Source organism: Anastrepha ludens, chromosome 2 (assembly GCF_028408465.1).
Source record: "Anastrepha ludens isolate Willacy chromosome 2, idAnaLude1.1, whole genome shotgun sequence".
NCBI classification, from domain to species: domain Eukaryota; kingdom Metazoa; phylum Arthropoda; class Insecta; order Diptera; family Tephritidae; genus Anastrepha; species Anastrepha ludens.
The window spans coordinates 79,468,580-79,539,922 of record NC_071498.1 but is presented as its reverse complement, the minus strand read 5'-3'; the positions used below and the strand labels follow the sequence as shown (position 1 = coordinate 79,539,922).

General features: G+C 35.3%; 1 protein-coding gene and 3 non-coding genes across 4 annotated transcripts; all 4 read right to left on the bottom strand.

The window, feature by feature from the left end:
- Nucleotides 1-7,773: 7,773 nt before the first annotated feature.
- Nucleotides 7,774-8,770, bottom strand: LOC128858180 (uncharacterized). The gene is made up of 2 exons (XM_054094236.1): nucleotides 8,680-8,770; nucleotides 7,774-8,619 (listed from the first exon to the last, which is right to left on the bottom strand). The coding sequence occupies exon 2, from the start codon at nucleotides 8,615-8,617 to the stop codon at nucleotides 8,162-8,164; it is 456 nt and encodes a 151-aa protein (XP_053950211.1). The 5' UTR covers nucleotides 8,618-8,619; nucleotides 8,680-8,770; the 3' UTR covers nucleotides 7,774-8,161.
- Nucleotides 8,771-56,060: 47,290 nt separating this feature from the next.
- Nucleotides 56,061-56,133, bottom strand: Trnak-uuu (transfer RNA lysine (anticodon UUU)). Its single transcript has one exon. It is a non-coding gene; the product is annotated as a tRNA-Lys (tRNA).
- A 6,234-nt stretch (nucleotides 56,134-62,367) lies between these two features.
- Trnak-uuu (transfer RNA lysine (anticodon UUU)) lies at nucleotides 62,368-62,440 on the bottom strand. Its single transcript has one exon. It is a non-coding gene; the product is annotated as a tRNA-Lys (tRNA).
- A 2,419-nt stretch (nucleotides 62,441-64,859) lies between these two features.
- On the bottom strand, nucleotides 64,860-64,932 carry Trnak-uuu (transfer RNA lysine (anticodon UUU)). The gene has a single exon. It is a non-coding gene; the product is annotated as a tRNA-Lys (tRNA).
- Between the last annotated feature and the right edge of the window lie 6,411 nt (nucleotides 64,933-71,343).

Here is a 71,343-nt window from a genome sequence, read left to right as displayed (position 1 = left end):
AAAACGGTCAAAATAGGTACAAAAAATACATACATAAACTAACATTTGGCACATAAAAAAATCCCGGTTGCGCTACGGGGCAAGAGGGCAGACTGTTCGGCGAACATTGAGATTTTTCACATTTCCTAATGTAAGCAGTTTTTCGTCCTCCCTCGAAACACACACCAACACACGCTGCTACGTATAGAGTAAAATAGCCATGTGAGTTTTGCGATAAATTATAAGTAGACGGCGCCGTCGGTGTTCGAAACATCCCTCCATTGCTCCTTTTTCTTGTTTGTTATTCCGTAGTAAAGTAGGTTAAACGTTGCCAATTTTATGACTTTGGCACCTTTCTTAATGTTCAGTGTTAGTGTTTCCTTTCGTTTCCAAGGCAATGAGTTGACTATTTTACAAATCCCAGCATATTTTCCGTTGTCTGAAAAATACAAGAAGAGAGGTAGATTTGTTTATTGTGTATTTTCAGGATTAAAAGTATTACAATTCATTAGTGATTGTTTGGTAGGGTCAGCAGTTTACCTTTCGGCTCACCACCTATTTGCTTAGTATCGATTTAAATGGATTATGAAGTCAAATATAGTTTATCCCTAAACTGAAATCATTAAAATTCTGAAACCCCTATACATAATTGTAGTTTTTCCTGATTATGCCATGATTTGGGTAAACCATGTGCAGTAGACCCGTGGAATTGTATCTTCATACATCATACGTCTTCTACATACATACGTACATATATCAGTTTTCTCGGCGCCTCCTCTTTCTATTAGTGTATATGTGCTCTTCCTCTTACGTTCTCTTCCATTTGTTTTCTCTCACACGCACAAAGTTGCTGGTGTGCCTGTGTCCTTTCCGCTCATTCAAGTAAAATTCAATGGCTACTGTACCGAAGCCTTTGCGAGAGCTAAGCAAGGCGAGCCAGGCGAGGTGAGAGCGAAAAGGTGGTGGAGGAAAATCCAATGCATGTATGCAGCATACATATACATATATATGTATATGTATTTGCATGGTTACAAATTTATATGTATGTATTTATAAGAGGAAACTGTATCTGCAAAACTGGTGTTGATTATGGTGGTGACTTTTCTTGTACTGATTGGTTGAGGTTTAATTGAAATCTATCGAATTACAGCAAAAGGGCATCGCATGATTGCTAGAAGCCAAAGAAGGTAGATTTACAATACCATATACAAAGAAGAAGAGTTTCGTTTAGTATTAAACTTAAAACTTTTTTTCAACTTAGTATAATACGTTCACATATAAGTAAATAATCTATTTTTTCGCACTTAACTCAAAATCCGTAATTAAAAAGCGCGCTTCCCATACAAAATTTCTCTCACAAAATCTGAGATTATAAAATAATCCTAGATAATAACGATACTTTTCGACATACAACCCTGTGTTTTCTGTGTTATCGATAATTATTATTACGAATGTAAGGAGAAACATCAAAATAAAAACTAAATAAAATGGGTGCCGGCAAAGAAAACAGGTCTGTAAACATATTCTAATGAAATTTTTGTTAAATATCATTAATTAGGGATTCATTTTACAGAAAAAAGCGTATGTCCATAAACGTTTTGTCCTCTTATTACTTATTATAAAATGTAATATAGAATATCCCATGCGCATTGTGCCATAATTTTTTACAACCTCAGTAAACGTCGCTTACGGATTTCCTCCAACTGTTTATTGATAGCAGCCAATTGCGCAAATAAATTAACTCCTTTTCCTTGCATTTTCTTCCTATCGTTAATAATAATTAAAGAAACCGAAAACACCGAATATAAATATATATGTATATAATTGGCGCGTACACCCCTTTTGTGTGTTTGGCCGAATCTCCTCCTCCTATTTGGGGTGTGCGTCTTGATGTTGTTCCACAAATGCAGTTCCACCTACAGTTTCAAGCCGATTCCGAACGGCAGATTTTTATGAGGATCCTTTTCATGGCAGAAATACACTTGGAGGTTTGCCATTGCCTGCCGAGCGGCGACCGCTATTAGAAAAACACCGCATATTCCTCCAAAATAATTTCTATGAAAAAATAGTATTGACAGTTGAATGTCAATTTTGTAGGTAATCTGCCATATGTGAACGGGTAGATTAATTTGGTGGATTTATAGGTGATTGATGCATATGTGAATGTACTATTAGACTCCAATTATTGTTTTCACCATTTTAAGGGGTATTTTTTCTTGGGAAACGCTGGATTGTTTTTATCTGATTTTGTTTATCTAGAAATTATTTATTTTACTATAAACGGTATTCAAGATGCAAATTTTGTCTTTATTGCATTCTTTTGCAACAGATTAAGAAAAGCACAATATAACTTGCTTATAATTAACATTTATTTACTTCACAATAGTGGTGTCATCTGCAAAAATTGCCTGTTTGTGAATTTAAAACAAGAAAACAGATTAACTCCGAAGAACTTGGTAAATATATTGTACAGCTCTGCAGAAATTTTTACCCCACCCGCTTTCCCTTTCATTTGATATATAAATAATACATTCATGTGTTGAAATAAACATAAATTATTCTATTGCATGTATGACAATGACAGTTGTATTATGTAGTTTAAGAAATTTTGTTATTTCAGAAGAAAGTTAGAATTTCAAAAGCGTCGCTAAAACGACTATGTATGGTAACAAGCCTTGTGAGAATAAATTACAAAGCCAGAAGCAATATACTCGTATGTCATATATAGTAAAAGAAGTGAGTTGCAAATACAAAATAAAATAATCGCAATATTTTGATAATTTTTCCTGACGGTGTTCCGTATTTTCTCCCTACAAACAAAAAGTCATCCAATCGATACTTGGAGTAAATGCGCAACACCGTCAAGGCGAAAATGATCAAAAATCAAATAGTATAATAAAATTTAATGCGCTATAAAACTGGGTAACCAAATTGTTTTTAAGTTTTAATTAAAAAGTTCGAAATTTTGATGAAAATTTGTCGACTTTTTAAAAATCTTACACAAAGTTGGATACTTTGATTTTAATGCTACTTATTTTTATATAAAATTCATATACATATAAATATATGTACATATTTACATACGTAAAATTTGCGCTTACACCCATTAGTGGGTGATTGGTCGTGCTCCTCTTCCTATTTTTGGTGTGGGACGTGATATTTGTCCACAAATGAAGGTACCTACACTTTTAAGCCGACTCCGAATGGCAGATGGTTTTTTTATAGCAGAAATACACTCGGAGGGGCGACCACTATTAGAAAAAAACTTTTTCTATTATTTGATGCTCGTGCCCGGAGATGCGAATCTATGCATTACCGAATGGTAGTCGGCATTATCGAATTGGTAGTTACTTATTTCTTGCTTATTTAATTAGTTTATTTATTTATATATTTATTTTAATTTTAATTTTTTTTATCATATTAAAAATGCTTAGAGGCAATTTTCTTATTTGTATACATCCAGCTACCTAAAATAAGTAATTTTTCTAGCTGGCCAATTATTGCAAGTAAACAATTTTGAAGGAAGGATTTGCTACTTCCACTCAAGATAAAATTGGACTTTGCTTTCTGATTTTCCCCTCTTTTGCAAGTTTTTCGGTACAAATAGACCAAAATGTGTTATAAATTATTTAATACGAAAACACTCCTACAATCAGTCGAGTTTCATTTGGCTTTACGTATGTGCCCAGGTATAAAGGTTTTGTACGCCAGTTAACGCACTAAGGCGATAATTTGTGTAGCTACATACATGCATATACACTGGTTTTTTTAATAACTGTCTCAATTCAGCGGATGATAATTAAAATCACGTGGTGAGTCGTTTAACACCAATGAAACTTATGGAAAATAAATATTTGAGCACGACTAGCTTTGGTTTCATATGTATGTGTATATATGTATATATTGTACATACATGCAACGTAAGTGTATTAATATTTCGTGCCTTTGGCAAAGACTTGGTTTTGAGATAAATGTGTATCTTTCAAATAAAAGGTATGTAACTACATATCTACTTTAACAGGTAAATGTGATGCAATAAATAAACGAAAATGATCAAACAAATTCAATTGCATAGAGTGCAATTGACCATAATATGTGTACAGCAGAATAAAATAAGTTTTGCAGAGCGAGTTTGTGTTGGCTTACTATAGGTCAAGATCCTTACCCAAAGTTCGCCATAGACTGAGAGAGTCCCAATTTCCGAACTGAAATAGCCAAAAGTGCACTATTTTCGGTACTTTGGCCGTTATGTTGTCTCAGTAGCATTCAATTACGAATTTCCACTAAAGCACTCACAGGAGGACCTTTTTACAATCGTAAATTGGATTAAGAGCTCTTAAAGGTACGAATAGATACGGTAGATATTTTTAATTTTCTTTATTTAAGTATTGTATTTATTTAGTCGAATTCCCACAGACTATTAACCAAATAAAAAACTGAAGCTACTAGGATATTAATGTAACTAAAATTATAAATAAATAAGCTAAACATTGGAATACAAACGCGTTTTCGAATTTATTGAATTATAAATAATGTATTTTAGGGCTAGTGATCAATGCAGACTAAAAGAAATACAAAAGACTAAAGATTAAAAATTCAACAGCCCACCATGAACCTATAGCACCTCAACATTTCGACAAGTTTTGACTATTTATTTATTTACACAGTTCGATATACATAAAACAAAGGCCAAACAAGATTTATAAAAAAATTGGGGTACGGAATTTTACAGCCCATTAAATATTAGTACGATAAAGTGCAATTTTGAGACCTTAAATTCTAATTAGTTGATAATTTTGTCCCTGATCGTTTTGCGTATTTTCCCCAGCTTTTTTTTCATTTGGTGTTTCACGGAGATTCGAACCTACCTACTTCAAATTCCGAATGGTAGTCACGCACCAACTTATTCGGCTACGGCGGCCTATAAAACTGCATACCAAAAATCTTTCTAGAAATTCTAATCCATGGAATTGTGATTAAAAGTTTGTGGAACTTTTCTAACTTTTTTTATAAAGTTTGAACTTTTTATTTATATAGTTTTCGTTAGCAATGACCTGTACTATAAAAAAATTATTAGCACTCAAACAAAAAAAAATTAAAGAGAAAACGTGATATAGTCCAAACTGTTTAAAATTTTGAGGTGGTAAAGTTTTATTCGCGATCTGTAAATAGGTTATTGCCTCGAAGAACGCGAGTAATACATTACTCGCATATATGTATGTATATGTGTTGTATTTGGTCTTACCTTTTTTATTTCTGAATATGGACAAAAACTAATAAAATTCGCTTCTGCTAAAAGTTTTGATAGGAAAATTTCAAAAATGGCAACTCAGACGCCGACATTGATAGTGTCAACCGGCCAATTCCTGAGAGCACACAAATAGTATCTATAGTACATTTTGAAAGGAGTATCACACTCACGATTGACTAAAAACTAAAAGTTACCCATGTGGAATAGGCAGCAACAATGGATATCAGACCATAGCAATGAAATTGTATAAGTAATTTAGTGGAAAAACACATTGTTGCGAATTCACATAGTCGCAGCCGGTTTGTTGTTTACAAACAATGAAGCTTCGCATTCTTTGAGTACAGATCATTTAACTCAAAGTCGGTAAGGTAATATACATACCATACATACATACATACCAACGTAAGCATGGGAGATGAATATACCCAACAAACCTTTTTTTTTTTGAAAATCAACTTGAGACGCACTTGATGGAAATATTGTAGCTTTTTTAAATTTCCAGCACTAATTCTCAAAATCATCTCGACAAGCGGATTGCAGTATTTTCATCTTGAAAACGCACTTTATTCAATTCTCCACTTGACCTCAAAGGGATTTTATAAAAAATTAATTATATAAACCTTTAAAAATTAAATTAGTTCCATTTTCAACATTTAATTGATATGAAAACTTTCAAGCTATTCGAAACGTTTAGTTACTTAGCACCGAAACACAAAAAATTTCAAGTAAATAAACAAGTTGTAGAGGTGTCACACTATCGCCGATGGTGGGTGTTATTTTGTAATATATCGATGCTGTTGTGACTATCGATACTATCGTGCCAAATTTGTATAGTTTTTTCATCACTTTTGAATGCATGCAAACTAAGCCAGATGAAGGCCCGCTTCTCTTTTGGAAGGCATACACTACACTAAAATTCTAATGCGAAAAGTAAATTTCAGCTAATCCCTATTTTAGCCAGAGCTTTTTGTTGTATACCTCGCCTTCAGCCTAAACTAATTTTTAGCTTATAAACGAACGGCGGTTAACCTTGAACCCAAGAATCATTGTTGCGGTAATTTTTCTTTAAAAAATTTAAATATTTTTTGATTGGCCATAAATCTATAGCTGAAATAAATATGCATGTATAGTTATAATAATTAGTTGTGTTATTATTCGATAGTATCGTATAGATATATATCAACTATCAAAAACCATCGATGGTCTCAACTACCGGTAATTTGACAACTATACGAAGTAGAGTACGATCCGGATCAAAATATCAGCAACCCTTTGAATTAATTATTGTATATAAACTTTTTTAAATAAAAGTTTGGTACGTAAAATAAAATTGCAAGGATAATATAAGGGCTGCGAGTTGTTTATGACTTCTCAAGCATTGAAGAAGAAGAAAAACAAGCCAAAGTTTAAGTTGAGGAATAAAGTTTGAGAAAATGGTGAATATTAGATGACAAGGAATACTGAATCTCAACTTGAGAACTAAAGGTCTGTCAAGCGCGGAAGATTTTTTCTGGTGCTTGCTGGGTGCATATACGCATGCACATATACACACAAACGTACAAAGCTGCATAGCATCACACGAAAAAGACAAACAAGAACACTCAAAATTTGATAGTTACCATCAGATATAAGAAAAATTAAAATTTCGAGACTAAGTTAACCCTCTAGTGCCCAAATTTTATTTTTGAATGAAAAAAATTGCTTTGGGTGGGGATTATGGTAAAATTATAGGTTCTTTATCAAGAAAGTGAAATTTTGTTCCTTGATCCGATTATATAGGGATAAAACCTTACCCCGCCTGCAGGCGGCTTTGGGAAAGAACGCCAAAAAAAATCTAAATGAAAAACTTGCAAATTCAGTGTATTACGTACTTTTATTGAACAAAACAGAAAGTTTTTAACAAAAATCAATACAAAACAAGCAGTCAGTCTTATTTCAAATAGTTTTAGAAAAATGTCTACAAAAGAAAGGCATGCTTTTGGGCATAAATAGGCAGTTGGTGCAAATTATTTATGGTAAAAATTGTGAAAGCAGTCCTTTTGTTGGGAAAAACAAAGATTCAGATTCCATTTTCGGCACACGATTTGAGTTTCGGAGGTGCAGCCAGGATATTCGCACCTTTTTTTACCGGTGCGTGATAAAAACTTTGCAAAATGTCCAACTCCGTCGTAGCGAACGTCGTCAGGAGGTAAGTAAGCTTTTCTTCCAGTAAATTTTACTTGAGGAGTTTGTCATGGACGACCTGGAGCTCTTGGTATTGAAGAATATTGTTGTTTGCATAGTACGTATGCGATCTCTGCCCGGAAGTTCGGCAGTTGGTACTGCCTAGCATGCGTGTCAATCTTGTTAATTCTTCTGAACAAAACATAAGCGTTTATCATGGCCATATCAAGCAGGTGATTAAAAAGTCGGTTTGTGTACTTATTGCTCTTTACGGGAATCTTATATCGCCCAATTAGTCCATCCATGAGGTCGACGCCCCCCATATATGACTATTATATTCACGGACTACATTGGGGCAATCGACATCAATAAATTTTTTTCCTGAGCGGACGAACCGCGACACCTTATTTATAACATTTGTTTCATTCTGGAAGGGCTTTTCGCCTGCGTAACTCGATGCGAGTCACACTATTTTATTGTCCTTCCAAACTGATAAAGAAATGTCAACTCCTAAAGCAGATCCACAAAATTCAGTTGAATATCCACGGGGTTGTTTCCTGAGATCAAGATCTGTCGGAAGTTTGCAATTCGGAATTCGATTTGAACGAATAGTTCCCAGCGAATGTATTCCGCGTGATTTTAGATAAACCAGAAGTGGCAGTGACGTGTAATAGTTGTCGAAATATGTTATATGGTTTTTAAAATCTGGAATATTACGGGAAAATCGGACCACCACATTCGCTGATGCCCCAAGATCTGGTGTATCAGTCAGAACAGCATTGTCTCCTGCGCCGCAATATATTTCGAAGTTATAACAAAATCCGAAGGAGTCACACAAAACGAAAGTTTTATACCCCATTTATGTGGTTTATCTGGCAGATATTGTCGAAGGAAAGTCCTCATCTTCGGTGCGCACATTTGTTCATCGTCACATAAACGTTGAGTCATCGGAATGGACTGAAACCTGTTATTGAAATGATCAACGAGACATAAATTGACACACACTTCTGATTCCAGCATAGAATCTGACAAATTTACCGCCCTGTTAATCACCTCGTCAATTCCAGTGTCGATAGGTAATTCTGCATCGTCCACATTTTCGTATAAAAGATCTTCGAGATCTTCTTCCACGTCTGTATCATCGTCGATTTCTAGTAAATCCAAAAATGTTGCAATATCTTCATCATTGAGGGATGATAATTTAGACTTTTGTCGTTGATCCATTTCTAAAAAACCAAAACTTTAAGCTTAGCCCCCCTCTAAAAATATCAAAATTTCAAACTTACCGCATAGTGTTATTTATTCCGAGTTATCCCAGGACCGCCTCTAGACGGGCTGTCTTCAAAGGTTTATAAAATACAGGAAACACTTTTTTTTCGTTATTATTTTTAACTTTCGTATATTTTGAACACAACCAGCAACACTATGATAATTTTTATTATAAGCTAAATACACTTCTAATATTTTTATTTAATTTTTAAAATACACCACTTTTGGAGAATAATTAATTTGACCGCTTTTCACTATTTTCCGACTTCAAATGACTATGACGGCTGATTAAAAAACAAGACGCTGCTGCAACTGCACCAGCAATAATTTTGGGACTTTCCGGAATTAGAAAGAGTTTAAAAAGTAACGAAATGGTATTTTAAAAGGGAATAAGCGTGAAATAAACTTAGGCCGTCTACAGGCGGTCTTGGGTACTAGAGGGTTAAATAAAAATTACAAATAAAAAAAGAAGAAAAAAAGATTTTAATTGGAATTCGATTATTATCAATCAATAAAGGACTTTATATTGATACTTAATATTTTAAGTTTTGCTTTGAGAAAAATTTTTATGGAAAACAACGCGCAGCCTTTGCACGGGAGTTTTCCTCATAGTGTCGTACAATTGGTGATGGAAATACAAATATAAATTTGAATGAGTTCTGTGCAAGGCCTGAGGAACACAAAAAATCTCATAAAACTTATATAAAAGTAATATGCTGCAGAAATACTTATTAATATTAACAATCCGTTACTGTACTTAGTTTAATATACATTTTGAATATTGCTTACACCAAAGTCAAATTGTCCCACTATGTTGTTTTCGTCGGAAAGTAAAATTATTTTTGATTCCACCATTATGGGCCGTTGAACTGATGCCAACGGTGGCAGCATCACAGTCCTACACCATTTCGAATTATTTATATTTTTGTTCGTCCATTGACTTATCTATGTGTGTATGTACATATGTGCATATTAGGTCACCCAAAAACCGAACGGAGAAGACTTTTTCGTGTGGCTTCTGAAACTTTATAAATATGTGACAATTTTATAATAAATATTTTATGAACTTAGTTTTTAGGAGGGAGAGGAGAGAAGAGAACGACTGAACATCGATTTTTAATGCCGAACCGAGCCGAATCACACTTGCCCAATTTCAGGCTAGACCGAACCGAAACCGAACCGAACATTTTAAAGGGTCTAAGTAATAAACAATGAATGATTTTTTAAAAATCCAGTATTTTTATTTGTAAAGACACAAAAAGGTATATAAATCGCAATCACATTAATTTAGGCTCATAAAATATACTTAAAATATAATAACAAAAGAACTTAATTTTTCTTGGGTGTAAGGAATAATTATTTAATACTCATTGTTAAATAAGTATCGGCGTTTACACCTTGCTATCGGCACCGTCTACCGGTATAGAGCTGACCTGCAGCACTGAACAATTGCTTATTAGCCACGCTCGAAGGAGAAACAGATGATATTTTTAAGCAATTAAAATAAAATAGTTTAGAATTGATACCAGTGTACGAAAAAGTATAAAAGAACTAAAAGTTGATACAATTTTGTAACAAAAAATGTTAAAGAAATCTTCGGCCAAAAATCGGAGTTTTTTCCGAAATCGGGACGATAGTTTTCTAATTATAAATAAATACATAAATGCGTTTCAATTTACTGCTATCCAATTCAAACGCGGCCTAGTGTGTTTGTGCGTGATTATTATGCATAAAACCCATGTGGCGCTCGGCAGGATAACATCAAGTATACCGCAGATTGTAGAAGGGAAGCTTGGTCAAATATCTAACGAAGATGTAATAAATATGTATATTCATATATCTATATTTGAAAATTCTACGCCTCAATGCAGCAATTTAATTGATCCAGTAAATATCGATAATTTACAATAACAAAGTAACAGTGGAATTTCGTCGGTAGATCTATCAGCTTAGTTAGTAAAAGGTCAAATCAAAATATAATCATTCACAGTGGAAAATACATTTAATTTACTATGCAAAATTCACAAATGCCCTCCTGGGCCTGCAATTTTTGAAAAAGTTTTTGTATTGCTGACTTTACAGTTCAAAAGCTGCACTAAATAGTTACAGTTTTACAATTTTCTAAATGAAAATACAGGCTTTTGAACAGTTGCTCACCCTAATGTCCGGGTACTGTACAGTTTGAGTTCGTCTTCATTCTTACCGCCGGCGACTTTGTTCTTTTTTCCATTGTTTTGTAGATACGAGCACAGCCGGCGTATTTTATATGTACACGTACGAGTATTTCTGTGAAAGCATAAAGGTAAGGCCGATAACAAAATAGAGAACAGGTAATTGATGCAACGTACCCCGCTCTTTTGCAGATGGTACGTATGTTATTGGTGCATTTTTGTTTACCAGTTTGTTATTGTTGTTTAGCATTGCAAGAGCAAGAGCGACAAGACTGAGGCGCGGATGTGATCGCGAAACGCGAAACGCGCAAAACAAAATGCACATGCGGACACGAACTCAGTCAGACACTGCGCAGACGCGACCGCCAGCAATAAATGAACAGTTGACTTTTGCCTCCGTCGGCGCACATTTTTGTTTTCATTCTTCCGTCTTTTGGGTAGTTCCTCTTTAACCTTCGTTTGTTGTTTTCAAAAAATGTTGATTACCGCGACTTTGTAGCACTATGGTAAACAACCGAACTGAAAAACAAAAAATTCAAACACGAGAGAATTGGCAAAATTTTCCGTTGAAAAATGAGCGAGTAATTTTTTCCAAGCTGCAGCAGCATGTACAAGTAGAGGCAATGCCACGTTGCGGCTTGCCATTTGCCGCAGGAAGTATATACATACATACATATGTAGGTATGTACTAAATGTAGCACCACTTGCCTCTTTATCGATTGCATCTATCTTCGCGACTGGATGGGTAGGAGACTTTTAAATATGTAGCAAGCTTGGTAAATGTTTTCGCCAGGGTCATTACGATACTTGGACAAACATACATACACAACACTACTTTCAGTGGTTAATATTTATTCTAATTACAAATGCTTACAATTTAACTGAAACAAACATTTTAGAAGAGGAAGTCTGTTAATATTAATTAGCATCATTCTTTTGTAAGCGACCTGCAAAACAATGTTCGAACTTGCTTAGATTTTATATTTAGCTACTACCATTTAAAAATGGTGTCATCAGGCTGGTCTGTTTGTGAAATTTGTGAACGAACTTTGTGGTCAGTATATTTGCTATAATCTAAAATATAAATCATATTTTACTTGCTATGTCCATAACAATAACTATGCAACGCAATTTTACTTAGTTGCTATATTCTGTTTCGTTTTATTTGTTTAAAAGCTATTTTATAATGCAGGGAAGCAAGTTGAAATTAATGACTTTATTAAGAAACAAAAAACTGGCTTACAATTTCAGAAACACTAAGCGTTGAAGCTCATTATCGTGTGTCACTGCATGTATTATCCTGAGATTCGTTTATTAGAGAAAAGTGAAAAGAGAAAAACACAATCCTCGGCTACCAAAAAATTTGTTCACAATAATACCTCAAGCCTTGATGATAGTGTTATACTAATTTAAAAAAATTTCATATTTTTTAAAGCGATAGCTTGGAAACAGATTTCGAGGATCTTCATATGGAATTAAATCATTGACACGCAATGTAAAGTCCGAGGAAAGGCCTAAGTCAGTTTTCAAGGCCTTTGAAAATGTACCGTGCCGAATATATGGTATGTACAAGGTGGCGCAAAATTAATCATCATTTTTTTTTACTATTGTTTTTTACTATTAAATGAAAAATAACTATTTTGAGTGATAGAACATTTTAGTTTGACCTTTACGTGCTCCATAACTTGTCTGTTTGTATACTAGAGCTGCAAATTTGCCATTTACAAAGTTATAAATCTTCCGGTGGGGTGACTAATTTTACGCCATAATTTATTAAATATTGTAGCATCCTTCACACAACAACTTGCGAGAATTAAAGAAAAAGTGCATGAGAATAGAAAGCAAATTGAAGATAAAATTTCATTAGTTCATGCCATTCGAGCAGTTTGATCCACGATTTCTTTAAACTACTATAAATCACTTTATGGCCAAACCTAATTTTTGAAGATAATTCGCCTCATTAGAGCCCTTTAGGAGAACTCCGAACTGGCAGTGCTCCACAACGGCAACATCAGCGACCCATTCATCACCAACGCACTTATAAGGCAAGGTTGTCCCCTGTCGCCCCTTCTCTATGAGCTAATTGACCCTGCACAAAACAGACATCGTATGGAATTTCTCCAGACATCTTGAGGACCTGTACTTCGCTGATGATATCTGTCTCCTCTCTCATAAGCTCACTGACATGCAATCGAGGACGGACAGAGTAGTCACGCTGGTACCCACTGTCGGACTGGAGGTCAACATCGCCATGACAAAGGCTATGGAAGTCAGCCACAACAAAGCAAGTCCTATAATGTTTGACGGGTGGCCGGTGGAATTTATCGCTGCTTTATCTACTGCTACCTCGGCTGTACCATTACGGCAGACGGCGAAGCAGATGAAGATGTCAACTGCAGGCTAAACAAAGCAAGGGCGGCATTCGGGAGAATGCATATAGTATGGGTGAGTTCCCAAATCTTCAGACGCACTAAACTCCGAATATTCAGCTCATGTGTGATGTCGGTATTGTTGTACGGAAGCGAAACATCGCACAGAGGTTACAATCTTTCATCACCAAACGCCTCCGCATCATTTGTAAAATATTCTGGCCGAACACCATCAGCAACGACGCGCCATTGAGATCAACGAACGAGGAGCCCATTCTATGGCAAATCAAACGCAGGTCATACACATATAAAGCCACCAGATAGCATCACAAGAATGGTACTGGACTGGAACCCATAAGGAAGCAAAGGTTGCGGTCGGCCAAAGTTCACTTGCTAGCAGATGCCGACATCACTCCGGACGGCGCAAAAACAACAGCCCAGAACCGTATACAATGGAAGAGTCTTGTCTTGGCCCTATGCTCCCGAGCGGAGTGAACAAGGATATACAAATTTAAAAAAATGTCACGATGTCTATATATTATACATTATTAAATAAAATAAACAGTTTATCATCGAAAAGTTTTTTTATTCTAAGATTTTCCTTTCAAGTGAATCAAATATTTTCACTTGTCCAGGCATAGTAGATTTTAATATTCAACTACAATCGATGTAAGAGGATTTTTTTATCATTCACTCTTAAAAAAATCTTACACAAAGCAAATGTAAAATATTTGACCTATTTATATTTTATATTTAACTAGCTTTAACCCGCTGCCCCACTCGCGTAGGAGTAGTTTTGAGGGATTTAGGATTTGTATATAAAAGAATTGCAAACAATAATTTATAGAAAATATTTTTTTATTAATAACCATATTATTACAATACCCGGCATCCGTTGCTATGCCTCGTTGAATAAAATCAAAACAACCAATCAGAAAAATATAAATCAAAATTATTTTTATTAATTTTCTATCTCAAACCGTTTTTGAACTTTGCATTTGGGTCATAGTTAAACAGCTTATGTGGATTATGAAGTCTAGAGTGTGCTATAAATAGTGGGAATTGGAAAAACCAAGACTTTTTTGATTAAATTTTAGCAAATATTCGATTATTATTATTTGCGCCCTAATTTACTATGTTCGAGAGAAAGATTCTGCGTAAGATTTTTGGGCCTTTGCACGTTGGCAACGGCGAATATCGCAGACGATGGAACGATGAGCTGTATGAGCTTTACGACGGCATAGACATAGCGCAGCGAACAAAGATCCAGCGGCTACGTTGGCTGGGTCATGTCGTCCGAATGGATACAAACGCTCCAGCTTTGAAAGTATTCGATGCGGTACCAGCTGGTGGTAGCAGAGGAAGAGGGCGGCCTCCTCTGCGTTAGAAAGATCAGGTGGAGAAGGACTTGGCTTCACTTGGTGTGTCCAACTGGCGCCGGTTAGCACGAGAAAGAAACGACTGGCGCGCTTTGTTAAACTCGGCCAAAATCGCGTAAGCGATTATAGCGCCAATTAAGAAGAATTTGCTATACTTCCTGCTACATCCTTGAAAGCAAGTCATTTACACTTTCTTTTCTTTTTCTGTAACCTTCTGGGTACACTAACGCCAAAACAGGAAAATCACACCATCATCATTTTGTCGATTTTGTCGAAGGTTTTATCATCCGCCTGTACTGCATTTCGATTAGCGATGTTGCGCTCGCCCTTTATTGCTTAGGCTGCAGTATCGTAGAATTTCGACTTTTTCACTGTTGCACACTGGATGTTCACTAACATTAAAATCATTCCGAAAATTAACAGTGTCTGTTATGGCCGAAAAAGCCATAGCAGTAGATATTTTTCTTTAGAATCATCGTCGTGCCAACATATTTTAGTGAGCAATGCGTTTGTGTTAGTTGTGCTGTCCTTCCATTCTGCTGGATTATATAAGTAACTTATTCCGCTCTATTGCAGTCTATTTATGAGTTCGCCTTCTCCTTATGGCACTGACTAGCCTTTTTGAAGTAGAGGAGCTCATGTTATAATCGAAAAGTCACTAAGCGACGCGGCTGTCACTAACAAATGTTTCACTCACAGTGCGTGCCAAGCCAGTGCATGTCATCACCAAGTATGTATCGCTCACTGACAAAAATTGTGAATTTGAAATAAAACTGATCAGAAGTGGGACTCTGTAAAATGTTTCTATTCAAGCGTTAAAGGAATTGTCTTTGTTTTGGAGAAGACGAACCAGAAAAACATCTTATTTTGTTTTGTTTTTTATGTTCGCTCGTTTTGGAAATAACCATATTTAAATAGACAAACAGGCTCAAAGTTTTTTAAAGAGGATCTTCTTGTATTGAGCTCCACTCCCTGCTTCCACCTCAATTACTTTTTAATAATGTTTTCAATGTACAGACACGGCTATCCTTATACGGTTTTATTATACAATAGTATAGATACATATGTATATATAATATGTAGGCGCATTTACACATCATTCGTTAGATGTCGAGCTTCTAGATACTTTAATTTGTTGTCACGCACAAGCCCACTCGGCTACGGCGGGCGGCGTTTTCTAAATTTATGGCGTTTTTTTCTTTCAAACATATTTCCCTTATTATACGAAACTGTGTGAAAAAGCATTATTTTCATGTTTTATGTCACAAAAACTACAGAGTGGTCCAGATAGTAGTTTCAATTTGAACAATTCAAAAACAAACAAATAAAAATAAATTTTTTTCGGTATATTATTAGTGTATTTGTATATCCCGTATTGTATATCCCATCACAAATCTGCTCACTATTTTGAAAATATCAAATTATTCTTTAAAGTTTAATTGTCAAAATCAGCGAATGAAATCGGCCACAATTCTGTCCAGTCAGAAACAATCATTTTAGAATGGAATACGAAACCCGGGTAAAAAACTGTTCAATTTAAATGGATGTTCTATTTTAGAGCAGAAAATATTACACTCAATGCAAATGAGTGAAAAAGGACTTTCTTTAGGGTGACTGCTGACGCTGACGTTAACTGGCAAACCGACCGCTGTGACTTTCAAAGGCATTCAAATATTATACAAAAATTCGTTGATTTGCATGAAATTCACATAAAGATGTCATACCACAGCGTACATTCGACGCTATCGACAAAATTCAAAAATCTAAAAGGAATACGAGTACACAGACACTTTACTCACTAGCTGCGCACAGCTGCGAAATGTTTGTATTAGTATGAGTATTGTTACAATACCAACTGAATGTATGGTAATACAGTGAAGCCTCGATACAACGAACCTTAATAAAACAAAAACCTCTATATATTGTAATAAAATCTTTGCTGAGCATCTTGAAGAAACCTCGTTGTTGCGAGTATTTTCATACAAAAATGCTCTATAGATATGACGAAGAAATTTTGAACATGAAAATCTTCGAAATGTATTGATGGTTAAGGTCCCATTGGCAAAAACCTCTATATAATTAAGAGTGAACGCAAGAGTCTGCATAGCCAATTCTGAATATGGTGACGATTAGAGTTCAGTTGACAAAAGCGCCTATTTAACGAAGTGTAGTGCGTTGAGTGCATTTCGTCAGTCTTATTTTAATTGTTATCAAATTGAGTTATCCAGTGAAACGTAAATCGATTTCCCTACTCAACTAAACTGCAATCAAACAGCTCTAAATATTTTTCAAGGGAAGCGGTCTACACGACATTTTATATTTAAGCATTTCATATTTCAAGAAAAATAGCGTAAACAAACTAAAATAACAGACTTTTTTGCACCCATTGAAATATTTTAATGATGTGTTGATTAATATATTTTTCTTTAACGTTTGATGTGGAAATAAAAAGGAAAACGAAATTATACTTATAAAGATTTTTTCCCTAAAACTTAAATGTTTAAATTTAAATGTTAAAGCAGTTTTGATGTTAAAGCTGCACCTCGCACAGGCGGGCAAAAATGTCGCTAAAACACAGAAATAATCGAAGTTGACCTAGACGTTAGTAGTCGTAACATCGCCAATGAGCTGAGGATCGGCCGTAATAATAATAAAAATAATGGATTTTCCCCCCGAAACTAATATAACGAAGCATTTGCCCTTCGATAAATCGAGATTTGACTGTATACCATGACGAAACGTGCGTTTTAAAGTAGCATTGCAGGTATTTGAAAATAGTTAGTCTATTTTTAGTTTTTGGCCTTCAGATTGGGAGTAATACTTATTCAAGTCCTTCGATGGAATGAGGTGTAAGTCTCACCTCGTGCTTCTCGGAAGATTATATTAAATACCTATCCACATATGTTTATGCATTTCCTCATAAAAACAGAATTTAGAATAACATTCAGAAATCGGAAAGTATGAAAATATCTAATGTTGCAACAAAGAAAGCAATAGAACCATTGCATATACATACAAACATGTTACTTCACATTTGTCTGTAAAAATCCACACACAAGAATTAAAGCTATTGCCTGGTAAAGAATTTCAATGAGAATTCCAATAAAATCATCACAAAAGAATGAAAATATATGTATACAGTAACAACAATAAACTTATACATCTCTATGAATATAATTTTATGAGGTGATTGGGCGAGCTTCTCCTTCGACTTGTGGTGCTTGTCTTGACGCCGACCTACAAATGGAGGCCCCAATAGTTTTATGTCGATTGCCATTCGGCCCGGCCGTCGTGGTTATACTACTCATTTAATTTTCCATGCCAAATTTTTGCCAACATTCCATCGCTATAAGTGCTTACTTATGTGCATATAAAATATATAAAATGTAGATTCTTTATAGAGAAGGGGGCAATCCAAATTTGTTTTTAAATAACTTTTTTTTCTAAATAAAACAATGTATATATATGCAAACATTATAAATTTTTCGTTAGGGTGATTAATTTTGTGTAACCTTGTATGTATAGGGTTTTTCAGTAAAAACGCTTCAACTTTTGAACTTTTTTGAATAAAACACAAACGGTTTGACTTTTTTAACTAATTTTTTTTTTTATTATCGAGTTTGAACATATACATTTAAGTATGAAATTCGATTTCTTTTGCATGACCACCGCGTGCACGTTTTACGAAGTCCAATCGTTGAACCCAATTTTCGATCACTCTTTTGCATAAATCGGCCGAAATTCCAGCAATTTCGCGTTCAATATTGGCTCTGAGCTGACAAATCGTCGCCGGCTTGTTACTGTAGACCAATGACTTCACATAACCCCAAAACGGGACGGCTTGTTAAATGGACCGTAAAATGGCGCTGTAATGCTCTTAAAGTAGCAGCAACAGAACGATTATTTTCATAAAAAATTTGCACGATTTGCAATCGTTGCTCAAGTGTGTAGCGTTCCATGATGAAATGTATACTAATGAAGTTTACAAATGACAAGCGTAAAATAAAAAATATTCCGTCGTTCGCCCTCCCTATCGGAAAAAAGTTGAAGCGCACCTATTGAATAACCCTATACATACGTACATATATGTGCACTAAAGATTACAATAATAAATAGCGGTCAATAGTGATCCCTGGATTTCGGGTTATTCTTTGTGGTAATCCAAATTCTCGTAATAACAAAAACGATGTATTTATAAGTTTAGATAAAAAAATATATATCCTTTCAATTTACCCACTAGAATTACGATATTAAGGCAGCACTACCTATATGCAATACAAGTACAAATATAATATATTATATATATGTACGGTGTATAGCCTTCATATGCCTGTAGGAGAGGAACCTGGACGCAGGTGGGCAAAAAGTAAGAAGAATTTATTTGTAAAACTTCGCGGGATTAAAATTTCGCTCTAGTTATTTTTTTCATGAGTTGGCAGCACTGTTAATAACATCTGCGCCAACTTTCATGTGAATGTCATTATCAGTAATATATTTACGCTTGTGTTTACCAAACGACCAAGAGTGCATTTTTCGATTTTTACAATGTTTGATTTGATTGAGCAGAGAAGTGCCATCAAATTTTGTTTGCGGAATGAAATTTCGGCTGCGGAAACGTTTAGCATGTTGCAGAAGGCATTTGGTGATTCGACCATGTCGCAGAAAAATGTTTATAAGTGGTACAAAGACTTCGAAGAGGGTCGAGAACGTGTTGATGACTTGGAGCGCTCCGGACGACCATCGACGTGTGTGTGAAACAATGCTTTCAAACTATCAGGACAAGCTCAAATGCATCATTACGGGAGATGAGACTTGGATTTATGCTTATGACCCTGAAACAACCGACCAATCAAGCGAATATTGTGCTAAAGGCGAGGCCAGACCGAAAAGAGCACGTCAAAGTCGTTCAAAAATAAAGGTCATGGTGACTGTTTTTTTCGATTTTCGTGGTGTGGTGCACTATGAATTCCTTCCACCTGGCCAAACTGTTAATAAGGAATATTATTTGAGCGTTATGCGTGGTTTACGTGAAGCAATTCGTCTAAAAAGACCAGAATTATGGGCCAACAACTCTTGGTTTTTGCATCACGATAATGCACCGTCTCACACTGCACTCGTTCTTCGTGACCATTTCGCCAAAAATTCCACGCATATCGTTCCGCAACCACCGTATTCGCTTGATTTGGTTTCGTGTTACTTCTGGCTATTCCCAAAACTCAAGAGACCACTCCGGGGAACGCGTTTCGAGTCGATTGAGGAGATAAAAGCTGAATCGAAGAAGGTGCTGATGGCTATACCGGAAATGGACTATTTGGCATGTTTCGGGGATTGGAAAAATCGTTGGCATAAGTGTGTTTCATCGAGAGGGGATTATTTTGAAGGGGATGAAATTGATTTACAAGAATAAACAAAGATTTTTCATTTTACAACCAAATTCACATTACTTTTTGCCCACAGTAGTACCTGTTGTGTCTTCGGACATAAACGGGGATCTACCCAGAAGTTATACTTTTGTGGTCACAGGGTAGAATTAGCCGAGGTGGAGGAATGTTATATATTAGTATTAGTTGCAGCGTGCCCCACATACCATTGGTGTGACAGCACCTTTGAGATGTTTCTGAAAATTTTGCTTTTATCCTCTTAACCACAAAAAAAAGTACAACCTATTGTTGAAGTATGCAAAAATATTTTTATGAAAATTCTGAAATATATATAATATTATAGAAGGGGATCACAAGACGTTTCAGATTCAAATTTATAAGTTTGAAAATCCCAAGAGAACATTGTTTACCTAATTTTTTTCACGTAATTTTAATCATTAGAGATCGACGCCATAAGCATCCTCAGCGGAAAGAAACTATTCAAAAACAAATGTTATAGTAATTTTTTTATAATTTGTTTGCAAAATTGTTCTTACTTTTTATATTTTAATTCGAGTTCAATTGAAACCATTTGATTCAATATGGCGCTTGCAGGCGAATCTATACTATCCGGTGTTGTTCTATACAAGGAGGTTGGTGGTTGTGGTTGGTGCCTGATAGTTAAAAGGAGAGTGTTTGTACTTTCTATCCCCCTTCTTCCTTCAGCTGAACTTTGACAATAGCTCATCAAATTGTTGTATTGCGGAATCGATATCATCTTGCACAGATTCGCTCAACTGCAAGTTCTCAATTTTAGCCGCGTTTGGTTTTGAGATAAACCGTATTTTTAACGTTCCTCGCACAATGCTCTTGGCATTGGTTTAATTTATTGTATAGCCATTTAGAAAAATTCCCTGAACAATCACCAGTCGAATCCGTTAAGCAAGGCCTGCGTTTTCATCAAGTGAGGGCAAGGCTCGAACAGTGGCAAAAACCTGCATGCTCTTTTAGGTTATATTTTTTGAAATTCGCAAAAGAAAGACTACGAGAGGAAAATTAAAAAAATGTTGTCGGTTTGTGTGCTTTTGTTTTTCACGGCCAAATTTAAATAATTTCTAATCATATTGCAGACATTTTCACTAATTTTCAAGAGCTTCAAATGGTAAATTATTGCTTCTGGCTACACAATTGTAAAAAAAAAATTTTAAATCCTTCATCCATCCGTAAGTATGTACATTTATTTACATATTTGTGCACGTTGGTTTCTATCAATTAGTATAACTTGGTTAAGATGACTAAATTTCTGAGTGTTCATTTATGTTATTTCTTTATTCTTCAACGGTTTAGAAATCTAGTTAAGAAGTGGTTGCGTCTTAACAAAAAAAACTATTTTTTCGCAATGAACGTGGAAATTAGCATTTATCGACAATATAAAAGCCAAATTGGAAATAAGTTTGACAAGATGTGTTGCATAAAAGACTTTTTTCGTTATTTGCATAATTAAAACACGTTAACCTAAAAACTGCCCATTGAGCGGTTTGGCAGTAGAGCATAAAAAAGAGATAAACAAATTTAATTTAAATGTCGACCTTGTTTGGTCCGATTGAAATGATTTTAGTTCGTTTGACTTTTGGAAGCTGTATTACATTTTAGCCAAACGTTTCTTAACTAACTTTATATTGCTGTATATAATACATACATATACATGTTGTATAATTTGTTAGTTAATTTGTTGTTTAATGTGTGCGATGCTACACGTAAACGAATTCAAATTGGGCTAGCTTAACTCTAGCCCAGAACTAGTCCATCTCAAAGATGTGCCGAACCATGTTCAATCTGGTCCAAGCTGACAACTCTCTCTTTTACACGCAGATGTCTTTCGAGTTGGAAATTACCACACATCCTACCTCTAATTTGGGTGCTCATAGTTACAATGACTTCTGTACTTATGCAAAAACAAATTATGCGTAATCGTTGCGTGGCCATAGCCGAGGGATAACGCGATTTTTCGATTCGAATTTAATGCGTACGGACTTTCAATTCTTAATCAAATTTCATTTGAATTAGTCCACTAAGGTATTATGGATTTGCTTATATGACTGTTTTCTTTGATAGCATAACGGGGTCCAGATTTACGCAGACTAACATATTTATGAATGGCGTGAGTAATCGATTTAGCCTTGGCCCTATGTCAATCAGCTTTCACGATGCACTTAGGAAAACTGATACGCTTGTTTGCCAAAGGTAGATGGGTTTTAGGAAAATGTTTTCACTTTTCAAACCGATAATTTAAAAAAAATCAGAGAATTCGGTATTTTAGTCACTTCTAAAAACAAAAATACACAAAATGCTTTTGACTTGTCAAGTACTACCAAAATGCATACATGGATTGCGTTACCGCGGACCACTTTTTTGCACACAATTTTCTTTTTCGATCATGACATATAAATAAGTTTCTCCTTCTATTTGTGGTGTGCATTTTGAGGGTTTTCCACAAATGGAGGGACCTACAGTTTTAAGCCGACTCCGAACGGCAAAGCGTTTTTATGAGGAACTTCCTCATGGCAGAAATATACTCGGAGGCTTGTCACTGCCTGCCAAGGACGACCGCTTTTTCTATCATTTTGGTGTTTCATACACGGAGATTCGAACCTTCGCACTTCCGAATGGTGTTCACACACCAACCCATTCCTTTATGGCTACCACAATATTTTACGTATTTTAAAAATACAATTTTTGTATGAACAAATGCCAAAGCCGAACATCATTTACCGGACATTCAAAGATTGTTTTGCGTGCTTCGTACATATGATGAATAACAACTCAAAGTGCAAGTGTTCCTACTTGTCAAGGATTGCGAAAACTATTTTTTTCTGAAAACGGAAAATAATTTTCAAGGTATCTAATATAAAATGTAATATTTAATATTTGTTCAGTTGTTGTTGTGAATGAGATTTAATTAGGTGTAAATTTGTGGTTTTGTTGTGTAAATGTGGAGTAAAATGTTGCTTCATTTTGGTTTATTTTGTATGAACAATAATTAGGCGAAAGGTGATAATGTGTGCTTTCGTGAAGTATTTGAAACTTTTGCGAATGATGAAAAATGTGTGCGAATGTTGAACATATTGTATATTTTTAGAATCAATTAACTTCAAAAATGAGATATTTTCAATGGCTAGAAAATAAAATTAAAAGAACATAAAAATAATGTAAAAATTAAGTGAAGATTAAGTAGAAGCATTTGAAAAGCAAATTGAGAACTTTTGTTCATTCTTAAGTCGAAAATGGGTTAAATACCAAAGAACACAGACGCGTTTTAAACAATATAATAATTAATAGCTAGAGGCTGAGTCAAATTTCATAATTGGTCACAAATGTAAAAGAGGACGATCATGAATCAAGGATGAGGCCAAGTTTGGCCATCCGAAGCAAAATTGTAGAAGTAACTTCGTCTGCAACGTGGCTCGAATTTCGGCTAATCCCACACTTGCCCAATCAATCGTTATTCAGAGAGCAACGAAGTAACATGGGTGAAGGTTGCGTAAATTGTGTTCATATATCATTAACATAATCTCATTTTTTTCGTAGGCAAACCACTATCATAACCTTGGTTATGTCAGCAAATTAGCAGAATCGCTTAGAGCCGGCTAACGGTCTGATGTTGGGCACACCTCTGTATACTGTGCATTGTGGAGACAAATGATCGTTTAAAGATAAAACTTTCCACAGAGCTATAAAATTACCTTAGTGCAGCACGACCTTCAAATGAACCTATAAAATAAAATTTTTGTTGAAAGGGTCACTTAAATTTGGGATGAGACCTTTCACAGTTAAGACAATTATTGTTTCTCAAAGCAAAAATTCAAATGCGTTATCGCCTGAAGAAGCAAATAAACATTAACAAATAAATATAAATACAGGGTGGCTGATGAAAGCCGCTACCAAAAAAAAAAACTGAATAACTTTTTTTCTTTTTAAGTTATCTGTTCCATTTTTGTTTTAATTTGCAGATTGATCTTTAAAATGGATAACTGGGACACGCAAACAAGAATTTGGATAGTCCGCCGCTATCACGCACTGGAGTCCGTAGTTTTGGTACAGAGAGAGTACAGGCGGATGTTTGGCGGCGATCCCCCGAGCAGATGGACCATAATGAGACTGGTGAATAATTTTGCTGAGCAAGGAACAGTCGCAAGAAGGCCTTATCATCGAAACCCACCAGTTCGGACGGAGGAAACGATCGCTGCTGTAGCTGCAGCTATACAAAGCAATCCAAGGGTTTCAACAAGAAGCTTATCTGCTCAACTTGGTGTCAGCCGACAGTCTTAGCAAACAATAATGCACAAAGATTTAGACTTATTTCCCTACAAAATTCAAATGGTTAACAAACTGAATGCAGCAGACTTGCCGATTCGCTTGGAATTTTGCCAGAAGATCCTGCAAATGGTGGAAGAAGACCAAAACATGTTAAACTGCCTTTTCATGTCTGATGAGGCCCATTTCGATTTAAACGGCAATGTGAACAAAAAAATTGTCGAATATGGAGTACTTCTAACCCACAGATACTCCACGAGACGGAATTGCATCCTCTTCGCTCGACAGTGTGGTGTGCGGTTTCTTCACGCTGTATTGTCGGGCCTTATGTTTTTGAAGAAAATGGTCACACCGTTACGGTTACTGGAGACCGTTATTTGAAAATGCTGAAAGAATTTTTCTATCCAGAACTACGCCGAAAGAGAATTCCTTTCAACTCTGTGTGGTTTCAACAAGATGGGGCAACGTCTCACATAGCCCAGACTGTTATGACAGAGTTGCGACGAAAATTTCCCAATAAACTGATTTCAAGAAACTCCGAATTTCGTTGGCCCCCCAGGTCGCCTGACCTTACTGCACCTGACTTTTTCTTGTGGGGTTTATGTAAACAAGAAGTTTATAAAACAAAGCCAACAAATTTGGATGAACTAAAACAATCCATTCGGGCAACAATTGCGGCTATTCCTGTCGCAACTCTCAAAGCAGCAATGAACAACTTTTTACTAAGATGCCGCACTTGTGTCAACGAGCATGGGGGGCATTTAAATTCAATTATTTTTAAAACTATATTAGTTAAGCTACATTTAATAAAATTTAATGACCTTCAACTTGAAAAAAAAATAAATGAATTCCATACACTAAAAAAAAAGTTATTTGAGTTTCTTAATGTAGCAAAATTCATCAGCCATCCTGTACTTAAAAACATAATTTTTTTTTAATAAATTTATTTTTATAAACTATTGAAACTCGTTCATATTACTAAATTTCTAATATTTTGTTTCTACGAGTGGTATTTCCACTGTCGTGGAAATACATCGATTTCACCCACTTTTTTACAGAAATCCCTAAAAATATGGCAAAGTTAGTTAGTTATCACCGAGGCATCTTACTCTGATTTTATTCCAAAAATAGTGGCTTGCGGATTCATGGAGCATACGTTCCTTTAGACCAGCATTAATTAGAGTAAAAATGAGATATCTCAAATAACAAATAATATACAGTTGCGGACAAAACTCTCCGTACGACCCCTTTTTTCTTCATTTCTCCCGATCTAAAGTATTTAAAAGAAATGTAATTATGCAGTTTGGTTTTAAGTCTAATTATTTAACAAATGTACAATAAAAAAAAATTATTTTCAGTATTTACTTTAAAAGTTATTCACGAAAAACCAAAAAAATGCATTGACAATAGTGTACCTACATACGTTATATTAAGATACTTATTTTGCTCTTCTTTTCTGCGAATACTTAACTGTAAAGTACCGTTTATTTTATTTTGTGGTTCTACTTTGCATTCCTCTTAAAATTTATGGCGTTTTGTCTTTTGAAAAAGTGTACGATCGGAATAATGTCGCTCCGCAAAGAAATCTCTACTGATTTGAGAAAATTAGCTGTAGTACAGAAGTAACACGAAATCCTTTTGGTGAAATAGCTGATTTGTTGCATTTAAGCAAGTCGACGGTACAAACTATTTGTAAAAACTTTGAAACATCCAATTCTCTGGAGAGTAAGCCGCGAAGTGGCCGGCCCAAGAAACTCAACCGGAGATATGTATGAGTATCCTTTATTCGCAAAGCAGTGAATCAGAATCCGAAAATACATGCTATTGATTTGGCCCAGGAGGTAGCCGAGAGCTATCAAATTGTTGTCCTCCCACGTACAATAAGCAGGGCCCTTAAAATAAAGGTTACAACTGCAGAACTCCTCGCAAGAACCCCTTATACGCGAGAAAAACCGAAAGCTTCGTCTGGAGTTTGCAAAAAATCACCTGAATAAGGGAATAGAATTTTGGAAACTAGTTTTATTCACTGATGAGTCCAAATACAATATATTTGGATACGACGGCAAAGCCAATTTGCATTTTGGAACAAAACCTAATGCTATCCGTGGTCAAACTAGGCCTAGGCTCGAGTTGGATCTTCCAGCAAGATAATGACCCGAAGCATACTGCGCAAATCGTCAAGGACTGGCTGCTGTATTACGCTCCACGGCAACTATATTCACCTCCACAAAGCCCGGACTTAAACATTATTGAGCATGTTTGGGAAATTTTGGAGCAAAAGATTCGGAAGCACTTTATTACTAGTGCTCCAATCCTCAAAGAGAAGCTGCTGGAGGAATGGCAGAATATCTCGGTGGAGGAGCATGAAAACTTAGCAGCTTCAATGCCCAGACGTTTGCAAGCAGTCATCGATGCTGGTGGTGACCCTACAAAATATTAATTTCCACAAATTCAATCAGTTTTTCTAGATAATTCTTTTCTCTAAGTTCGTATGTACACTTTTGTCAGTGCATTTTTTTTGGTTTTTCGTGAATAACTTTTAAAGTAAATACTGAAAATATTTTTTTTTTTACATTTGTTATATAATTAGACTTAAAACGAAACTGCATCACTTCATTTCTTTTAAATGCTTGAGATCGGGAGAAATTAAGAAAAAAGGCGTCGTACGGAGAGTTTTGTCCGCAACTGTACAATATTATGGAATTATATTTAAAATTATAGTACGTAAAAGGCCGAAAAAGCAAAAGCACTCCCAAATTATACCTACGCCAATTAATATCAACACTCTTTCTACCACGTGTAAAATTTTTTCGTCTGAAATTTAATATCTGGTAACATTTTTTATGTGACGTAATGATATTTACAGCAATTTTTTAATTTACTTCATTTTAATATTTATACTTATGAAAATAATATATGTGACCTGGTCTACGAAAAGGTACCTTACTTGCGAAAACAAGTTTTCGAGAAAACAGCAGTTAAAGTTTAAACTTCTAAAAACCCTTGTAACTTTTTTAAATATTAATATTTTTCAATCCGGTTTGGCTTATTTTCTTCAGCATAGATCACAGTATCAATAAAATCACAGAAGCAGTAAAAACCATTTTTTTATATATAAATAAATAAGAAAAAGACTTTCTGGTTTTCACCATTTTAAAGAGAATTCCACACACTGTTCGAATCAACAAAAAAGTGAAAAATGACTTTTTGACACGTAAGGTACCAGGTCACATATATGTTCTCCCAAAAACAAGAAAAAATAAATATTTATTAAAAAGTATTTAAGTAGTTACCGTATGCATGTGACCCTTCCGCCTAGAAATGACTCCTTCCCATACACGGCATGCCAGGGAACGTGTTAAGGTACAAATCTGACTATGACTGTGGTTTATAAAAATTGGCTCCGCCAATGTGTTTTAATAGACTAGTATAAAAACGTTTCTAATCTTAAACAATCATACGCGTATTAACTGCCCCTATTCCATAAAATTCTAAAATAAAACAGCTGCTAATACTAAATGTATGTACATATATATGGTCTAGGCAAGTTTTAAATTTCATAAAATTTCCGAATGAATTTATAAGCCGCACAAGTACACATCCATACTCCAAATATGATGCCATAATGCATTTCTATTTGCCATATAATCTATGATATAACTACATTGGCGCATAACCATGCATATACATATACATATATACCTATAACTACGTGTGGGCAGATATATGTATGAAAGTGGTTGTCACCGCTGTTGAAAGCAAGTGACATCCATACACATACACACATACATTCATACATATTTATGAATACATAAAAAATGAAGGATAGTAACAAAGTTGCCACAGATTTCCAGCCAAAAATATTGTTAAACAACCTCAGTCAAGTGCGATCGCATAACTTGCCATTGCTATTGTAATTCTAGCCACCATAACCCTGGCTGCATTTAACTGTCATTGTCATATTAAATTAATAGGCATCGAAATTTATGGGAGAGCGTAACCATTATGCTCAGCAAAGAAAACACGCATGCGGATTGTGTAATATAAATATATATATGTCTGTCTGTATACTCATGTAGGTGTGCGTTTGTTTGTTTAATAGAACACTAAAGGTGATAACCCAATGCAGACTTGCTTTAATGGCTTTGATCGCTCTGCTTTGCTTTGCTTTACTTTGAAAGCTTCTATCACCGAATGATGGCTCTGAACGAATCAGAATACGAGTAATAGAAGAAAACGAAGCTGCGCTTGAAATTGAAATGTCAAAGGCCGACAAAGCGCTGTCATGCGCTGAACATTGTGCTATTCGAAACTTTAAAGATCTTCAGGCGCGGCAAGTACGTGAAACAATACATTTCTATTCTTTTTTCACAGTTGTCGTAATGGTGTTTTTTTTCTCGTAATAATGCCGAATTTATTCTGCTCTCTGCTGAGGCAATAGACAACATTTTCGTAATATTTTCTCAGCATATTCGTAGTGTTGCGTGCTCGATTCTCAAATTGTTGTACTGTGAATAGGCAAAGATTCAGGCCTTGTACAAAATTTATAAAAGTTCTACAAATTGTCATCAAATTTTTTAGTGAGAATTTCTTATTGAGTATATAGTTTTAGATTTCATTGAGCTCTGGTATAATAAACTGCTGGCTTGAATGGCTAAAGATTTCCATTGAATTTCAGCAATTTTTTTTCCTGGCGGCCTTACGCATTTTCTCCATACAACGAATCCACGAAATCTTTTTTATAGGGCGGAAAGGCGGCATACCGTCGGGCAGAATAATTATCAAAAATCATCTAGAATTTTGAGCCACTTCAAGCTTGCGACACTTGAATAGGCCCAAATTTTTTCTAAATATACTGAATATGGTGAAATTTTTTTTGAATTTTTATAGTTTTTTTTACGAAGTCCAAAGCTTTGAATTGTGACATGATATTTGTGAGACAATAAGCTATGTTTTTATCAAAAAACAAAAAATTTATGGTAAAAAAAAGAACAAAAGTCGCAACTGGTCAAACTGTTGAGTTGATATATTTTGTTTTTTATTGCGAGCTGCATATATTTCATTATATTCAGTATATAACTCGTGCAGGGTTTCATTTTTATTCTAAAAAAAAAGCGCAACTTCTGCAGGGTGCATGGCAATGTTTTCGTAATTTTTCAATATTTGTAAAAGGTACAAATATCCCCATTTCATACTAAAGTGTTTTAATAAAAAAAATAGTACACGAACAAAAACGTTGATTGGTTTTTTACAGCTTTCCTTACGAACAATAAGAGCGTTTACATGTTGATTTATTATATTAGGTCAGTCCATAAGTGCATGCGTATTAAAAATTAAAAAAATTAAATATTAAACATTTGCCTAAACGTTGGGAAGACATTGTAAATAATGAAGGAACATATATTATTGATTAATAAATACTTTAAACATCTTTTTTATTACTTTTAAAACCACCTTTAAAACCCGCTCGAACTTATGGACTGACCTGATACAATAAATAGAGAATTGAAAGGCTCTTGTAAGAGTGGAGTCAGCAACACTCCTAATATAAAAATATTTTTAATTTATATCACTTTTAATTCATATTATCTAATATACGTATACTCGTGCATTCACAGATATGTATGAATATTCATACCAAAAACAAAAGCGTCAAGTCTTAAATATGACTGAAGGGCGTTCGAAGTTTAAGTCTATGGGTGGTGGCCTTTCCAATTTAAGTAGTTCGCACTGAAACATGTGGCCATCTCTTGACCAGAAGATAGACTCTTACGTAGTATTCAATACGTAAATAAATTAAAATTAAGGGTCTGACATTGAGAAACCTGTTCTTCTACAGGAAACAGTGCTGGATACTCGCAACTTATTATTTCATATCGCGCCCTAAATACAAAAGGGTCACAACTCAAAATGTACCTTTTGCTCAAATATGAGCGAGACGTTATCAATAAAACGGTCCGCGGATGACATATGGCAAAAATAAATTTTTAGTTTTTTGGTGGGACTGTTATAAGCTTACATGGTAAATTTCAGCGTGATATGTCACATAGTTTGTTTTCTGTGCTACTGTAAACAAGTCAAGCTCGAGTGTGGAAAATTTTGAGTTGTGCCCCTTTTGTATTTAGGGTGCGATATGTAAATGGTGTGAGGTAGCCATTGTTTTTACTTATTTGAGAGGTCTGTGAGCCAAACTTTGTCGAACACCTTAGATTCGCCTAGGAATGCTGTTCTAATTAAATGTAAACCCAATGATGTTAATAAGCCTCTGTACTGAATTTGGTGTATATTCGCTCACACACATTCTAGTTATCATACCCACTTACGGCTAAGTGGTTAGACATGCAGAAATCATGTGCATGAATATAATGGAAGTCGATGCAAAAGATAATTTAATATATGGCCGCGTAGCATAATTGACATTTATGCTTATAATAAGTTTGATACTAGAATTTTAATAAATCGCTATGATAATGTCTATAACTTTTTCGCCGCTAGCTGCAGATTTCTTAAACAAAAATGTTAAAAATATATGTATATTAGTTTGGGGAAAAAGAAATACATTATTTTCTCGGTAGATGGGTGTAGTTATCGATATCTCGCCGAGTTTCGATCACACAATTTAAAGTTTATACTCGTTAGATATATAGAGAAACAACGAGCAACACAATTTTGAAGGGCGCGAGGAACCACATATGTATATACACACATTTCATATTTTGTACACATTTTTATTTTTTATACCCGCACTCTTGTGCACAAGATTAAATAAATTAAGTTTGAAGCAAGTTTATTTTAAGCCAATCAAAGAAATTTATTAAGCAACATATTTACTTTCATTTCTGCAAACTTTTTTATGCGCTTTTATGTTAATTTTAACTTGTTGTTTTGGTTTAATGCGATTTTAGAAAATTACTGAACGCATCCCGTTACCACGCCCACTCTTTGGTGAATATATGTATCTCTCGGCAATGGCAAACCTCCGAGTGTATTTCTGTCATGAAAAAGCTCCTCATAAAAATATCTGCCGTTCGGAGTCGGCTTGAAACTGTAGGTCCCTCCATTTGTGGAACAACATCAAGACGCACACCACAAATAGGAGGAGGAGCTCGGCCAAACACCTAACAGAAGTGTACGCGCCAATTATTTATTTTTTATTTTTATATATCTCGATAACGACTTAATAAAACTCGGCTAAACTTGGTACGAGTACATGTTATGGTTCATTTAAGTTCGGCTGAAATATTATTGAGATCACATAGAAACTTCGCCCATTTTTTATGTAGTATGTTAATACTAAATTTTCGTCCATCCTTCTTGATTCCAAGAATTAACAGCCAGCCCAAAGAATATACATGTGATTGGCGCTTGCACCCCTTTTGGGTGTTTGGCCGAGCTCCTCCTCCTACTTGTGGTGTACGTTTCGATGGTGTTCCACAAATGGGGACCTACAGGACTCCGAACGGCAGATATGTTTTTTATAAGGAGTTTTTCTCCTGGTAGAACTACACTCGGAGGTTTGCTATTGCCAGTCGAAGGACGACCGCTATTAGAAAAAACTTTCTATAATTGTGGTGTTTCCTGCACGGAGATTCGAACGTACGAACTCCCGATTGGTACTCACCCACCAATCATTCGGCTATGGCCCAAATTATACTTAATAAAATGTGGGCAGGTACATTCACAAAAATCGGTACTTGTTATTATATTAAATATATATCTGTCTAAAGTCTTCTTAGTAAATTCTTCTCAAATTCTAGCGTTAGTTTCTGAAAGCATTCAGACATATGCGCGTTTTTTCTTTTTGCATTTCTAAATGACCTTCCCTAAAAATGGACACCTCATACAGAGTTGCTCGCCACGCTCCGCCATGTTGCACACATGTACACACACATTTGTAAATGGTTATTTTCACGCACACATACTTAATAGTCAAGAGCCTCATTTATGCATCATTGACAGCACTAGGCGGGCACACAGCAGGAAAGTATTGTAGAAAAAGTCCCTGCTCTTTTCCTTAGGTTGGCGGTGGTGGGGTTGCAAAATTTCGATGGCTAATGCTTCCTCGCTTGCCCACGATTCCCGCCAGCAGGATGCGAGAGAGAGAGAGCGAGAGAACCTGCGGCCCAGCTAAATTAATATGCGGCGAAATAGATTGTAAATGAGGCTGGGATATATTAGAATTTTAAGTTCCATGCAGAAAATGCTTCACTCACTGTTAACTGCTGTCTTCGCCTTTCTCATCGACTTTTGTCCTTGCCTTCGCTGTTAATATTTTAGTATACTTAAATGACGAATTAATATCCAAGGCAAGTGTCATCGCCGACCTGGCGCTCCTGAATGCGCAGGGTGGATTTCACTACCGATTTCGTCTCCCGTTGACACTTTCGCGGTATTAAAGCAAGAATTACTGTTAGCTTTATGTTGAGGTGTTGACAGCTGTGGTATTTACGACAACAACAACGACGACGTTGGTGATTCTATATTAAAAGTTATTAGTCGATGTCAACGGTGGTGGGCCCTTCTGATGGTAAAGACTTTGGCTTCGGTACTAAAATGGCTTAAAATACGCCAAAGTGGATGAAAAGCGTTTACTCGTTCAAATTGGGCGAGTAATCCGGAAATTGAACGTATAACACAACTGTAAAATATAAAGAAGAGATGAGGGTTGGGATTGGAAAAGTCCTGCCGACGATAAGCTATAATACCGTCGAATTGACAACAACTGAAATATACACTCACAACCGCGTATTTATATATATAGTAAAGTATATATGCATATACTATTTAGTAGTTATCTGAAGCATGTTGGTAAGTACACTCACACACATTGGCAATAGGCATCGAACCAACGGACGAGATGGACAAACAGGGCTGGTTTGACATGCGTCTGCGCAATAACAGCAGCATTTCTCCATTTCTACAACTTTTTTGTTTTAGCAATTTTCCAATTTAAATTTTGGAATTAAATTTTCTCCAAACCTTTATTCATTTTTTAATATTCTAGCGAATCTTTTATCGTACTCACCCAATTTTAACGTAGGAATTCGCTCCACAGTCTCGTTTTATGTTTGATATTTAGTTCTGCTTCTTGTCATATTTTAAGAGATAAATTTAGTTATGATTCTTTTTTAACACATAATTAAAAATTGTTGATAAAACATTCTTATTTGTTTTTATTTGTTAGCAAAGACTCGTTTTGCAGACGACGTGCCTGCATTTTGCACTGTCATTCGATGGACCCTAGTAAGAAGTCACCCTTTTACTCAGCAAATTGTTGTTGGCAACGGCAGCCAGCATCAACATCCAACCCTGGCGGAGGACACTTTTATTATATCCGCAATCATTTGCGGCGGCAATGCGCAGAAAAGCACTTCGTTACAAACACCAACTCTCGCATAACATTTTACTTCGGAGTTCAATATTCAACTGAAATGTCGCATCGAGCCGATGTTCACCACATGGCCTGGCTACGGAATCTGCTAGGTGGAGAACGACAACAGAGAGAATGTAAAGCAACGACTATCAAAACAACTGGTAGATACGAATAAAATTGTTAGTCCGAAGAAAAATACTCGCTATAACAAAAACAAAAGTAGCAGCAACGGAAAAGGCAAATCAATGGCAGCTGCACTCAGCAAATACATAGTTAACAGCAAAGCAAGGCTTTGTAGTAACAGCGAACTGCGACTCACTCACACGAATTGCTTTGGCTAGAGAAGGCATGATGAAATCAGTGAAAACAATCGAGCCTAGCTACCTACCACTACTATATAAATGTGCCAAGAATGTTAGAATACAAGATTGCGCCACGCCAGGCCCATGACGTCAGTACCGAAAATAATCTAATAAAAAGAAGAAGGCAATAAGTGAAAGTAAATGGAAAGTCGAAAACAATAGAATACAAGGGAAACAAATTAGCATTTGTGTGCATTTAACACATGGCACCTCAATTTTATTTATTATATTATTTTCACAAACAACAGAAGTGTGTGTATTTTCTATGGTGACGCGACTTAAAACTCAAATTCGCCAAGAACAAAGTAGTCGTTTGCGGATGACGCCACCAATTTATTCTCTCTATTACTTAGATTTACTAGACATGGTAACTAGGATGATGAAAGTCTGTTCTACATTCCAAATTAAATTATCAGGAAGCTGTCAAAGGTGCTGAATTTTATTGTAAACAATATAAAAATGCATATTTACAATACATTTAGACTATATATTTAATTAAAAATATCTAATAAGTGATACGTTTTTCCGGCAATGGATATTTCCGTATGTTTATATGTTTGTAGGTATTTAGTTACCAAGTCAGCATTTTTATCTAAGTCTAATGCGAGGACGTACAGATTCGCCAACTCAAATTTAGCCCAGAATCAACTTTTCGTCACGTTTCGCCGTCTATATAGACTATTTTATGTAAGCAATAGATACTAAAATTTTTTCATAGATGTAATTTTTACCGAAAAAAATTAGTTCTTATACTTTCTTCTGTAATGAATTTATGTCGACTTAGTGTGAGCATGCCTGGAAGGCTTTTGAGTTTGTTTAGGTCTACTGTATATTGCGTATTTATGCGAGGGTTGCTATTTATATTGCTGACCTTTGTTTTGTGCTATTATTTAAATAGCGGGATAAAAATCTTGAAATAGCGAGAGTATTCCATTTTTATTTTACTTTATTTAAACACCAAACTGTACTTGTCTATCTGTTATTACGGCAGCTCCTTCTTAAACTTATGAATCTTCTAAACGCCGGATAGACGAGTACGCCATACTAGTCTATTTCTTCGCGACTGATATTTCTGCTCTAACAATGGAAAAATGAACCTTGGGGGAATAAAACGGTTTTATGGTTTTTCAAAATATCTCACGGTATGTGACATAACAATCTTACTCAATCATTTCGGGCACATCATCGATATTTTCTGGCATAACAACTGACGCTGATTTTGGACGACCTTCCCGAAACTCGTCGGTGAGCGAACAGCGTCAATGAGAAAATTCATTATACCAGTTTTCAACGATGCTTGCTCGTTGTATATTGATTTTAGTTCATCGGTGTATTTTTGTCTTGTTAATCGCGGTCTGAATTTTTTTAAATTAATCAGACAAAAATGTTCTCAGCTTAATTCCACTCATTTTATTTTTGCCGAGTGGAATTTTAAAGCCACTGTAAGCGACACTAATATGGCTCACACGCTAAAACGTTTTGAGTGCATTTAAGGTAAAATATGTCAAACATGTCAATGGAAAACTTAAATAGCGCCTGGCAACATTAGAAGTGCCCAATACTGGAAATATAAATAGTAACCCTCGTATTCCACTTTGGTACCTACTCATACTTGTAATCTGATTTGATTAATATTTTGGAAAATAATTGCGGGAAAAATTTGCTACAAATGGGCCCGGTGCGCCCCTCTTTTCTCTGTTCCTTCCCTTTCAAATCAGTTGCATGTGATTGGTTTGGAAAAAAACCTATTAAATATGTAAATAAACACAGATGCAATGAATTGAGCACCAATTATACTTGTATATAAGCCATCGACAAACAATCGCCAATTATCTGGTTAGCTCTTGTCATTGAGCCAAAGACCCTGCAGAGCTGCAAAGTTTTATTCAACGACGATTCGATCACAACCCGTTGAAACGTAATTTCAAATTAGTTTTGTTCGATATTCCATTTGTAAGATCTCCATTTGTTTTCTTGTCAGATCCAAATCGTATCGTTCCAATAGACATAAGTTTTACATTACTTCTCATTCTCATCTGATTAGTAATCCAATACCAAGATACATTCTTGGCTTCAACGCAATTAACACATTGCCATACTATATGCGACCACGGGTTTTATAGTGCAGCCATCTCTGTTTGGCAGAAGTAGAAATTCTCTGCCTATAATTTGATCAAACCATTGGCATTAAAAATAGCAAATGCTGATTTTCACATTTTCAGATTTCTATTGATCCAAATTTGTGAACGTTTTGGTAATTTTCTTGTTTTTGTTCTTTCCACACACAACACACCATTTATTTTTTAAAATCAATCACGCAGCTCACAATTTCAAGTTGAAAAAAATTAAATTACGAATTTTAAAGAGTTAAGGATTGACATTTCGCAGTTGAAGAAAAATAAATGTAGAAACCACTTCTAGCTTGTTGTATGCGACTTGGTTTCTTTTAAGAATACTCGAAAGTTGAAGATTTAAAGGTAGTAGAAAAATTTGACACACTATTTCGAGAATTCCTTTACCAGCCCTACAATTCCCAAGATAATTTATCTACATACAAATTTATAATAAATGAACTCTGGCATACGTAACAATGACACAAAAAATGTTCCAGAAATTGTTTGCCCTATATTTTATAAGTGAAACCTTGATGAAATTTTATTAGAAACAAATGTCTTAAATTCTTCAAAGCCACCAATAACATAATTTATAAATTAAAAATATCAGTAAATATAACGATAAATCTATTTTATATATGTTCCACCTATCTCTCGTTATGAAGATGAGTTGAATGCTAACCCCAAATCATTTGGAATAACATGCGGTCGGAGAAAGTGTGCTCTAATATCCCAATTTCTATGAGATGTAAAAAGAAATGTTCCACTAGTATAGTATAAAAGACTCAATAATTTTTTTTGCGGATTACTTTAAATCCAATTTTGTTACTGAATCTCTAAACATTGGCATGCAAACTTTTGCATCCGTATCATTTCGGAGTGGTGTCAGTGCCCCAATTAAATACCATTAATGGTATCTCCTCCCTAGAATAATCACTAAAAAGTGACCTTCTCATCTTTTTTCTTAAAATACATATTTATTTGCTAACTTTCATTAGTAATCTTTCCCTGTCTTCTTGAAATTTCATTAATTAATTGAAGGTTACATCACTTAATGCGATATTTTTATCTGAAAATATAAATGGCTTTCGAAATTGCAGGCTACCTTGTAATTACTTTTTCAATATTTTTTGAAAGGTGGTTAAAGACATTTGCAATAAAATAAACAATTCATACATATAAACATGATTTTGTTTTTGCACGTTCTACAGTAACCAATTTGGCAATATATTCGAAGCATTGCTTCTCGACATTTAATATACACAAATAATTAAATTCATCTATAATAATCTATATATCTACATATCTACATTTATAACATCACTATATATATGTATTAGTATGTATTGTATGTATATGTATTATTAGTAACATTTTTTTAAATTTTGATGATTAACGATGAAAGCTCAAATTTTTTTATATGGAGAAAATGCAGAAGATTGCCAACAAAATACGATTGTCAAAAATCAACGTTATTTCTAAAAATCAAAAAGTGTGAAATTTTTACGAAAATTTATAAAAACAAATTTTTTTAATTTGCACAAAGGTTGAAACTTGGATTTATGTGTAAGTTGTTTTTTGTAGGAGAATGAAATATATTTTTCCGAGAAAATTTTTAATATTAAATAAGAAATGGCAAAACCTTTCAATGAGTTCCTGTACTGTAGTTAATCAGAAACCTGATTCGAGACCCCGGGCATGATATCAAATGATAGAAAACGTCTTTTCTAACACGACCTTTCATAGGCAATGCCAAGCCCCCGATTGTATTTCTACCAGAAAACTGTCCTCATAAGAACTAATTTATCGTTAGCAGGTGCCATAAAACTGTAGTTCCCCTCATTTGTAGAAAAACATCAAAACACACACCACACAGGGTGAGCGCCAATTATATTTCATACATATTTACACATAAATAGTGTACATTTTTGATATTTTAATTTGTAAGTCTAATAATTTTATATTGAATACTTTATCAAACGTAAGTTAGCGTCGACAAATTTTTTACTCTGCATATTAATATTTTTTTGTGATGATTGCCATATCCTAACGAAATTTTCGCTCATCTCTTGTCTTTTGGAAATTTACGCGTGCTCTTAACAGAAGTCTTTTAACAGGGTTCTATGTACATATGTACATATATATGTGCAGTGAAAATCCCTCATCCAATTACTTCTTGTGAGCGATTCGACTCTCTATAAAGTTGACTCTTCGGTCTGCCGCTGGTGCTAAAAGCAATTCGTAAGAAGTCTACTCACATATCTGAGCGCATTTTAAAAGTAGTTCGTGAGTATATTTAAATGTTTGTGTGCTGCTGTAGTACTTTTGTATTGTATCAAACAACAAGGACTTCCAGGCTGCGTGCTGAGTAGGTACTAAGTATGCGCATTTCTCATTGCGTTGGTGAGAACAAAATGGGGCGGAGGAATGCTTTCGTGTAAAGTCAATGAATCTCTATTTAGTATTTCACTTTGATCGTATTCTATCACAATTGTTCTTGTTGAGGCTTGCCTTTGTATTAGTGTGTAGACATGTTTAACAATGAAAATCAAAGTGGCATAATTTAAGGCCTCATTAATAAGACCGTTTAAGAGTTGTTCCTGTTTACTGCCGCTTTTTTTTCCTTTTGTTTACTTACACACTTGTTTACTTCATGAGGAGATATTATGGTTGTTGTTGTAGTTTCGGTAGATGTCCTCATTAAATCACAATTTGTTGCACTGATAACTGCACTTAAGCACAAGGAAGAAATGATGCTGCCAACTTCTTTCCTTACCAATAGAAAACAAATCTTCATGAATTGCGACATCAAAAGGAACATAGACAAAAAGCTGTCTATGATTTCCTCAATATCATAAAGGTCATCACGGTCGTTTCTTCAGCCTCCTTATCCAAGCGTAATAAATTTGAATTTAACTTTAATTTAATTTAATTCGGGCGCTTCATTCTAATTAAACAATTTTTTAACTGAGTACAATTTCATGTCATAGATGCAGGGTACTATTCAACTATTGGAAAGTAACCAACAAAAAATGTTACAGTTTTTAGGTTTAAAACGTTTCGGCACGCGGATTTAGAAATTAATTCTGGCGACAAGAAATATTCCCTCCCCTTCATGCGATATCCAATATTTATGTGGGTATAAAGAATTCTTAATAAATAATATTATAATTCATTGTATTATTATTAATAAACATATCTGCATACATAATGTGGAGTAATATATTTTTGGTTAATATTTATATTTTTGGTTAATATTTATATTTTTGGCTTTGGGCACTTTGAAACCATCGGACAGTTGAACATATTTTTTTATAAATATAATCAGAGCGTTTTGATGTGTGAACCTTATTAATGTTGTTTACAGTGACTATAGTATTTAAAAATTTATATCAACAAAAAATGAAGTTAAACGGCGAACATTGTCGAGCCATTATTTTCCACAATTTTCGACATGCATTGCATCCGTGGTTGAACTAAAATTATTACACGACGAATAAGCCCCATCTTTTAGTACCTTAAAACAACTAGTACAATGAATTTTCTCTTGGTCGCTGTAAATGATTGAGTAAGATAGTCATATTACATACGGCGAGATTGAGGCTTCATTGGGCATTAGTACGAGGAGCATCAAAAATCTTTGGCATGATCACCTTGACAAAGTGAAAAAGTGATCGAGATAAAGAGTTCCGAAAATTAATTCAAACGAATGCAGTTGACTTACACCTACATGTTGCTTTTTTAAATGTATACTTCTGGCATGTATCATGAACTCTCTCTTGAAATAAACAATTATCAGCTTCAAGAACGATAAGTTACAAGATGGGATTGTCCGGCACAATATTTTTGGACATGGCGTAACAGTTGGTCTAACAAGTGTGAAAACGGCGTAGCACGATAAATTCGCTCATTAATTCCTTGCTTAAGCAATAATAAAATTAAAACAAATGCCCATTTATTACGTCAGCTAAAAAGATGATGCTCTCAAATTAACTGAGAGCAGGATAGATTGAGTGCCCTTTAATGGTAAAGTATGGGATTTTTTCGAGCTTAAAATTAATTATAATACTAAACAGAAATATTGTTGGAATGCATTTCTTTTACTCAAAAGCATTTCGCCACCAACTTTTTTCTCAAATACAATTACAAATTAGTTGATTACGTGATCTTTAGTAATTGGTTCGGATGTATTCATCTCGTATCCGCGCCGACACTCCTTCGCAGAGAGCGTAACGCATTAGGGCGTCAGCGTATTTCTCACTGGTACACGTTTCCATGTTGACAAGCTGAATACATTTCACGGGCCAAGTCACATAATCAAAAGAAGAAACAGGCAGGGTGTAGCAGACTAAAGAAAAAAGGGCTACATATTAAAAAACAGGAGGCATATACATACACATACTACTGTGGGCAAAAAGTAAGGTGAATTTCTTTGTAAAATGAAAAATCTTTACTTATTCTTGTAAAGCAATTTCATCCCCTTCAAAATAATCCCCTCTCGATGAAATACACTTATGCCAACGATTTCTCCAATCCCCGAAACATGCCAAATAGTCCATTTCCGGTATAGCCATCAGCATCTTCTTCGATTCAGCTTTTGTCTCCTCAATCGACTCGAAACGCGTTCCCCGGAGTGGTCTCTTGAGTTTTGGGAATAACCAGCAGTCACACGGAGCCAAATCAGGCGAATACGGTGGTTGCGGAACGATATGCGTGGAATTTTTGGCGAAATGGTCACGAAGAACGAGTGCAGTGTGAGACGGTGCATTATCGTGATGCAAAAACCAAGATTTGTTGGCCCATAACTCTGGTCTTTTTAGACGAATTGCTTCACGTAAACGACGCATAACGCTCAAATAATATTCCTTATTAACAGTTTGGCCAGGTGGAAGGAATTCATAGTGCACCACACCACGAAAATCGAAAAAAAACTGTCATCATGACCTTTATTTTTGAACGACTTTGACGTGCTCTTTTCGGTCTGGCCTCGCCTTTAGCACGATATTCGCTTGATTGGTCGGTTGTTTCAGGGCCATAAGCATATATCCAAGCCTCATCTCCCGTAATGATGCATTTGAGCTTGTCCTGATAGTCTGAAAGCATTGTTTCACACACATCAACGCGACGACTTTTTTCCAAGAAATTGAGAGTTTTCGGTACCAAACGAGATTTGACTTTTCGTAGGCACAAATGGTCTTTCAAAATGGTTTTCACAGATCCTTCTGATATTCCGATCATATCAGTAAGATCTTTAACAGTCAACCGACGATTTTTGAGCACTAACTCCTTCACTTTATTGACGTGTTGGTCATCTGTTGACGTCGATGGTCGTCCGGAGCGCTCCAAGTCATCAACACGTTCTCGACCCTCTTTGAAGTCTTTGTACCACTTATAAACATTTTTCTGCAACATGTTCGAATCACCAAATGCCTTCTGCAACATGCTAAACGTTTCCGCAGCCGAAATTTCATTCCGCAAACAAAATTTGATGGCACTTCTCTGCTCAATCAAATCAGACATTGTGAAAATCGAAAAATGCACTCTTGGTCGTTTGGTAAACACAAGCGTAAATATATTACTGTTAATGACATTCACATGAAAGTTGGCCCAGATGTTATTAAGAGCGCTGCCAACTCATAAAAAAATAACTAGAGCGAAATTTTAATCCCGCGAAGTTTGACAAATAAATTCACCTTACTCTTTGCCCACAGTAGTATATCGTACCTTCATGGATAGGCGAAAGGTAATATTAATTGTTTAAATAAATTACAGAATAGTTTCTATACAATTTTTTTTAAAGATATGAAGTAAGAAACTTAGTGGAAAACCGTAAATTCAAAGCTTTTCCAAGCAACTATTGTTAACTGCCCAGGAGCAGTGCCTTTAGCTAATATAAAAGAATAGGGCCCTTGAACTAACATGTAAATGAAAGTAGAAGTACAAGAAAAAAAATTTTTTTAAATAACCTTTAAAATGAAATATCTCGAAAACAGTTTATTTTTGGACATTATACATTTTACTATATTAAATAAATCAGAAATGACCTCCACAATAATGTCCTTTCCCAGTAACTCCGTATACATAAGGGGGCGTCCATAAATTACGTGAGGTGTTTTTTTCAATTTTCTGTACCTCCCTCCTCCCCTGATGAGATGTCGTGAGATTTTATTCAACCCCCTCCCCATCCCCCAATCTCACGTGAAATTTTTCAAAATGTGGGTTTCTTATGTAAACGCGTTAGATTGTTATTGTAAAAAGAAAAAAAAATTGCTTCGTGCTTTTATTTACGACTAGTTAAGACTAGTAATCAATATTGCTGAGAGTTATAAGTGTAATAAAAATTTAACAATACTCGTAGAAGAATTAAATCGTAACTACTGCGATTAAAAAAATAATATCTACTCTATTTCAGTCCATGGAGAATCATGCGCAGTTTCAAGAGAGACTATTGGGACCAACATGTCCATATGATTTTCAGTAAAATCATCTGCTCCTTCAACTTCGTTCTGATCTATCCACTTTAAGCCGTTGACGCTTGCGCACAGTAACTCATTAGCTCGTCTTTCGACAATCCGTGAGGGTCGCACTTTGCGGTACATACGCGCTTGCTTAGCTGGTGCAATGTGAGCTGCTCGCCTGTGCTCTGCAGCTCTTGTGATAGATGCGAAGTAAATACCGCATTACTGCAGCATATTTTCTCTAAATCATCACGTATACTTGGGCAATAGAGATCATAAGGTGTGCTGATAAAGGCATTCAGCGGTTGAATCGGTAGACGTATTAGAAATGAAGCAAATGACTTTCCGTCATGTTCTCTAAAGTCCGGAATTATCAAACGTCAATCAACCTAAGTGATGGGGTGTGGAGGTGGCAGAAAACGGTCGTGAAGAATCATATGCAGATCACTCCGGCGTGGGCTGCAGCAGTTCTAATCATCGCATTTCACAACCTAAAAAAAATTAAAAACAATTTCCCTTTGTAACTCTTAATAAAAATTTGTTGACATTCGCGCTCGTTAAAAAACAAAAAAATAAAATAGGCACGCATAAAAATGTGATATGAATCAACTGCAATGTACCTGGAGTAAATATTGGCTCTCTCTAAAAAAAAGAAGGTTGGAACCTGTCCGTGTGTCGCTGCCACTCAGCTCGTACGCTCTTGTTCATCGAGTCGCACGGTCGGCAGATAGTGGCGCGAAAACAAACGACGGGCTACACTGTACCATAAATTCAGATTAAATTGAGCTATTTGGTATAAAACAAATATGGTGCTTTGACAGCAGTAATGTATAATGTCGAAGTATGAATGAAATTATTTTCTTTCGAACGAATTAGTGAATGATCTTAATCATACTACGATTACGCTTAAGAATAAATCTTAAGCATGCACAATCTGTATAATGGACCAAAATAGTATAATTTTTTTTTGTCTCAATCAGAAAAAAAATTGCGTGATATTTGCCGAGACCGCCCCCTCTCTCCAACGTAAGATTAGATGAGATTTGACTCGACCCCCTCCCCCCTTAAATATCTCACGTAATTTATGGACGCCCCCTAACTGTTCCATAAAATAAATGAACGTCAAATTTATTGTAACAAAAAAACTTTAACATCAAATCCGGCTATAATACCACCCATATAGGTGCTAAATTTGGAGCTAAAAAATATACATACATGAATGTAATTATAAGAATATAAAGATAAATAAAATAAATATTGCAAGCAGACTCGTGAGATAGACAACCTATTTTACTTAATGGTAAAAAAAATATTCCAGAGACTCAGTTTGAACATTTTATTAACACAAATGATCAAAGTGTATAAATTTAATGATTTCACAAATCTTACACGAATCGCTTACGCCCATGTATAAAGAACATATATATGTGCATGTGCATGCATGCAACTTAACCTCAATTTAATAATGAACCTAAATAAATAAATTTCGTAACGAGCGTTAATTTTAATGGCACATGGATTTACATTATAATTTCACTTTATCACTGGATCTCTTCGGTGCAGTTGCAGAAAGAAGACTCGTGAATGGAGAAAAGACATCTCATTTCGAAATCAAGTCAATTTCGCAGTCACGTTAATAGTTTTTTGAACAAAAAACCGAAAAATTATACGCGAAAATTCGTACTAATTTTTATAGAAAAAACGTATAGGAAAATCATGTAAAAATATGCGGCAGATTTTTAATAAATAAAACTAAGCCTAAATAAAAAGTTGTTTTGATACCAACACCTAGTAAAACATTTGTTGTAGTAGTATAGAATGGTCACAGATAATAATAATACATAGGCTGAGAAGTTCCGTGCCTAACAAAGAAAAAAAATATTTTTGTTCAAAATTAGCTTTATTCATCAACGTAATTTCCATCACGAACAAGGCAATCATTCTAGCGCCGCTCTAACATTTCAACACCACTTTTGTAGAACGATTTATATTTTGCCTCAAAATAGGCATCAGTTTACGCTCTTCATTCGAGCGAATTCGAAATCTTTCCAGCGAGCATTTTTCTTAGGTCTGCGAACAGCCTGTAGTCCCTGGGATCCAAATCTAACGAATACGGTGGATGTGGGAGTAATTCATGTAGTTTTGCCATTGATTTGATTTACTTACTTGTGACTGACTTGTTTTTGGTCAACAGTGAGCAAACGCGGCACCCACGTTGAACAGAGCTTTCTCATAGTCAAATGCTCATGCAATATAAAGCAAAAACGTTCTTTTGATATTTTTACGATATCAGCTAACTCACGCAACGTCACTTTTCGACCATTCAAAACGATTTTGCGGACTTTTTTGATGTTTTCTTGTGTTACCGCCTCATTTGGACGTCTACTGCGTTGTGCATCATCGGTGTCTCTACGACCATGTTTGAAGTCAGCAAACCATCGTTTTATTGTTGTTTCTGATAGAGCGGAGTCCCCATAATACTTTTCCAGTCATTACTTTGCTTGACCGGTATTTTTTCTCAACAAGAACCAATGTAAAATTAAAACACGAAATTCTTTTGGATCCATTGTTTTGAAAATAACAATAACTCACGGACTAATGAATGGAATATTATAAAATTTTAGCAGTTGTCTTTTTAAGGTTAGTACTAACTGAAAAAGAGGTGAATGCAATAGAAATAGTGCCATCTATGTGTTAAGCCCGGGATTTATGTTGTTTTAAAATAAAGCATGTAAGAATTTAGATTCTTTCAAGTTTTACCATTTTAATTCAAAATACGGTTCTTAAAAATTATATGTGAAAAGTGTCATCAATTAAATGCCCACCATAAGCACGTCTACAGGTAAAATACCCCAAACAGTCGATTCATGTATGCCAAACTGTTGAAAACGTCGAGTTATCGATGTTGAAGGTTGTTCAGCAACGCTCTGCGCTTCAGTAGCAATATTCTCAACAGAACGTCCAGCTTTTGGTCTGCAAGTCCTTTTTCTATCCTTGGAAGAACCAGTTTCTTGAAATTTTTTCACAAACCTTTGAATTGTCCACTTATTCCGACGGTTATTTCCACCAAAAAATCAGGAATTGCGCGATAAGTTGTTCTTAAAGATCGACCATTTTCGTAATAAGTTTCAATAATTTTAATGCATTGTTCTAACGTGTAATCGTAATATACAATGGATTTGACTGAATATCTAACAGTAGGTATCCCAGACAAAAGTGTTAAAACTGTTACTTCTGCCATTTTCGAAAACTTGATTTTACGGCTTACAGAATTTAGATGTGATTTCTTTAGACCCAACGAGGTTTTGAATTTAATTGCACATAACATCGAAATCGAAGAAACACTGTTGTGATTTTTGAATGGACCCATAGAGTTTTTATCAATTACCTAAATAAAATATTTTCCGACTGGGATGTCTATTTGCGCACTCGTTCGTTGCCCATGGGTTCACATAACGGTAAGAATATAAAGGAATCGAGCTAGATATAGACGTAAAGGATGGTCCATATAGTAATTTCTTTTTTGTATATTATTCGTTTATTCGAAAGACACAACATTCCCTTTACTTATGGAACTCGATTTCATCCATGTTCATAGTTTCCAAGAACTTGGTGATGGTTTCTAGCTCTATCTCTTTTGGCTACCAAAAGCCTCGTGAATATATTGTTCGCAAAATATCAGGCCTTCACGGAACCCCACGACAACTACGGCAGTTTTGATTTTTGGAGCAATCCCCAATCCCCAATCCAATATCCCCAACGTTGCTGAAGTGTGAAAGAAAGATCTGTCACTGTCAAAATATCAAAATAAAAGATGATTCGAGACAAGGAAGGGGAGTTCTGAGAGTTTTGTCTGCCTACCGCACAGTATCAGGGCCAGCTGTTCAAGTGGTAACTGGTTCAATAGATAGATTTACTAGACTGAAAGAAATGTTGATCGCTACATGATTCATTGCGAATGTGATAGACAGATGAGGACATTGTACAGATCAACAAGTAAAAACACTCTCAGCTGGTTGTCAAAATTGGCCACAGCTGAGATCACCTGATTCCAAAACGCTCTTCACATGGCTGCATAAAAAATCATGAAATTTCATATAAAATCATCCTAGAAAAATTCAATATTTCCCAATTATTATAGCTAAGAAATATATTAAAAATATTTGTTATTGTAAATTTTCCCAGTCAAAAATAATATTATTATTAAATATTTTTTTTTTTTTGATATTCTATTCTTTCTAAGTTACCAGAAAAATTCAAATTTGGCCTATCGACCCCGCCAACACAACAAAAAGACCAAAAACTCACACCATCGCACGCTTGACTGCATGTCAAACTCACACCTTGGGTACCTGTCAAAAAATAGGAAGAATAAGAGTATTTTTAATTGCAGTTTTCAGATCTTGCAAATTCGAAGAATTCGAATCGAGATAGAATTTGAATTTGTAATAATTTTTTTTTTTACTTTTTTAGGCTGAGGCGTGGCTAGATTGATCTGATTGATATAATACAAGATTGCGTCATCCCTAGGGCCGTAACGGCAGTATTGCAGAAAGTAAAAAAAAAACGAAGACTAAGAGTAAGCAAAAGTAGAAGAAAGTCAAAAAGGATGGAATAAATAGTGCACTCATACATTTGCACACAAATGTTTGTTTATTTTCTGTACTGACGTCACTCAATTGTCAAATTCGCCAAGAACACAGTAGCTATTTTCGGAGGTTTTCCATTATCTGCCGAGGAGCGTAATTTGCAACTGAAAATTTGGTTACTTATTCCAAAGCTTGTTAATTTTTCTTGCTCTTCCGTATGCTGCTCGAACTCACCCATAACGGTTGAAACTTGCGCAACGCTAGCCCACTGACTATTTTTCGTTTATTATGCAAGAGCTTTTGGCGAAAAATGCATCCCAACATTGCTATACTCACCATTTTACTCCGATATCACCCCATGAAGACACATTTCAAGGGATATGGAGGTATACAGGAGGCTAAATAAGCTTTAACGGCGGAGCTAAAGGGGTTAACTTCAAAGTATTACCGAGGTTGCTACCAATCGAAGAATCAAGATTGGAATCATTGTGTAGAATTACAATAGATAGATAATATCATGTTGCATGTAATCTAATTTTCTTGTACCTTATTGATAAATTTCCGAAACTTAAATGGCACACTAACTAGTGTGCGGTTGAACACCACTTCTTCTCTTCTAAATTGGCGCGATAACCGCTTACGCGATTTTGGCCGAGATTAACAAAGCGCGCCAGTCGTTTCTTTCTCGTGTTAACCGGCGCCAATTGGACACACCAAGTGAAGCCAAGTCCTTCTCCACCTGACCTGACCGGAGCGTTTGTATCCATTCGGACGACATGACCCAGCCAACGAAGCCGCTGGATCTTTATTCGCTGCGCTCTGTCTATGTCGTCGTAAAGCTCATACAGCTCATCGTTCCATCGTCTGCGATATTCGCCGTTGCCAACGTGCAAAGGTCCAAAAATCTTACACAGAATCTTTCTCTCGAACACTCCAAGCGCTCTTCATCGGATGTTGTCATCGTCCAAGCTTCTGCGCCATACGTAAGGACGAGCATGATGAGAGTCTTGTAGAGTGTTAGTTTTGTTCGTCGAGAGAGGACTTTACTGCTCAGTTGCCTACTTAGTCCAAAGTAGCACTTGTTGGCATGAGAGATTCTACGTTGGATTTCAAGGCTGACATTGTTATCGGTGTTAATGCTGGTTCCTAAATCGAACACCACTGACCTAACATATTTCTCGAACGTGGGGCTAATTAATTAAAAGTGAATTTTTGCTTACTGTCACCATCGACGTCGAAGCATTTGTTTATGAATATTGTCAGCCCATCTTTATTTCAAACGTTGTACATACCATCTTGATCAAAAAATTCCCGGAATATATTCAGAAAATTCAAAATACAAGTTCAACTTAAACTGCAACGCACTTATGCCAGCGTTTAATCCAGCTATCTAAACATTTCTGGAACTATGTATATTGTAATTTGAATTGTTTTTGATTTTTCCGTTACTTCCTTTTGGCTGTTAAAACGCGTTCCCCGTAGTGGTTTTTTGACTTGATCAAACAGAAAAAAATCGCATACCATTCTTGGTTGAAAGTTCTTATTCTTGGTTGAAACTTCACGGATAATGATGGCACTGAGCGACGGTGCGTTATCATGGTGCAAAATCCATGAGTTGTTTTCCCACAAATCCCTAAAAAAAATCTTTCAAATAATTTTCTTATTAAGTGTCAAAAAATCGTGGTGTACAATACCGTTGTAATTCATAAAAACTTTTCTTTTTTGACTGAAAACGAAGTAGTTTTGTTTTGGTCTTGGTTGAAGTGGAGCTCTCTTCTCACTCACCTGATGTCTGGATTGCGTGTCATACTCATAAACCCACGTCTCGTCCCCAGTAATGATGCGTTTAACGAATGTTGGATCGGATTCAGCCTTAAAAACCATGTCGTTGGTGATATCAACGCGGTTCCTTTTTTTGATAAAATTCAGTCCCTTTGGGACCAACATTTCAGCAACACGGTGCAAGCTCAAATCATTTACTACAATGTTCTGAACGGATCCATAAGTAATGTCCAAGTCCTCTGCCAGCTCTCTGATGGTTAATTTGCGATTATTGATCAACTTTTCTTTCACTTAATGATTATTGATGTTTTCATTTTCAATGTCGACGGACTGTCACTACGTTTATTATCCTTGCGGACTCACGATCTCTTCTGAAGCATTCATCCCACTTGTAAACGGCTGTTTTCTTTAGAATATAATTGAAATCTATATTTACAAACGTAAAAAATCGAGAACACGTGATTTACTCAAGACAGCGTAAATTTTAGAAATGTTAAGAAATGCTGACAAAATGGAAGGAATGTTAATCACTGATGTGGCAAACTAACAAAGAAACAAAATTCATTGTTGAACGTCACCTGGTGGTTGTTCCGGGAACCTTTTAATCAAGATGATATGTACTACTGTGGGCAAAAAGTAAGGTGCATTTATTTGTCAAAGCTCGCGGGATTAAAATTTCGCTCTAGTTTTTTTTCATGAGTTGGCAGCACTGTTAATAACATCTGGGCCATAATGTGAATGTCATTATCAGTAATATATTTACGCTTGTGTTTACCAAAATACCAAGAGTGCACTTTTCGATTTTTACAATGTCTGATTTGATTGAGCAGAGAAGTGCCATTAAATTTTGTTTGTGGAATGAAATTTCGGCTGCGGAAACGTTTAGCATGTTGCAGATGGCATTTGGTGATTCGACCATGTCGCAGAAAAATGTTTATAAGTGGTACAAAGACTTCAAAGAGGGTCGAGAACGTGTTGATGACTTGGAGCGCTCCGGAGGACTATCGACGTCAACAGATGACCAACACGTCAATAAAGTGAAGGAGTTGGTGATCAAAAATCGTCGGTTGACTCTTAAAGACCTTACTGATATGATCGGAATATCAGAAGGATCTGTGAAAACCATTTTGAAAGACCATTTGGGCCTACGAAAAGTCAAATCTCGTTTGGTACCGAAAACTCTCAATTTCTTGGAAAAAAGTCGTCGCGTTGATGTGTGTGAAACAATGCTTTCAGACTATCAGGACAAGCTCAAATGCATCATTACGGGAGATGAGACTTGAATTTATACTTACGACACTGAAACAACCGACCAATCAAGCGAATATCGTGCTAAAGGCGAGGCCAGACCGAAAAGAGCACGTCAAAGTCGTTCAAAAATAAAGGTCATGATGACAGTTTTTATCGATTTTCGTGGTGTGGTGCACTATGAATTCCTTCCACCTGGCCAAACTGTTAATAAGGAATATTATTTGAGCGTTATGCTTCGTTTACGTGAAGTAATTCGTCTAAAAAGACCAGAATTATGGGCCAACAAATCTTGGTTTTTGCATCACGATAATGCACCATCTCACACTGCACTCGTTCTCCGTGACCATTTCGCCAAAAATTCCACGCATATCGTTCCGCAACCACCGTATTCGCCTAATTTGGTTCCGTGTGACTTCTGGCTCTTCCCAACTTTAGTAAATAAGTAAATAAATATTAATCGATGATTTTTTGGTCCTTTAAGTGCGGAAATTCCGAGGCATTTTACTTCTCGATAACCCTTAAGCAGAGGATGCTCTATGAATGGTGCCACCAATTGGAATAAAGTTATAATAGTTGTGCTAATCTAAATCATGTTTCGAATTCTGCCTACCAATCTGTAGTTTAATTGTTTCTTGATTCTCATAAAAATATCAATAATTCCGGTCACGAACATCGTGACGAGGGGTATATTAGGACATACATTTTTTATTAAGTGAATTAAATTTTCTGGTAAGTTTAACTACAAATATGTTTAAAATACCAAAACTTATCTGCATTAATGGCTCCACATTGTTCGCTGTTGCTTTGTAAGTCTGTTACAAACTCTTTTAAGACAACTTTGTGATCCGCATTCAAAAGTGAATTCAAGTAAACAGCGAAATGACTGAGTATTGTACTGCTCACCTAAGTGGAAACGTAAATACTTAGAAGGTGCTAATTTACTGAAGGTTTAATTAGACGTCCAAGATCGCACTCATCCAAAGGAAATAGTGCGAGTATATTCATAGCAGTTGACTTGCTTACACAAACATCGACAAAATTTTGTATCCAACCGAAAAATATGCATGGGCTTATATTTGGATGTACATACTTACGTATGTGCGCATGTACATATCTCATATAAGTGTTTTTGTGTGTACAACACATTCACATTGTGTTAATACGAGTCTAATACGAGAGTTTGTTTGCCTATTAAATGGGTATTAAATGGATCATTTAGTAAACGCATATCAAAAATATATAGAAAAGTAAAGTAAGTTTTTGCAAAACAAACTTAATTCGATCGAAAATGGTTTCTTGACCTAATTTATTTTTTTAAAATTTGGAAGGTATTAACTGCCTGGGCTACGAGCACAATAAAGTTAGAAAAATTATGCTATCAGGTGGCGTACTGAGTTTATTTAACCACCCCCGTCGGTTTGTCTGCCTGCGAAAAGTTTACCAACAAGGCGGCGATAAAGTCAAGATACCAGGACGTTCAATAATGTGTGTGACTGACACATAGATGGCGGCACTAGTACTAAATCAATATTTTTTTCGAAAGTTGGCAACCATTTAAGGCTTACTGTCAAAATCATATGTTAATCCGACCATTTGTTTACAAGTTACAGTGCTTTAAGTGACGCTACTTTTGAGTTTAAAAAAAAAATGAATTCAAAGCAATTCCGTGGGCTGATTTAGGTATCATTGTTTTTCAATGAAAAAAATACAGTTTAATACCAGGAATGGCTTGAAAAACATTATTCGGACTCTGCTCCATCAAAAAGAAGCATTTGTTATTGGTATACCGAATTCAAACGTGGTCGTACAGACACAGATGATATTTCATCTACTGGAAGGCCAAATGACCCTGTTATTCCGGAAAACGTTGAAAAAACACTGAAAATCATTATGTCCGACCATAAAGTGAAAGTGAGGGAGATTGCTGACATTCTGGAGATATCAGCAGGCAGTGTACACACCATAATACACGAACATTTGGGTATGAAAAAGGTGTTTTCCAAATGGGTGCCGCGTTTGCTCACACCAGAGCAAAAACAACAACGAAGCGATGATTCAAAGAGCTGTTTGGACATGTATACGCGCAATAAGTCGGAGTCTTTGCGTCGGTACATCACTATGGATGAAACATGGATCCACCATTTCACTCCAGAGTCAAATCGGCAGTCTGGTGAGTGGCATGCAGCCGGTGAAAGCCGCCCAAAGCGACCAAAGTTGCAGCAGTCGGCTGGCAAGATTATGGCGCCTGTATTTTGGGATGCGCATGGAATAATATTCATCGACTATCTCCAGAAGGGGCAGAGCATCAACAGCGACTGTTATATAGCGTTATTGAAGCGTTTGAAAGACGAAATCGCAAAGAAATGGCCTCATATGGCGAAGAAAAAAGTGTTGTTCCACCAAGACAATGCACCGTATCACAAATCAATGAAAACGATGGCAAAATTGAACGAATTGGGCTTCGAATTGCTTCTCCATCAACCGTATTCTCCAGATTTAGCCCCCAGCGACTACTGGCTCTTCGCAGACCTCAAAAAGATGCTCCGTGTTGGAGATTTGGCTCAAATGATGAAGTAATCGCCGAAACTGAGGCAAAGAAAAATCGTTTTACAAAGGCGGTATCGAAAGATTGGAAAAGCGTTGGAATGATTGTATCTCCCTAAAAGGGGACTATGTTGATGAATAAAAACGAATTTTGGCAAAAAACTGTGTTTTAATTAATTAGTCACACACATTATTGAACGAAGTTATTTGGAACTACAGTTGAATCTCAGTTATCCGTGACTCCATTAACCGGGAGCATCTATGTATTAATAGGGATGCTCAATGACTTAATTTTTACCTCCGTTAGAAATGATTAACTTCTACTTATTTCATTTTTGTGAAATAGGTAGCAAGTAGCGTATCAAATTTCAGGTCTTTCATACAAATACGGGCAAAATCCAAAGGTACGCGTAAGTCATTTAGTCAAATTTACTCAACAAGAAATTACTATAAAACCTAAAAAAACAGACTGTTTTAAAAGACTTATTAGGCCGAGGATGGCCTGTTATATATTTTGCGCCCAATAATGAAAGCATAGTAAAATAATAATGCAATTGGCACTACTGCTTTTCAAGATATTCTCCTTGGAAGTCAATACACTTCTGCATTCGCTTGAACCAACTTTCAAAGCAATTTTGCGCGTTGAAAGGCGTTGACCTCGCATTTTATTTTTGATGTTCGGGAACAAAAAGAAATTATTAAGACTTAGAAATTTCAAGCACTGTACGGCGGACTACCTATTAATTCAAACTTTTAAGTGCTCAAAAACTCTCTTGTGTGCGGCGATATGTGAGAGCTCGCATTTTCTTGGCAAAGCTTCTGGCAAACAAGTGGTTGTGTAACACTCAGAATTGACTGTTTTAAGTTTTTCTTGTGGTACAGTTGCGATATGATCAGATTTTCTGCGAATAACTTTTGTTGGATTAAGCTCATCATCGAACACCCTTACTGTCGATTGCTCTTTTAATTTCGACCCATTTGCACAGATCAAATATGCGTCACCGGCTACGATGCCCTAGACGTTCTTTTTCTCATTTAAAATTCTTAAATTTACTCAGCAATGATCGACGGCCATGTTGGAGATCGTTGTTTTAGCGTTTCACAGTGGCTAACTGTGGTGCTTCAACGCCAAAGTCGGAGTAAGTTAATCAGTGTCCCGATAATCGATGTCAAAAATTTTAATAAATCATCGCATGAAAATTTTCATGAGTTAATTCTATTTTTATGGCAAGGTGAAGTTTTCAACTCACAGAAAAAAGAACAAATTAAGCTCATGAGTGAGAACATATAGGTATGTAATATAACTTTATGCTAAAAATACTAAACTTTTCAATAAAAATATCGAATTACAGCTCATCACACATGGTACGGCAAAGGTACGCAATATAAAAGGCCACCCTCATACATGTTGATTCAGAATATCATGTTCGCATTAAAATTAAATAAAAGTACTAATATTGTAAACAAATGAATATATAAACAATTAAATGTTTATTGTATAAACTCGAATAATTTCTATTGGACTTTCAAACAAAATTTGTGAATGATTCATAGTTTAAATATTGTAATAGGTCTATTTATAAGTTCGTGCGGTTTTACAACAGATGGCGTAACTTGATTATTATTCCATCGATCCACATTTCCAAACATTCATTGGAGAGCTACTGTCGTAAGGCACAAACGTCAGTATAAGTTTTTTATTTGAAGCGTAAACAACAATATTTTTACCACACTTGAAAATGTCGAATTTCGTGCCAAATAATGTGTTTTTGCGGGGAATTCTTCTTCATTATTTTAATATGAAGAAAAAAGCAGCCGAAAGTCATCGTATCTTGGTGGAAGTTTATGGTGAGCATGCTCTATCTGAGCGAACGTGCCAGAAGTGGTTTGCACGCTTTAAAAGTGGTGATTTTGGCTTGGAAGACGAAGAACGCGAGGGTGCGCCGCCAAAGTTCATGGATACCGAATTGGAGGAATTGCTCGATCAAGATCCGGCTCAAACGCAAGAAGAGGTTGCAAAAACTTTGGGAGTTGATCAATCAACCATTTCCAAACGTTTAAAAGCCATGGGAATGATCCGAAAGGTAGGCCATTGGGTGCCGTATGAATTGAAGCCAAGAGACGTTGAACGCCGTTTTATGGCATGCGAACAACTGCTTCAACGGCACAAAAGAAAGGGTTTTTTGCATCGAATTGTGACTGGCGATGAAAAGTGGGTCCATTACGACAATCCAAAACGTCGGGCAACGTATGGATACCCTGGCCATGCTTCAACATCGACGTCGGCGCAGAATATTCATGGCCTGAAGGTTATGCTGTGTATCTGGTGGGACCAGCTGGGTGTTGTGTATTATGAGCTACTGAAACCGAATGAAACGATTACGGGGGATGTCTACCGACGACAATTGATGCGTTTGAGCCGAGCACTGCGAGAAAAACGGCCGCAATACGCCGATAGACACGACAAAGTTATTTTGCAACATGACAATGCTCGGCCACATGTTGCACAAGTGGTCAAAACATACTTAGAAACGCTCAAATGGGATGTCCTACCCCACCCGCCGTATAGTCCAGACCTTGCGCCATCCGATTACTATCTCTTCCGATCGATGCAACATGGCCTGGCTGACCAGCACTTCCGTAATTACGATGAAGTCAAAAAATGGATCGATTCGTGGATTGCGGCAAAACCGACCGAATTTTTCACAAAGGGAATCCGTGAATTGCCAGAAAGATGGGAAAAAGTAGTAGTAAGCGATGGACAATATTTTGAATATTAAATTTGTAACCATTTTACGTCAATAAAGTTTCAAATTTCGAAAAAAAACCGCACGAACTTATTCATAGTCCTATTACAATATAATAATATTTTGTGTATGTGTTAAGATTTTAAATACAAATATGTACAAATACAAATTACAAATAAATATTTAAATAGTTTTTGACCAAGTATTTCGCCTCACTTCATTACCCAAACACCACTGTACGATGTGAGAGGAACGGTTTTTTGCTGAGGTTTAGTCAAAAACTTTTATAGGACCATTATTCTTAAGAAATTGCGCGACAGTCAGTGGCCATCGATATTGGGGGATGCTATAGCACACTTTGTTACTGCAAATCCGTGAAAATGCTGTGACGTGATAATTCTGGGAGTGCAGTTCGCAAGGCCGATAAGGCAAATGATTTTTATGGACTTCTATAGCGTACACCGCTAGAACTACAATCGCTCTGCCAGACTCCTATAAGTGATATTCTCTATAATGTTAATAATAAAAAAAAAACGTTTGACACCAAATATGAAACTTAAAACGCAAATATAAAAAATATTTGGTCGCCCGAGCAGGGACTTGAACCCTGGACCCTTGGATTAAAAGTCCAATGCTCTACCGACTGAGCTACCCGGGCATATAAATTTTAATTTCCAAATATCAGTTTTCTCACCATGGCCATTCATTCTTCAAGCTTACCATCATTTAGTTGGTTGTGACATTCGCTAATAGACGCGGTATTCTATTCCACTCAAAGTACCCGCTAGAGGGCGCTCCTCACTGTTCAGCGCGATGTACACAATACAAGCCTTCTTTTTTCTTTAAAAATCTCTGGTCTTAGTTTTTTTATTTACAGTGGATCAAAATTTAGAAAAATAAAAAATAGATTTTTTATGCCAAATTTTCATTATTTATTAATGTTTTTTTGTACCATGGATATATGTATGTACAGTAGCGTCTCTGAAAAAATCTAAATGCACAACTTAACGAAACAAAACTTTCAGCATTTATTCGTTGCTTAATTCTTAAAATAACGGCTTTAAACAAAACAAAAAATACATATGTAGGAATGAGAAGGAGGCAATAATATAAAAAAGTACGTATTTACTCAGTTTTGCACGTTTTGTTTATGTAAACCGAAAGGAGCTGTAACATTTAGTACAGTTGTAATTATATACCGTTATAGTTTTTGTTTCATGTTACTATGTTTTTACTTTTGTTATTAGTAGTAGAAAGGTGTTCGAAGTTAGACAATCGCTTTCTGATTAATATTAATATCAATTATGAAGAAAATAAGTGTGGAGCTCGAAAACAGCGTCGTGGTTTTGACTAATAGTGGAAATTCCTCAAGAAAAATTGCTGATTTATTAAATATTAGCCAACGCACAGTTATTAATGTAAAGAAGCGAAGAAATGTAGCGCATGCACCGAATGTTGGAGGTCGACCACAACTTCTTTCGGACTCAGACGCACGCCTTATGGTGCAAGAAGTACGCAAAAACAGTTTTGTGACACCAAAGAAGGCTGCAGCAATGTTAAATAAGAACGTTAGCGAGTGGACCGCGCGTAGAGCATTCCATAGGATCGGGTATAAATCAGCTGTAAAGAAGAAAAAGCCGGCGTTATCGCTCAAAAATATTAAGGCCCGTCGAGCATTTGCTCGAAAATACAGAAATTGGAGTGTTGAAGACTGGAAACGGGTAATTTGGTCGGATGAAGTAAAAATTAATCGTTTTCAGTCCGACGGAATAAGCTATTGCTGGCGCCGACCTACAGAAAGGATCCAAAGGCATCACGTGAAGCCAACTGTTAAACATGGCGGTGGTAATTTGATGGTGTGGGGTTGCTTCACTTGGTGGCACATCAGACCACTCGTTAAAATTAATGGTATTATGAAAAAAGAAGATTACTTACATATATTGCAGACTAATTTCCCAGAATTTGTTGATATGAGCGCTTACCCAGAAGAGGAATTTATCTTCCAATAGGACGGCGATCCCAAAAATACCGCCAAAATTGTTAAAGAATGGCTGTCGCAACAAAATTTTCAGGTAATAGATTGGCCTGCACAAAGCCCGGATCTAAATCCAATTGAAAATGTGTGGGCAATAACCAAACAGCGGCTGAGAAAATATCGCAGGGCTCCTGAGAACATGACAGAGCTATGGGACCGGGTACAGCAGGAGTGGAACCAAATTCCGCGCACATTTATCGAGAATCTTGTCGAAAGTATGCCCAAACGCATTAAAAGTCTAAGAAAAAATAAAGGCCTATGGATTAACTATTAAAATTTATTAGTTTTTAGCCATGAGTGCCAGACGTGCAAAACTGAGTAAATATGTACATTTTTATATTATTGCCTCCTTCTCATTCCTACATTTGTATTTGATGTTTTTATTTAAGCCGTTATTTTAAGAATTAAGCAACGAATAAATGCTGAAAGTTTTGTTTCATTAAGTTGTGCATTTAGATATTTCAGAGACTTTAAAGTTAAATCGCCCAACATGTGCTCACTATTGCACGCTACTGTATATTTAAGCACGAAAAAGCACCGCAGTTGAAAATTTGGATTAAACAATCGCTCGATCACTATTTTTGAGAATATTGTTTTATTGAAAGCTCAGGTCTTCATTGTTGGTTTGTTTCTCCTTTTTCATCTCAACGCCACGTTTCCTCTATAACGTCAGCAAAGTTGCCAGAGTTGTTATACATTTCTTTATAAAAGAAATGTTTTACAGCAGGCCACTGTGATTCAGTGGATGTGGACGTGGAGATTGAATCTTCGGCGACAGATTGTGAATACATCACAACCGCTGTGATTTACCTCTTGGTAAATCGTATCCGTACTCCGACAGTGAGTCGTGCGTTCGCAATCTGTACGGATGGTTGTGCCTTCAATAACGTGTTTTTTTATCAGAGGTATCAGAACTTCATTGGATCGTACGTTGTCCGGACACACCTCCGAACGAACGGACACAACTTCCCATCCTCAATCATCTCACGTACCCAGTGTCCTTGGACTCTCCTTCCTGGAAAATATAAATCAAGTCACTGATAATACTTTATCAATTTTTTTCCATTATTAAGTCAAATTACCTTTGTTGTATTTCCTTTTCCCAAAAATACTTTTTTCAATTTGTACAGTTTTTTCCGATTTTGTCAATTCTCCCTTAAAGTTCTTGATAATCTAACTGATATAATACCACAGCCTCCCTGCAGTAGCTAAACCAGTCAGAAATCGTTCTTAAAGAAAGGGCCCATCCCTTATAATATATTCCCGCTGCACTGTTTCATTGGGCATGCGGTACGTGAGCCAAACATCAAATAAAATATTCGCGGAAGACATAATCGCGCGCTCTCGAACTAAGTGCCTGTGGAACGGTAGAGATATTTGTCTTTGACCTGCACTGGCCGCGGGAGCACGTGAAGAAGCCAACCTAGTTGTTGTGTCTTGTGTTTTATGTACTGCACATAACATTGCTTTTCTCAAAAGGCCAACTTCTTCCGCAAATTTTATGCATTTGTCATGCGTTCCCAATTCGTTGAATTTGACTCGCGCTTATTCTTTTCTTCACACCTGCACTCATGGAAGGTTCATCGTCATCTATAAAATTATCAATGTTATTAAACTCTTTGTTTGTTGATTTATTTATATTTATCTACTTCAATAATTACTAATATTGCGCAAAATTATTTCAGTAAAAATACCAGCAGCCGTTTCGCAGAAAATAAACCAATTTTGAATACCGTAACGAGTACCGTTATTGTTTGCCCAACCAACATTTAGGCAAGGTTTTAAAATTCATAGGTAAAAATTAGTCTATTTTGAACATATTGAAAAGAACATCAACTCCAGATCTCTCCGGCCCAGGATCATGTAACCCTCAATCAATAGAATTATTCTTCCTGTCACTGCAGTATAATGGAACACAACTCTTTCTCTAGCCGCAGTATTATGGACTGTCGTTTTCATAATGTTTTTGTTTTTTACATATATTTTCTAAATTAAATAATTAAGGAGTTGCTCCTTTTTGGTTGTTTGGGGTTTTCTTCTCTGATTTTATTCTTTTCTCACTAGGATTCCTTTGACAGTTCGTCCCGCACATTTATTTTGCACTTACAAACATTGAGAAGAACATTTCTAATAATAGAATTTTTATTATTTAGTAAAAATAGTTTTAAATCAAATCTTCAATTACACAGAAAAACAAAATCGCACTTTTTGTCTGATGAATGACTTTTGATACTTTATGTTTACTAATTTGACAACGCTGATTCTAAATACACCCTCATTTTTTTTGTAACAGCTATTGTTTACGAGTTATAGCTATCACAAAAAAATCACTATATTTCAGTGTTAATTGACGAATATTTAAACAAATATTAAGTTTTCTTAATATTATTTGTTATGGCATCGTCAAGACGAGTTTGTATAAATGACCGGAATAGTTTTTGTTTTATTTGCGGAGAGTATATGTTTCAAGAAAACCGTTTGAATGTGACATCGTTCGTAAATGAGGCGTACAAAAATTACTTCAGTCACCCAATGGAAATAAAAAATAAGCCTTGGATTCCACAAAAGGTATGCAAAACGTGCGTTGAGTTTCTACGTTTGTGGACGAATAAGAAAAGGAATAAATTTAGATACGAAACTGCTATGATCTGGATTGAACCTGTGAACCACCACGACGACTGTTATTTTTGTATGGTAAAAATAACTGACATTAACCGAAAAAATCGAGGCAAATGGGAATATCTTTCCATACGATCGGCACATAGACGTGTTTTGAGCCCTACGATGTCATCTGAACCTCAACCTGGTGCTTCACAGGAAGAACCTTTACATTTTGAGGCAAAAACAGACAATAGCGATAGTGACTTTGATTGTAACCTGGGAACACCAAAACCATTTAACCAAGATGATTTAAACGACCTCATTAGAGATCTGGGACTGCCAAAGACTGGTTCAGAAATTTTGGCGTCTAGATTAAAAGAAAGAAACTTAGTCACAAAAGAATCTAAAATTTCTGACTATCGCAGAAGAGAACAAACTTTCCTTGAATATTTTGCTGAAGAAGATGACTTTGTATTTTGTAAAAATGTACCTGGTTTAATGGCTGCAATTGGATTACAAAATTATGTTTCTAGTGAGTGGCGTTTATTTATAGATTCATTAAAACGGAGTTTAAAATGTGTTCTCTTACACAATGGGAACAAATTGGGCTCATTGCCTATTGCACATTCTACTAAAGTAAAAGAAGAATATACAACTATTGCTCTGGTTTTAGACAAAATTAAATATGCGGAACACAATTGGGTCATATGTGTCGATTTAAAAATGGTAAACTTTCTTTTAGGCCAACAAGGTGGTTACCTCCGTTACATATAAAACTGGGGCTTATAAAACAATTTGTTAAAACTCTTGACAAAAATGGAAATTGTTTTCTTTTCCGTCTAAAAAGTTTCCAAAATTAAGTGCAGAAAAGATAAAAGCGGGTATTTTTGACGGGCCACAAATAAGGTCGTTAATAAAAGACTCAAATTTCATAGGCACTATGGCAAAATGGCATGGAATGAGTTTGTTTGGCTTGTTCAAAATTTCTTAGGAAATAAGAAAAGTTCTGACTATTCTCAGCACGTCGAACAACTAATGGGTCACTTCCAAAGGGTTGGATATAATATGAGCATTAAGTTACACTTTCTTCACAACCATCTGGACTATTTTCCAGCCAATCTTGGGGATCTCAGCGAAGAACAGGGGGAGCGATTCTACCAGGACCTTCGTACGATGGAGGAACGCTATCAAGGTTACTGGAACACACTCATGATGGCCGACTATTGTTGGAGCATTAACAACAGTTCTATGCCTTCAACTTCAGCAAGGAAATCATATAAAAAAATTTTTTTTAAACTTAAGAAGGCAATAAAATAAAATAATCTTTAAATCTATAGTGTTTTATTACAAAAAGTTAAATGTGTCATATAGAGCTGATACAGGAATTTCAGTTACAGATTGTAAATTGTCATTAAAAATTGGACTAAAAACATGTATCATAACCCAATCATCAGAAATGCTGTTGTGCAGTGAAGCAAACCATTGGTGGTAGTAATGGAAAGTCAATAAAAATAAAAATAAAATAATAAAATATACCAAATGATATAAATTGTCACATCGATAGTAAACACGTTTACTAAAATCCAAATATAACTCGAGATCAATTTTATGACCGAAAATTACAAATGATGAGAAGATCAATAGGCTTTGACATTAATTTGTGAATTAACTTCTACAATTTAATGTAGAGAGACAATTTTTTTACAGAATCTTTAAGAACGAATAAATGTTGCTATTTAATTATATGATACATTATATATTTATATTTTTAATTTTGTTAAATACAAACTGTTATGAAAAAGTATTCCCTGACTTAGCGCTTTTCATAGAAAAAAAAACTTATTGTTCATTTGTGCACGCTTCAGGCACAAAAACAAAAAATACTGAATATTCCAAAACTTTTCAGTAAACTTAAACAATTCTTTGAGTGGCATTGCAACGCTTGCCAGTTGTTAGTTTATAACAATAATAATGCCAATTCATGATTTAAACGCCCTAGTTAACATGATATTCTTATCCACATACAAACATACACAAAAATGTGTAGCTCACAATGAAAAAAATAGAGAAACAATTTAATTGAATATTTAGATTATATTTTAACCCAATTCTCAAAGTGATTTTCATCTGTACTTATACTAATAACTAATCGCATTAATATATCCACAAGATGCCGTAAAATGCCCTATCTATCAAGATTAACCTTGTTAAAATTATAGTGTTTAAGATATAGAATTAAAGAAAAAATAATAATTTCGCCCGAGCAGGGACTTGAACCCTGGACCCTTGGATTAAAAGTCCAATGCTCTACCGACTGAGCTACCCGGGCCATACAAACATTCTGCCAAATTACTCACTTCAACACAATCACTTTCATTCCCATTTAAGAAACCAACATAATTATGCCTTTTATCTGGTATAACACATTTGCTAATAACAGTGGTGGATAAATATTAAGTGCTTATGTGGGTATGCATGGCAGAGAACGTAAATATATAAATTTTATACGTTCTCTGGTTTGCTTGATAACAGGGTGACTGAGATGTTTAAAAATGTACTGAAATTACGACAAGGTGTAATGAGTAAAATTTTAATTAAACTAGTAACCGTGTGGTTTCCTAAGTAATTTAATGCGATTTTAGTTGTTGAGTGGAATATGTGTGGTTTTTACGAATAAACAAAATAGTACAGTTTATTTGATAAATGTAAATTGACTGCGATTTGCCATTTCGACCACGATTTATTTTTTTGGCTTTGACTTGAAATTTTATTCCCACTTGTAACATTATAAGTGTTTACTCAAAAGTGTTGACACGAAATTTTAAGTCCACACTCTCATCTTTTTGGGGTGCTTTGAGCAACTTTGGGCAATGTCGGCATAAAATTAGCTCGAATGGATATTTAATTCAACGTTTGCCGAAAACTATTTTATTTACAAATCTATAATTTTTGTTGTAATTAAATTGTACATTTAAAACTTCTTGCTGAACTCTGCAGTTTGTTTTTTTTTTTTTTTTTTGAAGTGAAACAACTTAGGCGTCGATGGACGAGCTAGAATGGAGAGTAAAATTTCGGGTCCATGCAACGTTTTGGGCATTTTCGTTCCGCGAGAAAGAAAAAAGATATAACGTAGAGGAAAAGGAGATAGAGAGCTATACCTTATACAGTGCACTCGCGGTAACTCGAATAGCCGCTAAGTCGAACGACGTGCTAACTCGAACACATTTTTTCCCCTATTGACTTCTTTGTAACTCGAACAATAAAAAAGCGCTATAACTCGAACAAAAAAACAAATTTATTTGTACACACATTCTTTTCAAACATGTACAATTTGGACATAGATACATATGTAATAGTATATGTATACTAGTGTATTGTCCATATGAATATTTCGGCGTTAATATCCCGTTAGTTTTCTGGGAACAACATCTTGAATTGACCAAATTGCTTTAAATTTGTCATTTGTAGTATATCAGTGCACGTGAGTAATGGATCGTAAAAGGTTGAAGTGTTTAACATTAAAAGAGAGGGCTGAAGTCCTTAACAAAATTAAACGTGGACGTAGTGTTACTTCTCTAGCGGAGGAATATGGGGTAGCCAAGTCCACCATAAGTCTTATAAAAAAGAAAGATAAGGCAATTTATGGCTTGCACTAACGCTACCGGCAACCATAAGCTTAAACTTCTCGTTATTGACAAAGCAAGAAATCCTCGTGTTTTCAAAAATTTTAACTGTCCGGTGGAGTACAAAAATTCCAAATCAGCCTGGATGACTTCGGCGATTTTCAAAGACTGGTTTCATAATTCGTTCGTGCCGCAGGTAAATTCCAGATTCATTAAAACAATTTTTTTAACCAAGTTAAATGACTTTAATATTTAGGTAAGAAAATATTTGAAAGATGGGGGACTACCTGAGAAGGCTCTTCTTCTAATTGATAATGCCCCATCACATCCCAACGAAATCGAATTAAAGTCCGAGGATGGTTTAATTTTAACTATGTTTATGCCGCCGAATGTGACACCATTGATCCAGCCAATGGACCAAAATGTAATTCGTATAACGAAACTATACTACAGAAATTTTCTACTGGCTTCCATTTTCAATAATCGATCGAAAAATCGATATCGATGACTGTTTTTTTAACATAGCACACTCAATTGATAAGTCGAACAAATTCGATAAATCGAACAGCGCCTGTTTTAATTAGTTCGAGTTATCGCGAGTGCACTGTATATATCTTAGATACACTTTAGGCTATTTTTCCTGAGTTTTTCTTTGTGGTTGCTAAAAAGTTGCACTAGCTTTGCTCATGCTTACAACAAGAACGATAAATGAGAGGTGTATATCGAACTGATGGTTTTATAATATCGGAATACGGAGGAGATATTTTCGTACGGCTGATGTGATGATCTAAAGAAAGTTCTGAAGAAATTAAATAAATAAAATTCAAGGATGCACTAACCGAAGGGCAGGCGCAATGTGTCGCAAACAATAATAAGCATTGTATACCCTGGTCCACTTCCTGTGATATTAAAATATTTTTTTATTTGTAATCTATATATTTGACTCACCCAAAATAGCTTAAGCGTTTATCGCGCCAATCTAGAAGAAGAATAATAATATTTGACCGAGCCGACAGCCTTTGCTGCTATCGCTGCGTTTGCTTTAGTTTATTTAATAATTTATTATTATGTAAGCTTTGTGAAATAAAAATAAAATAAATTACAAAAAAATGAAAAAAAACTTTTCGCCCGAGCAGGGACTTGAACCCTGGACCCTTGGATTAAAAGTCCAATGCTCTACCGACTGAGCTACCCGGGCACTAAATAATTTTCTGCCATATGTACCTCATAACTGTAAGGTTTTCGTAACATAGTAAATAAAATATTTCGAGTATAAGTGCACATACATGCACACATACCTATATAGTAAAATATGATTTGGAGAGAGTGTTCAGCTTCGGCACTGCATACATATTTTAGCTAAAATGAAAACGAATGCATAAACGAAAACAGCATGCCCTACATATACTCGTACATATATATGCATGCTATTGAAATGAAATTGCCTCTATAATACCAGAATGGTTTATAAAAACATAATATACAAGTAAAATAATTAAATAAACGGTTTTAAAGTGGACTAAAAATTTCGAAATAATTTATCCTAAGCCTATGTGCATTTCTAATCACATAAAAGTTACACTGAAAATTTGTAAGTGTGAGCTTTCAATTGCTATAATTTGCTTATAATTATTAAAAACGTTTTGTATAATTAGTTTTATTAATATTTATTTGAACTTTTTAGTTTGCGCGTGAGAATTTTTGCATCATTTCAGTATTGCTTTTCCAAACGCCACAAAATCGATTGGAGGGATTTCCACTAGTGTTTTTTTGAGGAATTTCTGAGTAACAGGTTGCGAGTAATTGGCGTTAGTTTTTGGTTTTGTTTTATTTTTAAATGTAAGTTTATATATTTATTTATAAGTAAAGTAGATTCTGTTTTTATGCGGTAGATACGTTCCGCAAGAAACAGCATAAAAAAAAACAGCATAAAAAAAGCTACCAGTTCTATAGTAAAACTATAGATCCGTTTCAAAAGTGCTAAGAACCGCATAAATCCGAAATAATGTAATAAAATCGCATAAAAAGGGGCACTAGTCCCACATTATAACTATAGATACGTTCCATAGACCGCATGAATCGGAAATAATGAAATAAAATCGCATAAACAAAATATTGTATTTTTGAAAATTATATCTTTATTTAAGAAACGTCAGAATCGAAAAATAAATTTACGTCAGAAATAGAATCAGACAATACCCGCATGTTGCGCGTTCGTTTAGGATTTGGCATAAAATCACTTTCGTCACTTGAGGAAATGTACACGCCTGGTGATGCAGGCGGTTCCATACTTGTAGGGTTAGCATTTCTGATGTAATCTGTGATAACTTTTTGCTTAGCTGGTTTAGAATCTTGTTTATATGTACAATTCCCGATAGGTCGAAATGCATTTTTTAGTTAAAAAAAAAACCGCACTATTTCAAAACCGCATAAAAAAAGCCGCATAAAAACAGAACCTACTGTATATTTCTTTTTTATAAATAAAAGCAAGAACCATCTATAAGTATATCCTTGGCCAAAAGTATTAGGCACCCCATAGATTAGTGATGGGCAAACTCAGCACATTTGCACTGTGCAGCAGCGTGTGCTTCTGCGTGCGTAAAAGTGCTTGGTGAAGGGGGATAACAAAGCACAGGGAAGAAACAGAAAAATTGAGCGAGTTGTGTCTGTGTTTGTACCCTGAATGAGAGAGCAATTATTCATGAATTCTTACCAGGGATGCCAACTTTTAACTTCGTATCAACAAATCTCTAAAAAAATAGGTTTTTTTGGTACATTTTTCTTCAATAACTAAATTTAATACATATTACTCTTTCAATTATAATAATGAATTAAGATAATGAACAACAATAAACAAGCAATTAAACATTTCAAAAGTTCGCGTAATACTGTTTTTTAATTGCTAGATGTAAAGAAAACCTCTGAAAATATTTAATTTGAGATTAAATTAAAATCTTACATATTGGAAAGCAATGTCAGTTAAATCTTCAATAATATTGATCACTGCATATACTGACGAATCTGTAAATTATTCACACTTATCTTATGATTACTTAAATGGTTTTTGAAATCGGGTATATTTTTTTAAATTGATGTTTTTTGAATTGAGCTAAGAAATCCAGAAAATCAAATTTGTAAGCAAATTACTTTATAAAACTGCAAACTCTCTTCAGCTACCGAAGTTTGTCAAATGTTTCAGAATTTTTAGCTACTATATGATATCACTTTTTCTTTTATTTTTCATAAAAAGTGGACGTGATTGACAACTAATTTCGCCCATCTAAATCCAATACACTCTGATATGCACAACTGCAAATAAAAATAAACAACCAATAGTATATACTTATGTATATAAATCATGAATAATAAAATCAACAATTTCCAAAATTGATTCCTACATTTAACAACTGCGGCAACTCGTTCTCATAAGTTTTGACATTTCATAAATAAAATCAGTTTTTTCGTGATTTCTTCATTTTTCGACGATATTTTCGGAGACCGGAAGTTACATATTATTGTCGCATAAAAAACCATTAATATTAAGTGTACTTGTATGGTGCATATGCAGAGAAAGTGCTGAAAATTCTATTTGAAAATTTGAAACGGCGAACGTCAAAACAAAGTGCACAGTGATCAACTGCCGACCAAAACATAAATTTATTTCTAATGTATGTAACAGTGGCAACCGTGGTTGCAGAGCAGCAGAGAGGCAACGGAACAATTATCGCCAACCCTCAGCCATGTCAAGCAAACTATTTTCGTCACAGTCAGTAAGTCGTCGCGCCGCGGAACAGTCGAGCCATAAAAAGAACCGAACTTATTTAATAAAATTCGCACTAAAGTCTGTACTGTATTAAAATCCATTTTAGTTTTAGTTCATAAAAGTTACATACAAAATATACCAACACAAATATCTTCAATAAATAATTATTTGTTACATATGGGGGCTCGTCCCAAACAACGCAAATAAACGCGTGTGATTTCCATTATATATCTATAAATTCGGGTGATTTAAAATTTGATTGAACAAAATACGTTGCGATAAATTAATAAAAGTGCATAATCTGAACAAATCTGCGGTAAATCAGCAAAAGTGCATAAATAAAGTGTTGGGTGTGTGTGGCAACTGATTGGCGTATGTGATTTTAAGCAGAAGGTAATAAGAATACCCTAGGTACGAGATAAGTGTGAATCGTGCCCTTGAAGTTGTCCACATATAGACATAACAGTAGTTGCGGCGCGAAAATAGCGAAATATATAACATATAAACATAACAGTAGTTGCGGCGCGAAAATAGCGAAATATATAACATATAAACATAACAGTAGTTGCGGCGCGAAAATAGCGAAATATATAACACATAAACATAACAGTAGTTGCGGCGCGAAACTAGCGAAGTATATAACACATAAGCATAGCGGTGGTTGCGGCGCGTAACACATGCAAAGTGCACAGCGTTGATGGCAAGCAGCGGTAGCACATACAACACACGTTCTAAAGGCACATCAAAAAATTTAGCGAAAACCGAAAACGACAGCAGAAGCAGCAGTAACAAGGAGGGAAAGCAGCAGCACGAAGAGGTAAAGCAGAAAGTCGAAAAGGAGAAGCAGTACATGAAAGAAGCACATAGCGAAACAGTAGAGCGAGAACAACAAAATATGCCGAACGAAGACAACTTACAATCAGGGTTCGAATTGCTGACTGAACTTCAACTATGGCATTTTCAATGCATAGTCGTTTTCTGCGCAATAACCGTGACTATCGCTTTAGCTATGAAATAGATGCATGTTAAATGGAAATGAAATATGCAAACACTCAAATGAAACGAACTGCTTAACTGACGACTATAAACGACGAACAAGTGTAAGCCGACAGCCACAGTTCTTCGTATAACAGTTAACTATTGCTGCTTAAAAGAACTATAGTTATTTGAATGCATCATTGTAATAACTGCGACAATAGCTTGGATAGCGAATTTAGGTGATCGATGCATATCCCATATTTAGTTAATATATGTATACAGCTGTTAGTGTGTAGATCATCATGGCTCCGCGATTAAATAAAACCCGAATTTTTGAACATTTTAATGTGAAAGAAGATGATAATATTGCTATATGCAATATTTGCAACAGCAGTTAAAAACAAATAGATTGTTTAATCTAAAAAATCATTTAAGCAATGTACATAAAATTAATATTAGTGATGATGAAAATTCAAGCAGTTCTGGTAGTGGAATTGCTAAAACTGGATTTCGTAAGCAATCAGTTAAAATTGAAATTAACAAAAAGGAATTAATTAAAAGCTATATTGAACTGGTCACCGAAGAAAGTATTCCATTTAATGTGTTAGATTCTAAAAGTATGAAAAACATTATAGATCCCATCTGTCGTGGTTTGAGTGAAAAAAGCAACAAACCGTTTACCTTAAACAGCCGAAGTTGTAAATGTGTTTTAAAACAAGTTGCAAATAATACAAGAGAGGAAGTCAAAAAAGAACTAAATAAGCGCTTAATATCATTAAAAATCGATAGTGCATCTCGTCTATCACGTAATATATTTGCTCTTAGTGCTCAATATATAAATAATTATAATATCCAATCAAGAATTCTCGGAATGGTTGAACTCAAGGGTGTTGCATCAAGTTCTTCCCGAAATATTGCTGCTGAAATTATGAAAATATTGAGCAAATATGGTGTCGGTCTTAATCAAGTTGTGTCTATCACATCTGATAATGGGGCAAACATGATTAAATCATCAAAAATTTTATCGCACTGCAGCGTTTTAAAAGAAGATAGAGACGATGTAGATGAAGCCAATGACGTTTATTTGAAAAACATAGAAATGTTTAATGACACATTAAAAATACAAATGGGAGATATTGAGATTTGCCGCTGTGCAGCACATACTGCTCAACTTTGCGCATTAGACAGCACTAAAGATCCTGTAATAAAAAGTTATTTAATGAACTGCCGAAATTTGACTAAGTACATAAAAAAAAATTCCAACGGTTACCGTGAAATTTTTGAACTAAAAAAATTAGCCCTACCTCAACTGGATTGCCCAACTAGATGGGGCTCAACCTACAATATGATTAAAAACATATATAATTCCAAAGATGTATTAGTTAACATTGAGTCTGTAAAAAATAAATCGCAGGATGAAAACTTTGAACTAAACGATGACTTATGGGCTTTTATAAAAAGTTACTATACAGTTTTTGAACCACTTCAAAAAACTATTATTAAATTTCAAGCAGAAGCATTGCATTATGGTGATTTCTATGCACAATGGCTAAGATGCAAACTTTTAACAGAAAAAATTTTGCAAACACATGATGATTCGTTGTCTCACACAATTGGAAAAAATCTGCTTCGCAACATAGAAATTAGGACGTCCAAGTTGCTAACAAATGATAGTCTAAATGCTTGTTTATTTTTGGATCCACGTTTCAATCACACCTTAACAGCGGATAAAAGAGCAGACGCAATCACCATCATAAGATGGAATAAGTAACATACTGATTGAATTAATTTAATTTTCTTTTTGAAGTTTCAAATGTATCTTTAAGTAAAAAAATTGTTATGGAATTATTTTGGTTTTAATATATACATATGTATTTATTTATTTTTTATTTTTATCTGTACATATACGAAAAAACTGTATCAATAAAATTTACAGTGTTGCCCCTGTAAAAATAAAAAATCACACTGAATTTAACAAAAAAAAAAACCCAATTGTTTTTATTTGCGAGCATCTAGCTACTATGTATGTATGTATAACCAAATAAATATATACATATGCGTGTGCCTGAATGCTGGGTTTTTTTAAGTATGTAAACTATGTACATATGCGTGTGCCTGAATGCTGGGTTTTTTAAGTATGTAAACTATGTACACATGCGTGTGCCTGAATGCTGGGTTTTTTTAAGTATGTAAACTTTGTAAATATGCGTATACGAGAATACTGTGATTTTTTAAATATGTATACATTGTACCTGAATTTTGCAATAATAAAAGAACTACTACATCTTGTGACAAATATCTAAACAACCAATAAGAAATAAATATTAATCGACTAGAAGCCTCGCTTTCTCAATATGCATACAGCAAAACTAAAGATAGTCTTTCCTCAGGACCAATCCGCTATTTTGGCTTCCTCAAGGAACTGCTCACTAATTTTAAAAGCAGCTCATACAAGGGCGGGGACATCCTTGTGTGTGAAAACAATTCATCAGGCTCCAATGTTTGCATTCGGCGGAACACTTGGATTTGATAACCACTTGTGCCCCAATTCCTATTTAATGGCTGAACTTTATACCTTCTGCACTTTTTTTGGTGCTTGTATTTTTTATATAAAATATGAAATAAATTAAGAAATAAGTCGCAAATTTCGATGTCTTCTTCATCCATTTTGTCACCGATGTATTTTGTAAATATTGTTTGTATGTATGTAACCAACTAAAACAGCTGTTATCTACGGGAAATAGTTTTGCTCAGTTTTGTGCACTGTAAGGGCATGCGGTAAGGGAATTCCATGCGGGCTTCACTGTTTTCAGCATAAGCAATTGTCGCAGTTATTACAATGATGCATTCAAACAACTATAGTTCTTT

Coding starts and splice junctions, on each gene's coding strand:
- LOC128858180 (XM_054094236.1), bottom strand. CDS start 8,617: ATGGATCAACGACAAAAGTCTAAATTATCATCCCTCAATGATGAAGAT.